The sequence below is a fragment of the Rhinolophus ferrumequinum genome, chromosome 9, assembly GCF_004115265.2.
Source record: "Rhinolophus ferrumequinum isolate MPI-CBG mRhiFer1 chromosome 9, mRhiFer1_v1.p, whole genome shotgun sequence".
NCBI lineage: Eukaryota > Metazoa > Chordata > Mammalia > Chiroptera > Rhinolophidae > Rhinolophus > Rhinolophus ferrumequinum.
The window spans coordinates 24,770,246-24,834,367 of NC_046292.1; the positions used below are offsets into that span (position 1 = coordinate 24,770,246).

Genomic DNA, 64,122 nt, shown 5'->3' on the forward strand with positions numbered 1-64,122 from the left:
TCTGATTGCTTAATTAAGGTGTCCTATAATTGCTTTAAAAATTTCACATGATCTGTGGGTTCTTTTTTGTGCTGGACTGTGAGCTTCATGAGGGCAGAAGCCATATCTGTTTTCTCCATTTCTGTATCCACCAGGCATAGCAGGTTTAAACTGATAAGGTGTCCCTGCACCGTGCAGGGCTCCATGCCTTCCCCTCCATTCAGCCTCACAGCAGTCCTGGGAAGGACTAATTGAGATCTCAGATGAGGAGAAAGAGGCTCAGAAAGCGGCAGGCTCCATAATAGAGTGATTTCCTCAAATTTCTACTTGAGCTATTCTGGCCCTTCTAACACTATCCCCTCTTGATGGCACTTGGGAAAAGCATTACTCCTCAGTCCCCCCCGCCCCCCAAGAAAAGGTTTCAATAGAAATAGAGAAATTCCCCAAAAGAAGGAAATCACATTAACTGTCCAGAGCCTAGGGGCTAGGGGGAGAAATGGGAGGCCCTATTTGCATTTTTTCTATTAACAAGCTGGAGTTGAGCTAGCTTGCCTGAGGAGATAAATTGAGAGGGAAAACTTTGCATATATTACTTAAAAGCATGCTGCATTAGGTGGGTAATAATGCAGAGTGTGGTGATTAGGTGAGGCCTGCAGGGGGGTGGGGTCCTTTCCCTCTTTTCCTTCTACAACCTCATCCCACTTCCCATCACCCTCCCTCACCCTCCCTCGGTCCTGGGAACCAGCCTCTTTAAAAGAACAGCTTCCTTAGGCCTCCAGAGGCAGGTTGGAGCTGACGCCTCAATAACTCTTGACACTTTCTCGCTGAGAGAGCCCAAGAAGAATGGGTCCTGAGACTGGGAAAAATAGAAAGAGGACCACTGTCCAAAGCTGAGACCCTAATCCTGTGGTTCTAAGTGGCAGAGGGAAGAGGGTAGTATGGGAAGACACTACCCCGATAGGGGGCTTTTAAAAATTTGAGAGAGATCTTTTGGTTGTCTCAATAATTGGGTAGGCAGGGCTATTGGTATTTCATGTCTAGGGGACAGGGATGCTAAATTGGGACCTTACATTGCCAAGGACAGTTTCACTCAAAGAATTATCCAAATGCCAAAGGTACTCCCATTGAGCCAGAAACCCTCCTTGCATGGATGTGCAACCCTTTCCTTTAAGTCCTGCCACACTGCTGCCACCAAATTCAATAGCAACCTGGGTAGGACCTGGGCAGTTGAGGATGTACTTAGTTGAATGAGCAGGGTCCTTGCTCCATCACAAGCCATCACTTAACCTCTCTGAGCCTCATTTCCTCGTCTATAAAAAGGCATGCCAATGCCTCCCTCTCAGTGTAGTAAGAGAAAGCAACGGGAAGTAGAGTAAAAGTGTGAGCATACATCAGGGGATGTTGTTATAAGGGGGAGCCGAGCGTAGCCTGCTACTTTGGTAAGGGGCTTCTAAAGGCATTTATCCTTCTCTGGGTGAGGGTTATAAGGCTGTGGTACCCGAACCATTCCTGCCTCACTGGGTGGGAGGCTCCTAATCACAAGGTCAGCGTCCATAGTGAATGCTGTTTGACCTTGACTATAGCTCCCCCACTGAAAGATGGTGTTGATTGTGCCTATTCTATAGTCAAATGACAGAACTGGAAATGATTTGGAAAATGTTGCATACCGGTATCATGAAGAAACAAGGTACAAGAAGAATCCATCATGTAATTTGCCATTTCCTGATGAGTCAGAAAGATCTCCTTTCTCCTCTCCCTGCCTCAGTCTCCTCATCTGTTAGATAAGTATGTAGCCATCCCCAAAACACTATGTGCACGTGTGTGCATGCATGTGCACACACGCAAGCACACACAAGCACACACACACAGACTAGAAGATCTCAGAATTAGGGGAGTATCTGAGTGTCCCATATTAAAGAAGTTTCATTATGAAGAGCAAGGTGGTGATTGTACTGAGACAAATTGGAGGGTGGGGGAGCCAGGCAATCACTTAGAAGAGTCTGTTTCTGGGTGGGTGAGTTTGGGGGGTAGGGATGAATTTAGGGGTAAGGTGGTTCGTGAGTCCTGGGAGGCTGTATGAGGGTTTTAAGCATTCGAGTCACAGGAAGCAGCACAGGTAGCTATTCTGCTGGGATAACACACGTACAGCACCAAGAACAGTGCCTGCCCAGGAACAAAGGAAGCACCCTGGGCATGCTCTTCTCCTCCCACTCCCTCTTCTGCCTCCTCCTCTACCTGCTTCTGCTTCTTTCTCTTATTGCTGTTGTTACGGAGATGGTATGGGCTATAATGGAGAAGTCAGTTGGGAAAGATGGTGTTAAGAATGGGAAGAGGTTAGTTGCTACGGGGATGGGAATAACAGATGAGGATAAGCATGGCACTGAAGCTCAGCAGCCCTACCAGGGGAAAAAAAAAAGCTTTGGACTTCTTCACAGAGTTCTGGACACACACATATACATCTGTATACATCTGCATGTTCTAGACTGATCCTATGTTGACAGTTCCTGCAGAACCAAATTCAGTTGACACAAAGCAAAGAAGATCTTTTGAGAGAGTCTTGTTGGCTCCCATAATGAAGCCCAGTGACCCTGGTACAGAACACCTCTCTTCAGAAGACTGGCTCCTGGTGTTCCCGGTCTGCACCCGTTACTACCCCATAGACACCCAAACTGTGAAGGTCCTGAGTGTCCCTGGAAACAGGGGTATGGCTGGCTCACAAACTAGTGGGACATTTTACTGTCCTTAGTATTCTGCCCAGCATCCCAGGAAGTAACGTGATGTTTCGGGCCAAGCTCACGAGGGTGAGTATTCTTAACAGTTGTACAGGTAAAGCCCCTTTCCACACTGCAGTTGGTGGCTCAGAAAGCTTCCTGTCTCTAGGACAGTGCCCTGCTTCTAAACCCTCAGAGGCTGCTGGTTCCAGCCTCTCCAGAGGAAGTTCTCTTCACTTTTCCTAGGATGCTCTTTTACTCATCTTCCAGGTTGACATCGGCTACTCTGTGAGCTCTTTCCTGATTGTCCCTCATTCTTCTCTGTACCCCAAACACAGAACGAGTATCTCCATTTTCTAGGTTCCCACATGGAAGTTTCCCAGATGTGATCCCTGGAACACTCAATCTATAAGATGACCAATGAAAAAAGGGTTTCATGCTCAAACAGCTTGAGAAGCCCTTCTCTCCGGAATCCACAACACATAACTGGCACAGTAAAGGCCGTGAGGAGTCCTGCAATAAAGAAGTCCAGCTGACATCATTTACCCCAGTGTTTCCCAAGGCCCTGTGATCACAGAAATCTTTTACGTCCCGCCTGTTAGGACATGTTTTGGAAAATGCTTCCATAGCACCTTGTACAGACTTCTATTAGCACTTACCACACTGCCCTCTCATTACCCATGTCTGGGTCTGTCTTCCCGAATAGACTGTGAAGTCCAGCAAGATGGGACTGTGTCTGATTCATCTGGGTCTCCAGTGCCTAGCAAAGGGTGGTCACATGGTAGACAACAAATATTTGTTGAACCCAGGAATTTTCTGTCTGTGACTAATATGAGGATGTGAAGAGCACCCTGGAGGCAGGTTCCTGGCAGTGCCTGGGAGGAAGTAGGTGTCTGGTGACAATGGTGAGAGGAACAGAGTGATGCAGACACGCTTGCAGGCTGTGGATTTCAGGGCCCTCTGGGGATGTGGTCCATCCTGAGAGATCTGGGACAGAGACAACGGTGTCCAGCATCCCTGGGAATTCAGGCACCTGGCGTGGCCTCTGCAGTCATAATGGCCTGAGGGAGCCCAAGGAAGGGCAGATCTTCATCAGCTTGGGAGGAACCCAGCTGTCCTGCATGTGACAGGCATTGTGTGGGCAAGGCTGGGCCAACACTCACCATCTTTGGAGGGTCTGGCTTCCCTGATCATCCATTGCCCTGTAGTCCCCTGAACCTTGGGGCTCTGAAGGATGGGTCTGTGAGGAACAAGGCTAGCCAGCGGTTTCATTCCCTTTCCTGAGAGGGAAAAATCTCCATGAAGGCTCCTGAGGAAGGTCTTTGCAGACAGGACAGTAACGTGTGGAACACCAGACCCTCGGGAAATACTCGTATCAAGTCAGCAAGGATGCAGGAACCAGATAGAGAAGGCCTGGCAAGTCAAGCTAAGCATGTTGAGCCACTAGAGAGCCTTGGAAAGGTCTTAAATTGGAAGAGTCTTACAGGAGTCCATATTCGAGTAGTGTGGCAAATATGGAAGGGAGGGAGCCAGACCAGGAGCCCTTCCAGTTGTCCAGGTGAGAGACGATAGTGGCCTGAACCAAGGTGGGGGAAGTTGGAGTGGAGAGGAAAGCATGGGCTGGAGATGTGCTTGGGTGATGGAAGGGACTGGACTCGGTGACTGAGTGCCATGAGGAGTGACTAGGAGGGCTGAAACTCACACCCTAAATGACTGAGTGGAGTGACCCAATGTGTGGGTGTGGAGATGAGCTCAGTTTAGGACATAGGAAGCTTGAGTTGCTCTGGGTCATCTGGGTGGAGCTGTCCAGTGGCCAGTTGGATATACAAGTGGGGGTGGGAGGCAGAGGCCCTGTTGGAGACAGAAGTGTTGGAGTCCCCAGGGTAGGTGGGGACTGAAGGCACTGAGTGGAAGAGGTTCCAGGAGGAGTGTGGAGAGAAGAGGTCCCAGGACAGCCCAGGGGAACATCAAGGGCTACAGAGAGCTGTCTGAATACTGGGTGTTGGGGGCTGGCTAGAGGAATCCAAGAAGCATGTGGAACCACCTGAGTCCCCTCCAGCCTGCTAACTCGCACCCACTCATTCACACCCACAGGTCCAGTCTCACATCTATGTTCTTACCTGTGGCCCACATCGCCCGCACACCCCTGCACACCCAGCGAAAGGCCTACCCTGTAGCCCTCTCTTGCTCTTCCTTCCAGGGCCCCAACCCTCGCAGACCCTGGGGTTAATCCTCTCCCTCCCCCAGATTAGGGGCGCTGCCCCCCTTTGTGCGTCCAAGTGCCCAAGGCGAAAGCCCTGGAAGGCTGCCGGCCTTCCAAGCAGCTGAGGTGGGGAAGGCGACGGGGGCGGCGGGGGAGGAGACACAAAAGCGAGGAGGGATCCCGGCTGCAGCTGTCCCGTGAGAGGCTAGGACAAAGGGCCTGCTGGCGGGCCGGCCCCAGCCGTTTTCATGCTTGTTGGGATTAGGCGCAGGAAACGTCGCTCGCAGTGGTGCGGATCAGCAGTCAGGATCGCGCTGGCGCGTGGGGCGGGCTCGGCCCCGCCCGACCCCTGCTTTGTGTAGAGCCCCGCCCACGCGGCTCCAGGCGGCACTGGGTCGGGGTGGCTGTCCCTTTGTCTTCGCCTTTCGGGGGACGAGCCCCGCCCGGGGACCGCTGAACACCAGCTGAACGCCAGCCTCCAGCCCTCTCCTCCTTCCCCAGCACAGAGCACTGGAGCTCCACATCGCGCCCCCTTATGGGGCAAGGTCGTGGCCCCCAGCCGGGAGCTCTCGGACTGCTCGCAACCCACCGCCCGGAGCCCTCTTTCTTGGGGGCGGGGGAGACGTACAGGCCCTCGGGGAACCTAGGCCCCTCCCGCGGCCCTGACTTTAGCGCAAACACCCCTTTCTCCCACGCCTCCTCCCTCCCGGCTCCCGCCAGTCCCACAACCAAACGAATCTCTTCTCAAATCTACTGGTGATAAATGAGAAAGGAGCGATTAGACGATCGACAGGTTCTGAGCCTAGGGGTTTGGGGGAGGAGCAGGGTAAAGATATGGTTTGGCTAGAGAAGCCTTCAGGCCTGGAGAGAAGCAGACACATTTCTGGCTATCTCCTGCGGGCTGGGAGAGTCTCAGGGGGCTGCTGGAGCATTTAAACCTCCCCAGTCTAGGTGCAATCGTATTTCTAAGAGGTGTGGGGAAGCAGAGGGAACACGCATGTGTGTGTGGGTGCCTGGTGGGTGTGGGCATGTATATGAGTGTTCATTTGCGGTCTGGCTCAGACCCCAGAGCATCCCCATCTTATGTCCCTCTTCTCACCACCAGCACCCATTAAACTAAAGGGTCTGGCACTCAAGACCCTTTAACAACACTTTTTTATATACAGCACAACTGCCCTGGGGTATCTCCTACCTCTGACGGCCTCCTCATCCTCTCCTAGTCAGATAATAACATTTATGGACTACTTTCTATGTGCCAAGCTCAGGTCTAAGCCCTTTATATGTGTAAACTCATTTAACTCTCATAGAACCCAATGAGAGAAATACTAATTGCCCCCATTTCACAGCTGAGAAAAATGAAGTACAGTTAGCAAGTGGAGGATCCAAGACATCTGGGTCCAGTCTACACTGGATATCTGGGTCCAGATATCACTCTCCTGTTGCTTCAACTTCTACTCATTCTCTAGGTTTCTATTCCTCCACAAAACCTTCCTGATCAGGCACTCACAGATCTCACAGCTTTCCTGTTCCTGTCACTTGTTCTTGCTGCAATTAGGAGACGCTAACACTGGATTTTGGGTGAGGCTTGTAGGAAACAGACTGGTAGGTCATAGGCTGCCACCAGAGGGCATTCAATCTCCTTAGAGATAGCTACTACATGGGGCCCTGATATTCCAACCAAATTATAGATCAACCTGGAGAACCATCTGAAGTCTAGCTGAACATAAGTCCTATAACTAAAATTATAAAGAAGCCACATGGAGACTGGTAGGAGGGGCAGAGAAGCAGAATGATCCCCAAACCTCTGTTTGGCAGTTGAGAATCAGGAAGGATATATCAGCTCTGGAGGTCCCCCTGGATGAGCGAGAGACACCAGCCTTCCACACCAGGCTCCCCCGCTCAGAGTACTGGTGTCGGGAAGACGAGCCCTCACAACATCTGGCTGTGAAAAACAGTGGGGATTCTGACCATTCAGGTGGGATGGAAGGCTGCAGGAAACCCAGACATCCTCTCAAATGGCCCATGCACAGACTCACTCACAGGCACTCACCTTGGGCTCCAGCGGAGGGACAGTAACTCAGGGGGGCCTCAGAGACATATGGGGGGTAGACTGAAGTGTGTGGCTTCAGGGGGAGGACTGGAGGACAGTCGGTAATTTCACAGTGAGGGGGTCCTCCTATACAGCTGGCAAGTGGACGCCATCTTTCCTATGTTAAGTCCACCCCCCTATGCTTACAGCCAAATTTAAATCTGATTGACCTGGTGAACTCTGCTGCTCTGCCCTGCTGACTCAACTGGGACCCTGCCCCACCCAAATCACTCACAGGTGGAGGCACTTTTTCTGCAAGCAACCAGCCCCTCCCACATTGCACTCTTTCTTGGAAAACTACCAGAGACCACGGGCCGCTGGTAGGCAGTGACTGGCCTCAGTGTGCTCTGAGACTTTTGCTGAGTAGCTGCAGACAGCACTGGCACCAAACCAGAGTCTACATTAACATGGTGACCACAACTCTTCAAACTCTAGTGACTCCCTGAGACTCTGCCTCATTCAACTTGTGTACTGCATGAGGCTTTATCAGTGGCTGAACCTTAAGGAAGCTGGCAGGTGGCAGTAGGCCTCCAGGTATCCTAGCATTTGTTGAGTAACCCCAGGCCTGGTACTGGTGGCAGCCATCCTCAGTTCACAGTGTGGCCTCTCCCATGCGCCTCTAGGTTTAGCTCAGGTAGCAAACAACTGTGGATCATTTTGTAGTTCTTACCAGGTAGTAACTGGCCAATCACAGGCAGTGGCTGACCTGGGCCTGCACCAGAGCCCCTCCCAAGAAGCCCCAGAACCAACATACTTGGAGGTGGGCTTCAGACCACAGCAGAACACCACCCAATTAGCTCCACAAACAGCACACACAAAGGGCAGTCTCAACAGGCACCAGAGCTGGCTGGGGTGAATCCTGCTCTGTGGGGTGCTCCCCCTGCATAGTAGCCCATAAGCTGTGGACGTGGGCAAATCCCACAGCCAATCAGCCTGAGGGTCAATTTCACCCACCAACATGCCAATAGCAATCAAGGTTTAGCTATAATGGAGAGCACACACAACCCACAGAAGGGACACTCCTGGGGCACCCAGCACAGGTGACCATGGAGACTGTGCCAATGGGTCCCACAGCACACCTATTATAAAAGGCTATCTGGCCAAGACTGGGAAACATAGCAGATATACCTAATACATAGAAATAAACACAGGCAGCCAAAATGAGGAAACAAAGAAATGTGTCCCAAATGAAAGAAGAAAACTCCAGAAAAAGAACTAAACAAAATGGAGGCAAGCAATCTACTAGAGTTCAAAACAATGGTTATAAGGATGCTCAAGGAACTTAGCAAGAACTTCAACAAAGAGATAGCAAGCATAAAAAAGGACATAGAGGAGGTGGCTGGTTAGCTCAGTTGGTTAGAGTGTGGTGCTGGTAGAACCAAGGTTGACAGTTAAGTCCCCGCATGGGCCACTGTAAGCTGCGCCCACCTTAAAAAAAAAAAAAAAAGACATAGAAACCATAAAAATGAACCAGTGAGAATTGAAGAATACAATAACTGAAATGAAGAATGCACTAGAAGGAATCATCAGCAGACTAGATGAAGCAGAGGATCAAATCAGTGATTTGGAAGACAAGGTAACATAATACAGCCAATCGGAACAACAAAAAGAAAAAAGAATACAAAAAAATGAGGATAGTTTAAGAGACCTCTGGGATAGCATCAAGCATAACGACATTCGCATCATATGGGTACCAGAGAGAAAGCAAAGGATTGAGAATCTTTTTGAAGAAATAATGACTGGAAACTTTCCTAACCTACAGAAGAAAATAGACATACAAGTCCAGGAAGTGCAGAAAGTCACAAACAGGATGAACTCAAACAGGCCCACACCAAGATACATTGTAATTAAAATGGAAAAGGTTAAAGACAAAGAATCCTAAAAATAGCAAGAGAAAGGCAACTAGTAACTTACAAGGGAGTTCCCATAAGATTGTCAGCTGATTTTTCAGCAGAAACTCCTCAGGCCAGAAGGGATTGGCAGGAAGTATTCAAAGTGATGAAAAGCAAGGATCTACAACCAAGACTACTCTACCCAGCAAGGATATCATTTAAAATTGAAGGACAAATAAAGAGCTTCCCAGACAAGAAAAACCTAAAGGAGTTCATCACCACCAAACCAGTACTACAAGGAATGTTAGAAGGACTTCTTTAAGACAAAACAAATAAAAAATATGAATAAAATGACAATAATTACATATCTATCAACAATTACTTGCAATGTAAATGGATTAAATGCTCTGATCAAAAACGTTGGGTGGCTGAAAGGATAAGAAAACAAAACCCTTACATATGTTGCCTACAAGAGACTCACTTCAGATTGAAAAACAGATCACAAACTGAAAGTAAAGGGATGGAAAAGTTATTTCATGAAACTGTGGGGGGGGGGGAAGCTGGGGTAGCAATACCTATACCAGACAAAAAGACAAAATAGACTTTAAAACAAAGTCTATAACAAGAGACAAAGAAGGACCCAGTAATCCCACTTCTAGGTATTTATCTGAAGAAACCCAAAACACTGCTTTGAGGGGATGTGTGCATTCATAAGTTCATTGCAGCATTATTTACAATAGCAAAGATGTAGAGGCAGCCTGGGTGTCCGTTGATGGATGAATGGACAAAGAGGAAATGGTACATATATACAATGGAATATGGTTTGGCCATGGGAGGGAATAAGTTCTTGTCATCTTCGGTGGCATTGATGGACCTGGAGGGTATTGTTCTGAGTATCAGAGAAAGACAGATGCAATATAATTTCACTTATATGCGGAATCTAAAGAATATACAAACAGGGCTGGCCCGGTGGCTCAGGTGGTTAGAGCTCCATGCTCCTAACTCCGAAGGCTGCCGGTTCAATTCCCACATGGGCCAGTGGGCTCTCAACCACAAGGTTGTCAGTTTAATTCCTCGAGTCCCGCAAGGGATGGTGGGCTGCGCCCCCTGCAACTAGTAACTGGACAAGGAGCTGAGCTGCGCCCTCCACAACTAAGATTGAAAGGACAACAACTTGACTTGGAAAAAAGTCCTGGAAGTACACACTGTTCCCCAATAAAGTACTGTTCCCCCTCCCCAATAAAATCTTTAAAAAAAATAAAATAAAATAAACAAACAAAACAGAAACACTCATAGATACAAAGAACATTTTGATGGTTGCCAGATGGGAGGGGGGCTAGGGGTGGATGAAAAAGGGGGAGGGATTAAGAAATACAAATTGGTTGTTGCACAGTAGTCATGGGGATGAAGATTATAGCACAAGGAATATAGTCAATAATATTGTAACAACTATGTATGGTGTCAGATGGGCACTAGATTTATTGGGGTGATAGATGGGAGAGGGTTTGGGGGACAGGGTGAAAAAGGTGAAGGGGTTAAGAAGTACAAATTAGTAGTTACAGAATAGTCATGGGGATGTAAAGTAAAACATAGGGAATATAGTCAATAATATGTTAATTAACTGTATAGTGCCAGGTGAGTACTAGACTAGTCAGGGGGATCACTTCTTAAATTATACAGATGTCTAACCACTATGCTGTACAACTGAAGTTAATACATAACAATACTGAATGTTACATGTCATTGAAAAATTTAAAAAGGGAGTGGAAGGTGAAGAGGAATGGGGTTCCAATTTCCAGGTAAAAAACAAGTAAGTCATGGGGATGTAACGTACAGCATGGGGAATATAGTCAATAATATTGTGATAGCATAATGTGGTATCAGATGGTCGCTGGATTTATGGTGATCACTTCTTTAGGTATATAAATGTTGAATAACTATGGTGTACCCCTGAAACTGATATAATGTTGTATGTTAGCTATGTTTTTTAACAAAAACCTTTAAAAAAAAGAAATGCATTTTTCTGTTCCAGTTTATTTATCTTGGTTTACACTCAACATGCAAGAGTTAGACACAAAGTCCCCAGGGTCATTGCTTCAGCCTCATCCCCTGTTTGTTTCACCCACCCCCCCATCAGGAATGGAACTCTTTAGAGATCATCAGAAAGAGCCCCCACATTTTGCAGATAGGAAGACTAAGGGACAGAGGCAGTGTTGTTGACATCCATGCCACGGCTCACCCATCAGGATTTTGTATCCTCTTGGCTCTCAGAAGCAAAACACATTGCTTGGCTACCTTTGTCCTTGGCTCTCCCCAGAACTCACCCACTTTCCATCTCACGGAGCTTCTGCTGGAACCTGTCAACCCCATTCAAAGGGCCATACAGTGATGGACGAGGGTATGACCCAGCATCCTAAGAGCTTCCAGAGGCTGGGCTGACACTGCTCCTGCCCACCCTTGAAAGCTGAACTGTGCCTCCTCCTGGCCCAGACAGACTAATTTCAGGGAAACGGACCAAACTCATTCAACATCCAGTGTTGTTAAAGCCAGGGAGGCATACGAAGTAGAGGCAGAGAGACGGAAGTGAGATTATTCCCAACACCCTGGGATCACCTTGTCCATTCCTTGCAAGATTATAAGCACACATTTCTTTTCATCAGAAGCTTATGTCAGTATGGTCGGCAAAAGCTCCTCTGCAGTGGAGAGGTGTGGTTTATTTGGAACTGGTATTTTAGAATTCCCATTCTCCTATTCTTCACAGGGTTCTGCCATCATCATCTCCCCCATCCCCATCTCCCATGTACCCAAAGGCAGAGTTCAAGAAGGACAGTCCCCTATCTTCTTCTCTGATCCTGCCCCCCTTTCCTACCATGGTGTCGATCACCATCCCCAGCTCCCCTCCCTGAAATTAATTCTCTACCAATTGCCCTGGCAAAATTGCAGCCAAAAAGCCATGGCAGGCTAAAGCAGCGACCACCTACAGCAAATCCATCATCAGGGACAGCAGCCTTAGCAAAGCAAGGTCTGGGAGGAGTGAGGAGAGGGAGGAGAGGTGGCCTGGGAAATCCCAAGAGAATGGATCAGCCATAAGCTGCAGATAAATGACAGCAGGATGCCCTCTTTCCAGGAAGCAGTGCGACCCTGTGGAGAAAAAAGGCTATGGCAGGCCATGGGTAACATAGGGTATGGATGCATGCTCCACATGTGCACCTGAATATATACTTGCACACTCTTGCTCACAAGTCTACCTGCAAATACACATTCCTAATCTACACTTCCCATGCCTGCACCTACACACATGTATCCCTACCCATAGGCCTGCACACACAAGGGTTCCCTCACATACACCCACCACAAGCCTGCACACTCAAGCTCGCTCATAGGCACACACATCTTTTGCATATACAGTTGGCCCTTGAACAACACAGGGTTTAGTGCTGCTGACCCCTGACACAGTCAAAAATCCGTGTATAACTTTTGACTCCCCTCAAATTTAACTACTAAATAGCCTATTGACCGGAAGCCTTACTGATAACACAAAGTCGATTAACACACATTTTGTATGTTATATGCACCATATACTTACTATTTTCCTTACTGTGTTTCCCCAAAAATAAGACTTAACCAGACCATCAGCTCTAATGCGTCTTTTGAAGCAAAAATTAATATAAGACCCGGTATTATATTATATTAATTATATTATAATATTATATTATATTATTATATTATAAAGATCCGGTCTTATATTATAGTAAAATAAGATCAGGTCTTATATTGATTTTTGCTCCAAAAGATGCATTAGAGCTGATTGTCTGGCTAGGTCTTAGCATTTTCGGGGAAACACAGTACTATTAAGTAAGCTAGAGAAGAAAAAATGCTATTCAGAAAATCATAAGAGAAAATACACTTACAGAGCTATACATATTTATTGGAAAAAATCCACATATACTCATAAGCGGGACTATGCAGTTCAAACCTGTGTTATTCAAGGGTCAATTGTACATCCTCACTCATGCATACTTGTATACACACACTTCTGGGTGCCTGTCCACACTTGTCTATGCATATACAAGTTTACTCCCTCTTATATACATGCTACACATACACAGATGGACACACTCCTACATAGGCCTGCACATTAAGTTAGCTCGTGTGTACACACCGCACATGCAAGCTGGTGCCCAGGTGCGGATTCATACATGCCTGCACATATCCACTACATGTTAGCACATACTACTCACTTATCCTTAGCTGCACTCATACCAGCTAATAATTATGTACTTGCGCACAACCACATTCATGCCTGCAAGTATTTACAGATACCCCTTGCACCCCGTGGAGGAACGCTCTTAGCCCTGGTCCTGGGGTCTGGATGGTGCTGCCCTCTGTTGGAGACAGCGGATAAGCTCCTTCCGGTTATCTAGGATGGTATCGAAGCTCTCCTGCAGGCGGGCCTGCTGGTCAATCAACTGGTGCTGCAGACCTCGGATCCACTGGAGCAGAGCCAGGCGACGGTACATCACCAAGTGCATGTGGTGCTTCTCCTTCTCCTGCTCTTTGTAGCGTTCTTGAGCCTGCAGCTTCTGCATAGCCTGGGCCACCGAGGGCAGAAAGGGATCTGAAGGGCCAGGGCCTGGAGGGGTCCCACAGGCAGGCTCAGGGCTGCTGCTGGGGCTGTCAATGCTCAGGGAGCTGCTGGCATAGCCATTGTCCTCCAGAGGGGAGCTGACTGTGCCAGCACCACCCATCTTCTCAGGCTCAGCTCTGGGGATCTCTGCCCCTTCTGGTGGGCTTCGGACCTCCCCCTCAGGAAGTCCAGGGGCCTGGAAGGACTGGTTATCAGAGGGCAACGCGGATTTCTTCATCAGAATGGGCTCCACTTGGCCTGGCATCCCACTCCAATTCTCATTGGCATCCTTGGCACTTGCCATGAAGTTGGAGTTGCTATCTGGTTGGAACTCAGGCTGACATACTCCAGAAGGTGGGCCCCCCAGGAACTGGCCCCCCTCAGCCACCCCTGGCTGGAAGGCGAACATTTGGTCTGTAGAGGGGAAGCAGAAGAATGAGTCAGAGCAGGACAGGGTGGGATACCTGAGTCCAGGCAACCTAGCTGCTGGGACAAGGCAGCAAGCGGGAGCCTGGCTGCTCCTTCTCAGTTCCTTTCTCTGGTCTCTGCTAACATCTCCCTTCGTGGTTTTCCTCCTCCCTCTCTGACTGTTACTTCTCGGTCTCCTGCAGAGGGTTTTCCCTCAGCCCTCGAGGCATGTTGTCTTCTCATTCTATGTACTTCTCCCCCAGGTGACCTCATCCTCTGCTGTAGCTTCAACAACCATCATGTGCTGTTGACTCTCAGATCTGTCTCCAGCCCAGATCCAACTGATACCCAACTCTGTAACCAACCACTCCTCAAATTCTACACGTCCAAACCAGCTCACCATCTTCAGTGTCCTTAGCAAAATGACCTCACTGTGCATTCAGTCACTCCAACCAGAAACTTAAAAGCATCCTGGACTCACTCTGCTTTCTTCTGCCATCTCATTGGCCACCAAACACTGACAATTCTTCCTCTTAAAAACCTCTGTGTTTATGTACATACATCTCCCCTCACTTTCACTTGGTTCAGGCCATTTCTTACCTGGATTACTGAATGCCACAGCCTTTTCACTGATCTTTCTGCCTGCAGTTAAAAATGAAAATTTGAGGGGCCAGCCCGGTGGCTGAGGCATTTGGAGCTCCGTGCTCCTAACGCCGAAGGCTGCTGGTTCGATTCCCACATGGGCCAGTGGGCTCTCAACCACAAGGTTGCCAGTTTGATTCCTCGACTCCCACAAGGGATGGTGTGCTCCGCCCCCTGCAACTAAGATTGAACACAGCACCTTGAGCTGAGCTGCCGCTGAGCTCCAGGATGGTTCAGTCGGTTGGAGCGCGTCCTCTCAACCACAAGGTTGCTGGTTGGACTCCCGCAAAGAATGGTGGGCTGCGCCCCCTGCAGCTAATAACAACCTGCAAGGGATGGTGGGCTGTGCCCCCTGAAGCTAACAATGGCAACTGGACCTGGAGCTGAGCTGCGCCCTCCACAACTAAGATTGAAAGGACAACAACTTGACTTGGAAAAAGACCTGGAAGTACACACTGTTCCCCAATAAAGTCCTGTTCCCCTTCCCCAATAAAATCTTTAAAAAAAAAAAAAAAAGAAAGAAAGAAAGAAAGAAAAAAAGCTTTATTACAAAAAAATGAAAATTTGATTGGTCACAGCTCCCACTGCCTTCCCTAAACTTCTGCTAAATCTCTCCACGGCCTGCCTGGCTGTTCTTCATCCGGCCCCTGCTCACCCTTCCAGACTTGCCTCTAGATGCTCTGCCCCTCCCACCGCACAAATTGCTCAGAGGTCTCAGAATGCACCGTCATTCTCCTCACATGGGTCCTTTAGCCTGCCATACCTTTCCTCTCCCCAGCTCTCTAAGATCCTCCCTTCTCCACCCAGCAAATTCCTTTTTGTACTTCAAAACTCAGCTCTCATATCCCCCGTCTCTGAAGCCATCCTGAAATTCTCCTCACTGCCCCAATATACATAAACACTGCCTCCCTTTGGGTCCCCACAGCCTTGGGTACACGCTGTCTTATTCATGTTTTTTTCTCGTCCCTGGCACATAGTTATGGTCAGTAAATGTCTATTCATTTTTTTTTTAAGTCTCTTGTAAAAGCAGTTCATAAACCTGGCTGCCTGACTAGACGTGGAACTCCTCTATTTCCCACCGTATTTCTAGGAGACAGCATGGAACTTGGCATTAAGCTAGTGTCAGTCCACACTTGCTGGGTGAGTAAATGGGGGTGAGAGAGCGGGATATCTATACTCATGGATGGGGGCCAACAGTAGGAGCAGGCCGCTACTGCTGATTGCCCAGGGCTAGAAGAGCTAGGTTCAGTTCCCTCTTCTGCCCAAGGAGGACGCCCACTCACCCACCCACACACGCACAGACAAGCCTCTCTTGGACCTTGTCCCCTTCCCTCCATGCCTACCATCTTGTGTCCCTCCAGCTTGCTCCATCCTGAGGCCCTGGAGGGAGGGCATACTATGCTCTTCTTTCCTCCCCAACAACCAGCTTTACCAAAATTAGTATTTGAATTGACACGAGGTTTCTGCTGACCATCTACTACTAGGATTAGAAAAATGTGGGATCAGTAAGAGTGAGAGGATAGTGGAAGTGGCAGGGACCCTTCCCACATCCAGTAGTGGGCAGAAGTCCTGGGGGAATGATGTAGGGACCGTCCCTTCATAACCTACCAACACCCTCCTTGCTAAACAAGGTGCCAGTAGATCTTCTCCGCCCAAATGTTTTCTTTTTCCTAAACTTGGGCGGGGCCACGAAGGAGGCTGGGATGCAGTGAGGGTGGTGCTACGAATAGCGGGGTTCTCAGAGAGGGTAAAATGGAAACCCAGACACCCGGGGTCAGGCTTCTCTCCGAGCTAATCCGCAGTCTGCCGGGGTTGAGGGGTGGGTGGGTATGGGGAAGGGTGATTCTGTAAAAACAGGGGGAAGCGGCCTCCCTTCCTGCCTAGCCTAGTGGAAGAGGAAGACTACCCCCGCAGACAAAAGATAGAGACCATCCTTTCCTAATCTCTCCGTTCGGGGCAGCTGGGCCGAGGCTGCGGTTTCCCTCCTCGTCCCCGAACCTCAGTGTCTGGACTCACCGCCTGGAGGCGTCTGCCCAGCGCGGCTGGCTCTGGTTCCGCGGGACCCGCGACGGGAACTCGTCCCTCGGGGCTGAGGGGTCCCTCGGCCTGGGCGTCACGCGGGACCCGGGCGTGGGGTGCGGGGTTCCGGAGCGGTGCACCCAGCCCCAGTTGCGGACTGCGGAGCCAGCCGGGCGGCGTCAGCGCTCTGGGCGGGGCCGCCCGGCCCACGTGGGCCGGTTCGGTTTCCCGCGGAGCCGCGCGCGGAGGCCGGAGCGCGGGAGCCGCCTCCCCTCCTTCGCCTTCCGCAGCCTTGACCGAGGCCTTGCAGGTACAGTTTTATTTCCTAACTGCCTTCACTGGGCCTCTCCGATCGGCTTGCCTCACTGTGGATACACTGACATTTTCAAAATGAAAATCTGATCATGTCACCACCCTCCTGCCAAAAACCTGTTGCAAGGCAGATCCTTAAGGCAGCAGCCCCAGAGGTCTGATCATCCTGCCCCGTCTGCCTCTCCGGCTTCAGCCTTTGCGCTCCATCTCTGCAACCCGGCTTGACGCTTCTTTCTGCCTGCCAGGCGGCTTTTACAAACACTGTTCCCTCTGCCTAACATTCTCTCCCCGCTCTCATATTTCAGATCTCTTCTCAGATCAACCTTCTCTGACCCCCTTTTATATTATCCCTGGGCATTTTGTTCCTTTTCTTCATAGTCTCTGTCACAATTGGAAATTCTGTATTCATGTTATGCTTAGTTATTAAAGCCACTTATGAAAGCTACGTTTTTAAGAGAGGAAAGAAAATCTACTCTGGGTCAGGCATGGGGCTACTGTCTTGCACCCAGGCCCTGGTGGCTTCCCACAGGGCGATGAGTGCCTCTCTGGTGCCAGTGCAGTGAGCTTTTCTCAGTTTCCACTTACTGAAGCCTGATCCCCTCACTTTCTTCCTCCTTGGGGGAACTGAGGGTTTGGGGGCCCAGTTTGCAAGCAAAGCAAACAGTAATTGCTGACTTTAATGATCAACACCAAAAAGCAATGGCTGGTGTTTGGGAACCTAAGACTTCTTAAATTAAGTTCTTAACTTAGGCAACCTCAGAAAGAAGACTGGGACAAATTTAGCTTTCAAGGCACGGTGAGCTTCCAGAAGGTCCCTTCCACATCCCCATTTTACTGAGCAAACTACACAATTGGCTACACCTTCCTCACCTACCCCATTTCAAAATTAAACTAAACTAATATGGAGTCATCTTTGAACCATAATACATTTAAAATACCTTGTCTTTCCCTCATCCCTCTCTTTTGCTGCTTTTTTGTTTTGTTTTTGTTTGTTTGTTTCAATGAGGAAGAATTCAACTCTGTGATCTCCATGATAGGGCATCCTCTTCCAGTTTCAACTTGATTCCAACTCACCATTCTGCAACTTAGAGACTAAATGGCACATTAAATCACACCAATAAATCCTATGTACAAAAATAAGGAGAGTGGAAGAAGAAAAAAACTTTTTGTTTTATGATTATGACAACTCTTATTTTAAGAGAGAAAAGGAAATAAAAAAGGGAGAAAGCAAAAGTATCTCAAACTTTGGACACTCCCCCAGCTACAAATATACAGGTGGAGCCCTCAGCCCTATTTCTACATCAGGTTCCAAGACCTAACTAGTCTTCCCTTTTCCTTTAACCACTGCAAGTTCCCCTTGCCTTCAGCCGGAGTTTGCTTCCTTCTGAGGTGATCCAAACCCTCAATCCTAAAGGCTCTGAGCTTCAGTGGTCTGGAGTTATGCAAATCTTCCCATGCCACACAGCCATAATGTCATCTGATTGTTTGGTGGGCCCAGAACAGCTCCACCCCACCTCTCCTTTGGCTCTGTCTCTCCCAGCTCTAACCACGTGGGTTAAATGGGAGCCTGGTGAGTCCAGGGATAGAACTCCCCACTCCGGGTGAGTCAGTCAGAGCCCTTCTCTGGGACTTTCTGAAATAAAATTAAAGGAAGACAAAGCAGGGAAGATGTAAGCTGTAACATTCACATTCTCTGGCACATAGAAGTCAGTTTTTAGTAGGAGAAAATGATGTTGACACATAGAAGTAGAGACGAAAGACAGAAGTCCTCATGAGGTTCCAGTCCCTGTTTCCTGAGGCCTTTGTATACCTTCCAATAAGGCCCTCATTTTACCAATCCTAACTTGAGTGGAATTTCTTTCACTAGCAATCTAAAGAATGCTGATTAATAGAACACCCTTGGGTCTCACTCATGCATGAACCTCTCAGCCCTCATTAAGTAGTAGCAACTCTATTTCCCCTTGATAGCCTTTATCAGATCAGCCTACACTGTAACCTCCTTTCTTCTGTTCCTCTGATATTATGAGGAGCTTGCAATGCTGTGGAATCATCTTTGTGTTCCCTGGTTAGAAACATTCCTCCCTAGCTGCTAAAACCTCCTGGCCGGCAGAACCAGGATATCAGAGGCAGGAAGTAAACTCTTGGAGAAAGTCATTAGGTACAATCATGGAAGGTATCACACCCATCTCTACCTCTTTATATGTGTTCTGGCTACAAAAGACCAACAATTGTATACTGATTGTTGATTTAATACCTATATTGTACTCGGCATAGCAGAACCCAACCTGGCATAGCCAAGTCATCAATTGTTCATTCCATTTTTCTATAAAGCTAGTTGTTCTAAATAACATAATACCTGATAAGTCCAGTGAATTCCAAGGGCATCAGACTGTAGCCTCTCTTTTCTTAGTGAAGGGAAATATTGTATGGGATACTCTAGCACTGTATAATTAATGCAGTAAGTGCTCAGACAGTGGGCCTGGCCACTCCATAATTTTCAAAGAGCTGGGAGCCTGGAGAATAAAAAACCCCCGGAAGGCAGAGGCGTTCGTGTCTACATGACCACAGAAAAGCCGATGTATAGATGTCTGTTATTCATTCACCAGAAGCGTCCTCAGTCAGGATACCAGGGAATCTGTCACCCTCAGTGAAGCGGTATCTGTGACTATGTCCACCCAACTACTTAGATTGCAGAGACTTAATTGGCAGACACACCGAAATCACCAGAAATGGCCAGTACCAGCCTGAACAGGGATGTGCAGCGGGCCAGCCCATCACAAGGATCCAGCAGTGAGAGCTATCTTGGCAAGCAGACAGAAATCAGAGCCAAGAGAGGCGAGCAGCGAGTAGCCAGGTCCTGGCCCTGGGGGCCTGGGGTGTCAGGTAAGGAAACAAGGGAAGATGAAAAGAATTTCTACTCCAGGAACTAGGACAGGCATGAGTTCCTCTCTAAGCAGACAATTTTTGAATGTTAGTCCTCCCCGGAAGAAAGGGATGGGTAGGCTCAAGGTGATATCTGGAAGGCAAAAGTCATGAGTACATAAGAGGGTGAGGAAAGGCTTCACAGAGGTGATATCTGAGCCAAGCTTTAAAAGATGACTAGAAGCTCACAGAGAGAAAGCAGGAGAAGGCAGAGGAGATTGTACGTGGCGTGTGTGTTTAGAGTGTTTTCAGACAAGACAGAGGCCAGTGTGACTGGATCTTGTGGGGAAATGGAGGTAGGAGATGAGGCTGGAGGATAAAGTGGGCCAAGTGGTGAAAGGTCTGACTACCATTCCCAGGAGCTGGGCTTCTTCCTGGGGGCAGCAGGGAAATAACTGAGGAAGCCCCCAAAAGTTTCACATCAGAACAAAGCACAGGCTTCTAGTCCTGGAGTACAAACTACATTGCTTGCTACCTGCTTTCTTCTCTTTTCCTGAGCTATCATCTGCCAACCTCCTCACATAGCTTAGGGAACTTAGACAAATCAATCATTTTAACCTTTTTAGGTTACATAAAGATAGTACGCCTTGAACACTGTTAAAAAAACATTATAATGTGAATATTGTTACTTGGACTCCCAAGATCAGGCACAGTTCTGGAGGACAATTGATATACCAGAGAGCCCTTAAGGCGGATTAGAAGGAAAATCATTCCCCAGAATTAGCTCATCTTGGGAAAGGAAGGCCCACAAAGCTGGTGACCTCATTTTCTTCATCCATGTGTCCTCTGCCTCTTAAAGATATACTGTGTTTCCCCGAAAATAAGACCTAGCCGGACAATCAACTCTAATGCGTCTTTTGGAGCAAAAATTAATATAAGACCCGGTCTTATTTTACTGCAAAAGTAAAATTTTATTATAGTAAAATAAGATCGGGTATTATATTATATATATTATATTATATTATATTATATTACATTATATTATAAAGACCCAGTCTTATTTTACTATAAGACCGGGTCTTTATAATATAATGTAATATAACATAATATAATATAATATAATGTCAGGTCTTATATTAATTTTTGCTCCAATAGACGCATTAAAGCTGATTGTCTGGCTAGGTCTTATTTTCGGCAAAACACGGTAGTGCCATTCTATCTAAAAATTGCTGTGTGATCACGTTAGGTAAGACAGGGCCATTCCTACCCCCAATATGACTGTTTCTTCAGCTATAAATGAGGGGGAGGTACATCAAATCTGAAGTTTTTAATTTTTTTTGAAGCCCAAGAATCTTTTATTTTCAGGCAAAAATCTTTGTAATACACCCAGTTTGAGATCATCTCTCCTCCCCTGAACCCTTCACCTTAAACAGCTCCTGAGGTGGCTCCCAGGAAGCTTTTAAAGTTCAGTGGGACAGTGTCCAAATGAACCTAGGACATGAATCCCTGCCACCCACCTGCCCTCCCACACCTCAAGGGAAAAAGAAGAAACTGAGGGGTGTTTTGGAGCCGCTGGAAGAATAAAAGTTACTGTAGACGCTTTCTCCCCTGTGCACTCTTGTGGTAAATGAAGACCAGGTGGTAAATGATCTCTATCAAACCTCTCTTCCACCAAGAGACCGGAAAAGCCAAACCCAAGGTCCCAAGGCTGCTGAACACCCCAGAGCACAACAGAGAAGCTGAAGGAGGAATTCGAGAAGGGGATGCCTGTTCCACCCCCTTCCTAGCAGCTGCCTCTGTGGGCTCCATAATCCCCAGGACCTCTCCCCACCCCACCCTCTGGCCGCCCACCTCTCCTCCACCCACCCCATTCATCAGTAGGAGGGTTCAGTATCAGCACAGCCTTTCAGGGCCTGACAGGTCCTTTCTTGGTGCCCCCCACATGTAACCACTTAACCTCCAGCACAAAGGGCCAGGCTGAATGGGCTTGGAGCCCGGTGGCTCGTGCGGAGGGAGAGGCCTCAATAGGATTTGGGGAGCTGGGTGTATAAACCGCTCTGCTCCAGCAGCCCTCAATGGAGGAGCTGAAGTCGGGGCATGTGCCGAGGGGAGGAGCCCGGCAGCTGCATCCCGCCCCTGAACAATGATTTATTCATTCTCCTGGCACACACAGAGTAAACAGGCTAGGGGAACGTGGCCTCACAAATCGCCCTTGGCCTCAGCTGATTCCCATAGCCATCATCCCGGTTAAGAGTGCCCCCTCCGACTTGTAATTTATTGCCTAAAGCCTGCCCTTCCTCTTTCCCATAAGGAAGTAGATTAGAGTACATTCTGGGAGGCCTTTACTAGCCTGAAGGACAGGCAGGCAAAATTTGAGTTGGGTCCACCCAATCCCAATCCCACTCTCTCTGAAAGGTTCTTGATCAAGTTTTTCTCTCACCCATTTCACAGTCAGAGAAACTGATGTAGAGAAAAAAAGGCACAGAGCCTGGCCTGACTCAGGACTACCCCAGGAGGAAGAAATGGGAAAGAAGCAGGGAGTTGGGGAGCTTAGCCTAGAAATAATTGACAGGGAATGGGAATGCAATAAAGGTTTGATGGATGAGTTAATGGCTGTTAACAAAAGGTGCCATGTTTGCTGTCACCACTTCTCTCCCCAGCCCCCATCCTTCAACCACATCTAGCTCTGTTTCCTGGAATAATCTTCGGGAGACTATGGGGATTAGGGGACAGCATGAAGACAGGTAAATAAAGATACTAAAACCAGTAGATTAAAAAAAAAATGTCGGGTGGGTAGGTGGTTTCAAGAAGCTAAATTGGGACAAGAATAAATGTGTTCTTGCCCTCTCGCCTTCATACCTCTTGTCACCAGGGCCAGATCACACACACACAAAAATCATCATAATAAATAAAACTAAAAATCAATAACGTTAGCAGAACAGGGAGAACCAGATTGAAGTGACCATCCTCAGACGGGCCCCTGGGCCTCCTGGCCCCAAGCTCATAATTACCTTGTCACACAGAAAACAAATATATTGTGGGTGGTTAGAAGTGTGGAGCGCTGGACAAATCCTGGGCAAGGAGGTTGCCCCGCTGAGGAGGGGGGAGGGGTCGCAGCAGGAAGACAGATTGGCCTTCAGTGTGTGTGTGGGGGGGGCGATTGGTGGTGGTGGTGGGGGGTGTTGAGACTGACGAAACAAAGGCCTCCACAGTTTCAGAAAGTTGTCTTCCCTTAGACAGAAGAGTGGTCACCCTATGGGAGGGAATCCTGCGTAACAGAAGTTAGAGGGGACCAGGAAAAGGCCCCAGCGGACTCACTGAGCCTCAGGAGGGCAGGTTGCTTTGATGCTGCTGCCCTCTGGTGGGTATAAGAAGACAGAATCAACACCTCCCATGCGTGGAAACTGCACAGGAGTCTGTCCTTTTCTGTGTCTTCATGCCTGGGCCACCAGGACTAGCCGACTGTTTAGCATGCAGGATGTTTATTACGAAGTGCCCTTTGGATCAACATTTGTGGAAGGGAGAGGACAGAAGCTGAACTGCCATGCAAATCCATGATAGCCTCAGCCAACCCCCAGGGGAGCTCTGGCCTTTCAGAATTGTCCTGAAATGAGCTGACACGGCCAGCTGTCATTGGATGTGGGCTGTGTTGAAAAGGGGCATGATCTTGGCAAGGTGTTCTCTGCAGCTGAGGCAATCCCCAAAGCGGCTGACTGCGAAGGCTGTCTGTCTGCAGTGCTCCCAGGAGCTGGGTCAAGGCCTTCAGTGAAGGAAGATGGGGTGGTGCATCGTGGGGTCTACCCCACACACCACAGCTAGTCATTAAACATGTGTTAAATGAATGGCAGGGTAAGATCATGTCTCAGGCTCCAGGTCCAATGGGACAGCCCATAATTGTCAGTTATATACTGACTTTTGGAAATGGTCAGGGAAGCCTTACTGCTCAGATTCATTCATTTAACTCGCACTCACAGAGGTTTACTATGTGCTAGGCCTGGAGGCAGACTTTTTACTTTTTTTTTTTTAATTTAATCCTCACAACTGTGGAGCTAGTATTAACTCAGATTATTCCGATGAGCTCAAGTTATTAAGTGGCTTTCACAGACCAGTAACACTTTAAAATAATGACACTCACAATGGGACAAGTGCTATTGCTGCTGCCAGATTCCTCGGGCCAGAAAGGGTCCTGGCTCTGTTCTGTGTTTGTGCATGTGTGTGTGTAGAGAGATGGCTCTCTCTCTGCTTTCGGCCAGATCATTCCCTCTCTTGCAGCCAAGAGTCATGCCTCCAGAGCCTCCTGCTTCAATTCCTTCCTTGCTGCTCAGAGGTAACAGAACCACAGATTTTAATATTCCTGGTTGTTAACTACAGAACTAGCTCCTTCCCTGGCAATTTAATGGAGAGACAACCCTTAATCCCCAGTGTTTTTGGCCATCTGATCATCAAAGTTATGAAAGGGTAAGCTCTTCCCCTAATATCTAACTTCCCTATCTGCTGCGATCGTTTTGGGATAACAACATCGAAGTGACAAGAGGTGGAGGTTTCTGCTCCAGAAATCTCTCTGTACCCTGCACCTCTTTACTAACCCACTGGCTCTGTAGAAGGTGAGAGCTGGAGAGACAGAAAAAGCTGTCAGCTGTTGCTCTATTATACCCCTGACATGTTCTCATCCTTGGCCAACTAAACCTTTCAGCATTCCCAGCCATCAACATAAAGATTTTAGTTTTCTCATTTATATTCTAATCATAAAGAAATTGAAGGAAAAAGAGGGAGGGGAGAAGCTTGGATATCATGGAGCAATTTCTGTGTCTGACTACAGAGCCATACTACTCCTCACTTAAACACACACACACACACACACACACACACACACACACACAGAGCCTTTCCTCCTGGGCCCCCAGAACCTAATTTTTCACATTTGGAAAACCCAGATGATTTTTGCCTGGGTCCATCTGGTTTTCCAAATAACCTGTCTATTTGATAAATAACGTAAGTTAAATTAGACAAGACAAACAAAGAGAGGGGTGGGCAGTTAGCTTTTTTCCTTCCCTCAGCCTCTGAGAAAAAGACGGGGGATGAAAAACCTACACCATGCCTCACTCCCAACTCTGCCCCAGCACTTTCCACCCCTTAGACTAGGCCCAGTGATTCTCCAGCTGGGAGTTGCCTCTTCACCCCTACTTCTAGCCCACCAACCATCAAGAATCCCAGGCTGTGTTCCTTATAAAATAAAGGGAAAGAACCCAGGTGTCCAGCCCCATAGTTTCTGCCAATCACCCTTAGGCTGTAGCTGCTTCAAACCCCCTTTTCCCATTATATATCCCACCACAGGGAAGAACTAGATCAATAAACTGAAAATGAAAAACCTTTAAGGTGAGAGAAGAGAGGACAGAAGAGGGGATGGGAAGGACGTGGATAGTACAGACCAAGACAATACAACTAGAGACAGAGAGATCTGGCACCTGGGTCTCAGAAGGTAAAAATATGAGGTGGCATCAGCCATATACAAAGCCTATTTCCCCAGCTCACTGTGAGAGGCCAGGCACACAAGCACACCTGTATGCTGACCACTCTCACAAGTCCCAGCACAGAGCTAGTCATCACTGGTCCTGAGATAGGCCCATGGGCTGGTAGCTGTGGATTTTGGTGAGGCGAGGCCTCTTTCCCACTCAGCCAGACCATAACATGAGGCATCAGCACCACCTGTTCCTCGACAGTGGGTTAGCCAGCATTATCTCGGCCTCAATCCATTCACATTAATTTGTCCCTTTGATCCTAAGCCTGCGAGCTAAAGCAAGCCATTTCACTTTAGCCTCATTTGCCAGTTGAGGAAAAACGTTCAGAGGAAATGACTTATCCAAGGTCATGTCACTTGTAAGTTGCAGAGCAACGATTTAAGGTCTCACGTAGCAACCACTTCTATTCTAGCCCACACTAGAAAGCTTCTTTGTAGGAGATTCAGCTCCAAGTTTTTCTCCATTAGCTCTACTGGACTTCAGATCACTCATTATTTAATAAGCATGGAGATATTCTATGTGTCACCCATGGCGCTACCCAAAGCATAATTTTTTTTAACAAAATAGATATGGTGTCTGCTTTCACGGAATTTAGTCTAATGGGGGAAACAGACCTAAACAAACATTAAGGTGGCAAACTGGGATAAAAGATAAAAAGGAAAAAAAAAAGACTAGGAAACTGACAGAGGTAACCTAATTAAGAAAGTGGTGGTAATGTGGTAATGGAAGACATCTTTGAGGGTGAGATCGAAACTAACATCTGGAGAACTATACATTAGCCAGACAAAGGAGGGTGGAGGGAAGGGCATTCCAGGAAAGCCCTGAAGCTGAGGGTAATGTGAATGGAAAGAGTGGACAGGAGGTTGAAAGGCAGAGCTCTATTCTGGAAGGCCTTGTATGTCAGGAGGAGTTTGAACTTAATTTGGAGTACAATGGAAGACATTGGAAGGTCTTACGTGGGGGAGTGGCATCCTCCCATTTATGTTCATACAAAGGTCACCTTCCAGCTGCTGTGCCGATTGGACGGAAGGGAAGCAAAGATAGGAACGGGGAGATCAGGAGGCTACTGCAGTATCCTGGCAAGAAGTTAATGGAATCTTGGAATCGGTGATTGGCTATAGAACAGTAAGACCTGAGCTGATTGAAGATGTAATTTAAAAGTAGAAATAATAGGACTTCGAGTGATTATGGGAGTAGGAAGGAGGTGTCAGGAATGTCCTTCAAGTTTCCAGCCTGAGTGACTGGGTGTGTGGAGGTACCGTCTACTGAATGAAATGAGAAACACCAGAGGACGAGCAGGTTTTTAGGGAAGAAAGATCACATTTTTAAAAATATTAACTTTGAGATGCTTACGAGACAACAGCCCTTTAAGGAGTGGTGTGCAAAACACGATGCAATTATAACATTGGCAATTTCTTAGGCTTGCAGAGTGGCACTTGACATAATGCAATATGAGGTCAGACAATTAAGTTTGCAATCTTGTTGCAGCCATGTTGCTAACCTTTTTTGATATCAGAGGGATTATTCATTATGAATTCGTGCCAACTGGACAAACAGTTAACCAAGTTTACTATTTGGAAGTGCTGAAAGGCTGCATGAAAAGTTAGATGACCTGAACATTTTGCCAACCATTTGTGGCTCTTGCATCACGACAATGCACCAGCTCATACGGCACCGTCTGTGAGGGAGTTTTCAGCCAGTCAACAAATAACCATATTGCAACACCCTCCCTACTCACCTGATCTGGCCCCCAATGACTTCTGTCTTTACCCAAAGATAAAGGAAATATTGAAAGGAAGACATTTTGATGATATTCAGGACATCAAGGGTAATATGACAACAGCTCTGATGGCCATTCCAGAAAGAACTCCAAAATTGCTTTGAAGTGTGGACTAGGCGCTGGCGTTGGTGCATAGCTTCCCAAGGGGAGTACTTCAAAGGTGATCATAGTGATACTCAGCAATGAGGTATGTAGCACTTTTTCTAGGGTGAGTTCATGAACTTAATTTTCAGACCTCATACAATTTCCAACTTAAGCTTCACAGCAACTGAGACATGAATTACTATCACCCTTTTACAGATATAAACAGGCTCTGAATTCAAGGTGTGGTATTATTCATTCAGTCTTTGCTGGGCAACACTACATTCCAGGCCATGTGCCAGGCAGTGAGTAGGATACAAAGTAGGAGACATAAGACAGTCTCAAGGATGGTACAACCAGATAGTGTCATGACAATACTCCTCCCCACTCAGTCCCCTATCCTTAGGTGCACACGTCTCAGGACAGGAAGCCCTGTCTTAGACAACTCCAGGAGATGAAGACCAAAAATGCCCAATCTGAGCCATTCGACATTCTCAAAGTGGAGTAACATGTAGAGAAGCAGTTGAGAAGATGAGGGATGCACAGCGAGTTGAGCGCCCGTCTCTACAGTGCTTTGGTGAATATAACCTGATGTTTTATGGAAGAGACCCTACAATGGCTTGTGTAACTGCCATTAACTGTGGAACAAATTAATGAGATCAGAGACCTGTTAAAATGAAGTGAACACGATGTGTCCCTTCACCAGTCTGTGAAACAAGGAGGTGGTAAAAGGACTGACACTGAGCATATTCTGTCTCCCAGACTCATATCCTTGCAAGTATGCAATTTCCGACTAGTGGAGCTAGCGCTAGCAGGAGGCTCTGGGGCCTGTTTCGCTAAAACATCGCTGAAGCTGATGGCTCAAAGCTTTGGGCACAGGGCATATAAGTAAGATCGCAACTCTCCACTTCAATTGTTACCAAGATCAAGGTTGACTTATGACAGCTATACTGGCATGGGGGAAAATGACCTAAACCGTAAGACTCAACTTTTCTTTCTTCAAAGAGTGCTTTCTATATGGACCCTCAGAACAGAAACGATTTGCTCCCCAGATTTCTCAGGCATTGATTTGATCAATTCCAAAGAGACTCCATCTCTCTTCTCAAAAAAAGACACAGGAAAGCAACAAGGGGAGAAATCTCTAGCCCTCCTTCCCAGTTCTCTTTTGCCCGGCAAGGGCTGCCTAGCCTTGGGCACTGTTTAGAGAGTTCAAAGGGAGGGGCACTAAACTTACACCTTGGACCCATGGCTGCCAGTCAAAGGGCTGTTAATAAGAGGTACCATTTATGTAAACTCTCCTCACCTGCACTGGACCCAAACCACTTGGTAAGTTAATTTGATCAAATCACTGGAGTTGAGGGGACAATTGCAGCAGTCTGTCACTCGAGACCCAGAGGGCTTCCCTGGAAGAGAGTCTTAAAACAAAATGCTCAACATTAGACAGGCACTGACCTAAGAATGAGCATTCAATCTGGACAGCAAATCCTGCCTTCAAGGCACTGAGATTTATTTGAAAAACCACATACATATTAAAACATCTTTATATACATTTTCCTCATTACAAGATTACAAATATACAAACATAAATCTGTCCACGTCAGCATCTTGTGTATTAGCAACTGGAGAAAACCTACACCCTCATTCCATCAATTAAATTGGTGTTCCTCACCTGCCAATAAAAAACACTGGTACAATTCATCCAACCTCCCAAGTCCAGCTTCTGACAGTGAAACCACATTATTCACACGGCATGTTTTTCCAAAGCACCAATGATGCTCAGTTCTGAGGGGAAAAAAAAAAATCTGTCTAAAATCTGAGTGCCTCATGGGAGTTTAGGGAAACTCAGGAGTGATAGCAATTCTCTTAACAATATTTTGATTAAATCCCATCGTGATCTTCTCTCAAAATAAGTAATGAAGCATTAAATTGTCCTCTGACTGGTTAGGGCAATTTACTCCACCCAGTTGAATGCAATAAATAATGGTTATATTTCTTTTTGTCAGGATGAGAAGGGCGGTCCTTGAGCAATAGTGTTTTAAAGAAGAATTTAGTCCCAGGAGAGCATTCTCTACGCATTGGGATAGCTCATGTGGACAGACATTCGGTGTAACACTTTATCATCATCCCTATAGTCCAGAAAATTGGGGATAAGGTCTTTCTGACTTGGGTACCAGTTTGAGTCCTTATCATAAAGGAAGCAAAGGTTAATTGGGAACTTGAGGCTGTCTTGAGAAGAGGCATACAAGAAAATAGAAAGGGCAAGACTAATAGAACAGCCCATCTTGTGGTTCTTCGTAGGTCCTCTGCCTAAGAAGTCTCTCTTTCACTGAGTCCTCCTGGTCACCGTGGTGCAGATCTTAGGGGTGTGAAGGAGTCATGCTGGTATCAACAGTCACTGCTTTCTGTCATTTTCTGTAATGCCACACTTTTTCTTTCTCCTCCTCTTACCACCCCTTTCACAAAGAGGTATCAACTCAGGAAGCTGCTAGGATAATGTTTAATGCAGGAAGTAAGTCTTTACCCAAGTGTCCCATGAGTCAATGCTGTAAACACTGCAGAATTAAGATTAGTGGCCAACCCAGGGAATAATACTAGGAAAGGAAAGAGCGGTCCGAAGCCACACAGAGGAAAGAACTGGAATCTCTGTCGGCAACCTTAATGCACTGATTATGAAGGAAGGGCAGAATCATCCACGGGAGCATCAATTCCAACTTTCAATGTCAGAAACTTCTCAATGCAGCCTCAGCGTAGGTGCTGGCACCCTTGATGGTGTTAGCTTTCCAAGTATCTGAAGATGCTCTGCTTTAATCCTGAAGTGCTACCATCTGTTTTGAGGCGCTTAGGTGAAGGAGTTGTCATTACAGATGGACCCCTTCTCCTCACCTAGAGAGCAAAGAGAGTGTCAAGGTCAGCTCAAAACCCTCATTCAAGTACTTACCTTAAAATAGCTCTTCAGCAACTCATCGTTAAATCATGGACGATTCAGAACAGAAAAAAAACAAGAAAGCAATATAAATTTTCCAGGCAAGTTTTAAAACTGATTACCTACTCAGGGTAACAATACCCTGGCACCTTACTGGGGGGTGCAAGATTAACACTGCAGCATAAGCCTGCAAACTGGGATCTGTATTTTTTAAATTAAAAAATAAATAAGTTTGCTTTGGAAAGCCACCATATCAAATCTCAAATTCCCTACCTGAAGCTTAGATGATTCCTTTGCTGCCTCAGCCTTGACAGGAGAAAGTGTATGGAAGACAAAGTTTCTCGAATTTCGGGGAGCACTGGGGTTGAGGTCAGAGAGGGCAGCCAGTTTCTGTAGCACAGCTTTGGGCTGGTTTAGCAGTGAGCCTGTCTTCAGCTGAGGAAAGAAGAGTCATTTGGTATCAAATTCCAAGTGCCAAAGAAAGAATGAGAAGTCAGTGTGTCCCTGCCTCCTCAGGTATCGAGGGGACATATTCCTACACCACTTAGTAGAAAATAGAAGGGTCCTTCGCCATCTAGTTCCATTTCCTGCAGCCACCTCCCTCCCCTAATGACAGCATTCCCTTAGCTTGACCTGGGCCTTTATAACATGGTAGGTCATGAGTTCAGGTTAACAAGGTCCTCAACCAACCTGGTGAGCACTTCCTGGTCTGATGGCTTCAAAAGGATTTCTGGGTAAAGACTTTGATTCTTCAATAACCACAGTGCGTTTGGCTGAAAAGAAAGAGAGAGGCTTGTTCTGGGCAAAACTGGGTAGAACTACTTTTAAATCTAAACAAGCTAAGGAGCTTTTAACTAAACCAATCAAGTAAAGCCATAGGAACTCTGATTATTTTACAACGGTGACTTGAAACTATAGTAAGTGGCTACGTGAAGAAAGACAACCAAGCTGAACTGATCGAATAATCATTAACAGTAATAAGAAAAGACGAGAGTGGTTAAAAGTGTGGAGTAGTGTTTAAGAACCTTAACTCTGGAGTTGGGTATGTCTGGGTTCAAATTCCAGTTCTAACACTTAGGTATAGAATCCTTGGCAACTAGATAAGAAACCCAAAATTCACTCCTCTGAACTGTCTTAGAGCATAAAGCAAAAGGAAAAACAGCTCCCTCTACGCACAATGAAAACATCCACTGCCCAATCAATAGTCTAAGAGCCAAGAACACTGTCTTTCCCGCCTCTGAAGGGCCTCTTTAAGACAGTATTAGACACAGACCCATAACTAAGCTGCAACAGCTCCTGAAGGTTGGGGTCACTTCCAAGGCTCCCGCACTACCTATCCAGGGGACTAGACCCCAAGGAGGACTAAGAGCTCACCATTTTTCTGCAGCACTTTGGCTGTCACTTTTTTGGCCAGCATCATAAACTGACTGTCTTCCCCAATTTCTTCTTCTTCAGCTGCAATTTTCCCCTGCTGTGCCTGCAACCAAAATCAGACGGCATTAACAGAAGTCTACAGCTCCCCCAAATAGTGAGCACAGCCTGGATTGTGAAGCTAAAGTAACTGGGATATCATTTGCTTTCCTTTTTCCAGCCTTTTGTTGCTTTAGGGAAAAAAACTGATTTGGGACAAACATGAAGAGAATTGTCCATGGTAAACCTTCCCAAAGCATAAAAGAAAATTCAAGGATGAAAAGGAACAGTAATCTGTTGCCCGAGATTTTGAAACTATCCTGACAAGCGTGGTGATTAGGTCCTCTCCTCATACACTAGGGTCAGAAGAGGTGAATTTCTTGCATACTTCCTACCTGGTCCCGAAGCCACTGCTCTCGTTCAATTCGCTCCTTCCTCCATCTGGCTTCTGTCTCATCAAGCTGTTCTTCGATCTGTTCATCATCAGAGTCTCTGTGGAACAAGTCCATCTGGGAAGCATCATCTAAAGCAAAGAGTTAAGGCTATCAGCATGCTGCAATTCCCATAGGAGAGGATGCCTGGACAGACACAAGTGAACTCTTACCATCTACCATATACCAACAGACTCCTCCCAACCACTGATAGATAATAACGGTTACAGCCAGATCCTCCATAACAGCCTGCTATAGTTTTAATTTCCACTTGTCATCTTAAACTAGACAAATATGCACATTGTACCATTTGCTTCTAAAGGCAACAACCAAGATACCTATGTTTTTCCACCGGAATTTTCTCATTCGTCCAGGACCATCACTGTGCAGATCCCCATCAGCAAGGTACCTCTCTTGGTATAAACGTAGCTGTCGCTTATCATCATCCAACATCGTTTTCCTACAACAGGAGAAGTAGGGTGTTCAAATCCAGGACCACTCTGGCTGGTCATAGGGTCTGCTGTAAGACACACCCCATTACTCAGAAGGACTTATTGGGATACTGACATGTGTATTTTCTTGACTTGACTCTGCAATTCCTCATCAGAAGGAAGAACTTCATCAATTACATCCTCTTCGTATTCATTAATTTCTTCCCCGTCATACTCGTCTTCACTTCCCACATCACTCCCTGACACCTCTGCCTCATCCTCCAGGTATTTCTTCAATCTCCTGGAAAATAATTTTGAAGATTAGAAAATGCAACAATGGATACACATAATTTTTTAAAAAATGAAGACATACACAGAATATTGAAGCAATGAGAAAAGCAGAACATTGAGCCACCACTAATAACAATAACAACAGGCTTAACTTTATAGTAATCCATTTTGATACTTAAAAGTCTATCATTTAATAATACTGTGTGACAATAACTGCTTTATGGGCATCATCGCATTATCTCAGGAGGGGGTACTATTATTCCCTTTAATTTACAGTTGAAGGAACTGAGACACAGAGAGTAAACAACTTACCCAAGGTCACACAGCTAGGAGGCAGCAGAGCCGGCATTCAATTAGGTAGGTGACTTTAAAGCCAGAACTGTCAATCTCCTCTATAAATTTGAGATACACCTGCTAGAAGGTTCACACTATCTTGTTTTGTTTTTACGCTCACTAGCTTTAGGAGGCAGACTAGAGATAGTATGATATAGAAAGGAAATAGACTGGCATCTCTTACAGTCCACCAAATCTTGACCCCCAAGTTAGAGGCATGACTGAGGCTCAGAGTTACTTGTAACCAAATCCACTACTAGTTAGTTTTCCTGACTTCAGTTCCCACTGAGAACAAAACTACTGTTACTCTGGATCCAAAGTCCTGTTATCGATGCTCATGAGTTGCCGAAGTTTGATGATTTTCTGAAGGCTGATTTTCATCATAGACTTGTTATTTTTTTTAAAGCTGAGTTTCTCTAAATCCTAGAGTTTCTGGGGAATTCCTTCAGGGGCTACTAGCCACTAAGCTTCCCAATCTTCCCATCCACCCTTTGAGGAGTTCAACTTTTAGTGTTATTCTTTATAAGATTTCATTTGAACAAAGGACTCTGCAGTTAAAGAAGGTTTAAGAACTACTGCCTTAGAAAAATCTATAGATGACCCAAAGCTGTATGAGATAATTTGACAAGTGATAAATTAGAACCCAAAAGTGGTCTAGTAGACTGGAATGATGGGCTAAAAACAATAATATAAATCTAATAGGAATCAATACGATATCCTATATGTGAATTCCAAAAGCCATCCCCATACAGTATAATGTTGAATACCTATTAAAATGTTTATAAAACTTGTAACATCATGAGGAATTGCTTATGGATAATTGTTTATGGATAAGCGGGAAAGAAAGCAAAATTGTACATGTGAAAAAGTTGTAGAGATTTCAACTATACTAAAATATATGCACAAGAAAAGTTATGAGGCAGTAACTACCAGGAACACTTTCATAAATATTCTGGATGGTGGACACGGGTGACTTTTTATTTCTATCTTTGTATATTCTTTTAAAGTCGAAAATAAATTGGTTTGCTTTTATGATCAGTATAACAAGAAAACATTAAAACAAAATAAATGGGGGTCATTTGCCCAGGATAAGGCTGAGGAAAACCTGGAATGACAGTAATTCATAGGAAAAAGGATCCGGGGAATTTTAGTTGTCTACTAGATCCTTAGGATCTGTGACTCAGTTCTTATGGCCTTTGGTTACATTCTCAGTAGTATGTATCCAGAACAAGGAATGTGGTTGGACCACTACACACAGTAATCAGACCACACCTGAAAGTAAAGAGAATATCCAAGACATGAGGGGTATGGAAGCAATGCCATGTGAGAAACAACTGAAGGAACTAGAGTAGTTCAGTACAGAAATCCCTTAAGGAGGACAGGACCATCTTGGGATACTCAAGAGCTATCATGTGAACGGATTTTATTTAACCTGTGCTAACCACAAACAGCAAAAATAGAACCAACAAACTTAGGTAAAAAGGTGGCAGGCTACAGCTCAACTGTTAGGAGAACTTTCTAGCGATTGAAAGAATGGACCTTACACCTACATTTGTCTTTTCAATTTCTCAGATTGCCTCAGGAGCTCTTCTTCATCATCATCTTCATCGTCTTCCAGTGCCACGTCTTCATTATCAGAGTCACTGAGTTTATCCTGCAAAATCATATAGGATCACACCCAAAGTTACGCAGAGTAAAATGTGTCCTCAACTAAAACAGGATTGATAAACTTCTGCCCAAACACCTTATTCTAGGAAATTGCTTCTAATAAGATGCCAACCTTAGAATTCTCAAAAACTCAGACTAGAAAAAAACCAAAAACGAAAAACCACATAGCAGCAATACACTGAGTTCAGTTATGATTACTTTTCCCGTCAAGCTCACCTGATCACTATCAAACTCATCATCATTTGGGACCAGCCGAAAGTCTCCAAATTCCTCCTCTTCACCTTCTTCCCTAAAAGGCATATCAACAAGTCAATAAATAAGTTGTTCAAAGCAAACTACAAGAACGCAAGAATTGAAAAGATTTTATTAGTACCAACAATCTCTTCAAGAAACAGGAAACAAGATTATCATGCCCTTAAAAAAATTTTTTTTCAATCGTGATAAAATACACGTAACATAAAATTTACCATCTTACCCACTTTTAAGTATACAGTTCAGTAGTGTTAAGTACATTCACAGTGTGTATGGTTGTGACATGGTACATGTCACAAGGTCGTTGTGCAATCAACCTCCAGAACTCTTATCTTACAAAACTGAAACTCTATACTCTTTAAAAAGTAACTCCCTATTCCTCCCTCCCCAGCCCCCTCTACTTTCTGCCTCTATGACTTTGACTATTCGAAGTGGAGTCATACAGTATTTGTATTTTTGTTATTGGCTTATTCACTTAGCATAATGTCCTCACAGTTCATCCATATTGCAGCATGAGAATTTCCTTTCTTTTTAGGCTGAATAATATTGTGTACACACATACACACACACACATACATACACACGCCACATTTTGTTTATCCACTTGGGATGCTTCCACCTTTTGACTATTATGAATAATGCTTTTATGAACATGGGTGTACAAACATCTATGAGTCCCTGTTTTCACTTCTTTTGTATATATATACCCAAAAATGGTATTGCTGAATCACATTCTATTTTTAATTTTTTGAGGAACTGCCATAGTGTTTTCCACAGCAGCTTCTTTTTTCATTCCTACCAACAGAGCACAACGGTTCAATTTCTCTATAGCCTCACCAATTCTTGTTATTTTCTGTTTGATTTTTCCTTTTGTAGGAGCCATCCTAATGGGTGTGAGGTAGTATCTTATGGTTTTGATTTACATTTCCTTAATTATTAGTGATGTTGAGCACTTCCCTTTGCTTTTTTCTTTTTTGCCTTTTTTTTTTTTTTTTTTTTTTTTACAAATTTCTCCTAATCCCTGAGACTCACCTATCTGTTGGGAAAGAGCCTGAACAAAGAGCAAGTGCTTCTTCCATCGGATCACTCATGCTGCTCTCCTTCTCCTGCTTATTTAACTCTGATGGAGCTAGAGTGGAGGCATCTACATCATAACAAAGAAAAAGATTTGTTACCAAGGAATGACAGCTTTATCCTTTTCCCAGCCATCTAACGACATGCCAGCTCAGTACAGTTCTAAGGTAACCTTGCTAAAAAGAGCTCACCAGCTATTCATTCATTCAACAAACCCTTAGTGCTTACTATGTGCCAGGCACCAGGGATACAGGAGTGCACAAAATAAAGATCACAACTCCCACAGAGCTTACATTATAGCAGAAGTGCCTGTGGGAGAAAGGGGTGTCCAGGTGGACATAATAAGTTAGCGTTTATATAAAGTTCACTACACACCAGACGCTTTTGTAAGCTTTGCATATACTGACCATAAACGACAAATCATATGGCCAAAGCTAGAGCCATCTTAAGTCGACATTTTACTACCCTAAGAAAATAAGGGGGGGGAGCGGACGGGTAGCTCGGGTGGTTGGAGCACTGTGCTCCTAATGAGGTCGCCGGTTCGATTCCCACATGGGCCAGTGAGCTGCACCTTCTACAGCTAAGATTGTGAACAACAGCTCTCCCTGGAGCTGGGCTGCTTTGAGCAGCTGGAGGTTGGTGTGTGCTGCCATGAGCGGCCGGTGGCCAGTGTGAGTAGCCAGCAGCCATCGTGAGCTGCTATGGGCTGCTGTATGCTTCCATGAGCAGCCGGTGGCCAGCGTGAGTGGCCAGCAGCTGGCGAGAGCTGCTGTAAGCAGCTGATTGATGACTGGTGACCGACTGCCTCAGCCGGGGGGGAGCGCAAGGCTCCAGCATGGGCCAAGGAGCTGTGTCCTACACAACTAGACTGGGAAACAACGGCTTGAACCGGGGGAGGCGGAAGAAGGGGGGGGAAGAAGGGCCCTAAATGTCACGGAGCTAAGAAGCAGTGAATTCAACCCACATGCAAGAATCCATCACACTCTGTTTTCTGTAAACTTTTCACCTGACAGTAAGAGGCTTCTTTTCAAGGATACTGACTTAAGATGTTTGGTGCAGTAAGCCTGATGCTTATTGGTGGGTATTTACCCTGAGAAGTGAATTTTCCTGAACAAAGATTCAGAAGTTCCTCCATGTTCTCTTTCTTGTCGCTCTTCCTGGGCAGAGCTTTTTCAGCCTGAGACGTGAACTTTCCAGTACACAAATCCAACAGTTCATCCATATTAGCATCCATGGCATTCTCATCCATACTGGCCAACGGCAATCGAGGCTTCAAAGCTTGGTACTGGTTCCTGTGGTTTCTAACATTTAAGAACCTACAAGCACAATGAAGAATGTAAGAAACTCTCTAGGGAATAAACAAAGCAGTGGGTAAAAAACGGCTGTCATTTCCAATACTAAAGTTAGAAGCTGAATCCCGAACCAGAAGACAAAAGATTCAACCGTTAGCCTTGTGATAATCTAAAGAGGGAGGGGCATATTTTATGAAAGAATAAATGCTATTCAAAAGGTAAAGAGTAAAGGATAATTTTGGCTTCAGATAATACTTAGTAAGGGCTTGGGGCTATGTCCATGTCAGGTGCCACAGGTCTGTCAATTCTCAATCCCACCCAACAGGAGGAAAGATACAGGGAAATTTGATGCCTTGACAAGAGCTATGCGTTTCAAGTAAGGCAGAGATCGAAGGATCAGAATGCCAGCAAGGGCTATTTACGTTTTATTTTCTGGAGAGACTTTGTTCAAACTTGTACAATGTAAATACTAATGGTCTGTACACCTTCTCTTTCTCAGAAGAGAAAGCACATATGGAGTGACAGAAGCTCACTTTATTTTTAAGCAAAATTAAGCAGTACCCAGCACCATCCCACCCACAGAAACATAAAACTACCTACCCATCTGCATCCAACAGTTGGCTCTGAGTGTCATCTTCTAAACAGAACTGGAAGTCTCCTGCTCCTAGGAAAAGTGTCTTAGGCTCTGGGGAGGCGTTATACAGATCCTGGGAATCCTCTATGGGAAGTGAAGGCTCAGACAGCTTTCCTGAACTCTGGCACCGAAATAAAACCAAACAAAAACATTTTACAAATGTCATTCCCTGTCATGACAACAACAGAAGTTGCTATTTGCAGTATTTAATCGGCTCTCAGGCAATTATAGTTGAAGAGGACAATGAGTAGCCAAGAGAAGCATAAAGAAAAATATCTCCAAAAAAGTAAGAACACTGGATGAAGTTTGTGTTTAATACAAAAAGGGGGTGGATTTTTAAACTGAACATACATAATGTGGTGGGAGTTGGTTGGCTTGGACACACTTTATTTAGCACTGTGGGAAGCAAAAGGGGGAGGAGATCAGAAAATCATTGCCATCGTACCTTAGAAGTTGAGCTGACCAAACTGGCTCGAAAGAGCCCAGGGGAAGGAGATCTGAATCCTGCCGCTGTTGGGAGAAAACTCGTCCCGCGGCCTGTTTGTCTGTTGCAAGGCTGATAGGATGGAATTGTAGAGGCAATCAGCTCAAAGCTGCTATTGTGGCTGCTCTCCTTTGTTAGCAGTGAGCATGAATCATCCTCATCTAAAGAAAGGGAAGTAAGTTTTAAGTGTGTGATTCCAAAAATAAGGTGGGTTTGTTTAGGAAAAAGAGTTGAGAGTGAAACTGTCAGGTAATACTCATAGGCAAACCTCTCAAGTTATATGTTCCAAAACATTAAGTTAAAGGTAAATTACAGTACTAACACAGCATTATACAGTCAAGGTTTATCACTCTGAGCTAAGCAACACGTGCAAGTTCCTTCTGTCACCCTGCCTAAGCCTATGTTCACTCCCTCCATTATCCAATCACTTATACCTCTTCCTGCAAATGTTTCCTGGTTCATGCAATCAACACATACGTACTACAGACCTATTGTCACCTATAAAGAAACTGTGCCCAGGGTCACCTATAAAGAAACTGTGTATAACTGTTCAAAAACTGAACAAAGAAAAATATTCTAATTCGTCAATTGCTTTCATTGCCACTTGTAAGAATGGGAAAAGTCCACGAAGGTTCAAAACATGGAACCGAATGGAACTGTAGTTCTTAAGTATCAAAGCTGGAGGATCAAAGAAAAGTCTGCAGAAGAGTCACTACTTACCCAGTTTGCTAGGTCTTTTGCCTGAGTTTTCGTCTGTTTCTGACTTTTCTTCAGTAGGAAAGTAACTGCAAAACAAGAAGGTAAATTGCTCGAGTATCTGTTGCTGCTCCTTTCGAGGGGCAAATCCTGGGGAATCATATCTTTCCTTAGTGAGAATTACTTACTCCATCTTGGAAGAGTTGTCCTTAAATAGAAATAAGGTAGAATCTGATGACAGAGGCTTGAGGACAGACAGAAGGCCAACTGACTTGCCAGTTTCGCTACTGTCATCATTGTTTTCTTTATCCATTTCTTTCTCATCTTTGCTTTCTATTTCTTCATTACTGAGAAGGAATTCTGCAACCTTTATCAATTATACCGCCCCAAAACAAAATAATACACGTCAAAACATTTTAAAGCAAACACAGTGTTAGCCTGAAATATGGCTGCTTGGTCACATCTTACATCTGAAAAGGTAACCCTGAAGGAAGCTCGATCTAATTTTATCAATGACATAATTTTCCCTGACACTTTTAGAGCTCTTTTATACTCATTTTATTTTACCTTTTATCCTCCCCAAATTGCTACAAGATTACGAAGACTGGAATTACCATCTTACTGTGGCAATGAGAGGTTAAAAGATTAGCCTGAGACTTCAGGACGACTACTGACCTCAAACCAACCACAGACTGACATGCTGCCCAATTCAGCCACTGTTTTCTTCTTCCTTTACCCAGGTTAAATATTAACCAACTCTTTCGAGTGACTCCCACATTCAAACCAGGAAGCTTTTCTTTTTCTATTACCAAACATCCTATCATCATCTATCTTCCCTTGGCAGAAAACAGTATTATAGAACAAGGGCAAGAGGCCCCTCTACAAATACCCTCCTCAACGAAGAATGAAATTAACTCAGGAAGGTCTCGGCCTGCCTGAGCATTCATTCCAGACCTCAGCCTAGCCAAGGTCAAAACTGCATTTTATTCTATACAGAGAAACCTAAATAAACAACAAAGATGAAAGTCCCTGTTCATACGAAGCCATCTCAGTATCAGCATTATATTACAATATGGAAACTAACACAAGCCAAGCCATAGCTCTGTGAACTGCAGGTGTGCAACGGAGCTAACAGAACTAAATGCACTAGGATGTAGGTACATGTGAGGAGCTACATCCATCTTTGACCCTAAAATCGCTTATAAAATTGAACATGCTTATCATCCTCTTATTCAAGTCTGATTTTCTCTTTCCCTTATTTGTCATGACCAAGTACCAAAATTACATAATTTCCAGAAAACCTCCTGATTGGCTTCCTCTTCTTCCTCCTCTCCTTCTTCTAACTTTTCCTCTTCCTCCCCTTCTCCATCTTCCTCAGACTCATCAGTCATTTCTTCCTCCTCCTCCTCTTCTTCAAATCCATCTTCATTATCTAAGTTAAACAATGCCTGGCGCTTTTGGCGCTCCTCAAACCTTCGGAGTTTCATTGCTTCTTGCAGTTTAGCTTTCAGCATCTGAAGCTTTTCACCTAAACAGAAAAATGTGAAGAAATGCTTTAGACACAACAACTGACTACATATTACAGTAATATGAGTGTGCATTTTAGGCACCTCCATAAGTGTACTAGTCATATCCCAAAAGGAAAATCAGAGACCTTAGTATTCTAGGCTTTTGTTATTTTAATAAATTATGAATTGAAGTGTAGGAGAATTTCCAGAATTATGTTCTACACCCTGGGATGATATACTTCACATACATTATAAAATTATTATTAAAAGGGCAAAGAAAGTGGGAGCAGTGGGACTTCAAGAGTCTGGCTCAGAAGTCATGAAGGAAAACTGATAAATTTATCTATATTAAAGAAAAAAAGAAACAATTCAAGAGTAAAATGGGCAAAGGATATGAACTGGGAGTTCATAGAAAAAGGAACATATATTGTTAATAAACAAATTAAAAAGGAACATATATTGTTAATAAACAAATTAAAAAATGCTTAACCTAACTTCTAATTAAAGATACAAATCAAAATAACATCATTTATGACATATTTCGTAACAATTAGAAGGTTTGATAGCACGCATTGACAGGAGGAAACAGGAACTCTTACATACTGTAATTCAGAGTATAAAATTGGTGCAACTATCTTGAAGGACAATGAAGTATATATCCAAATTTGACTCAATGACTCCACTGTAAAGAATTTTGCATTCAGATATACCAACATATATCTCATACTAGGATATAACATTGTATGAAATACCAAAAACTGGAACAAACAAGATGTTCATTAATAGGAGTATGGTTAAACAAATCATGTTATATTCACACAATAGAATATTATGCAGCTTTTTAAAACATCCCCAAAAGCAAGGTAATGTGTATCTGAGCTCTGGAGTTAGGTGGTCTGGATTAGGCTGCTGGTTCTATTACTTGAGGAAGCCGTGTGAATACTTTGTATATAATTTCTTCATACATAAAACAAGGATACTGTTATTTACTGTAAAACACCTAAAGCAATGCCTAGCAGAGAGTAAGTATTCAATCTCTCTCTGTCTCTCTCTCTCTCTCTCTCTGTCTCTCTCTCTCACACTGGTGTATGCATATGAATTTTCCTGTAACACAAAAAAAGTTAAGTTGCCTTCAGGAAGATAATTTTTCATTTTATACCTTTCCCTCAGTGTTTTACATTTTTTCCTATGTGACACATTACTCGTATTTTCAAAACGGGAGTGGGAACAACAGACCTGTTCCTAACACGTTGTCCAAACAAAAAAGCAGATTACACAGCAGTATGAATGGTATGATCATTGTTATTGTTTTTTTCAAGACACACATATGTACACATATGCAAAGTTTAAAAGGACAGATGTAACAATATGGTCCTAGAAGTCATCTCTGACACAATTGTAGAAGTTTGTTTATTCTTCCTATGTATTTCCCACAATGGACATTTAGTTTTTTAAAAATAAGACAAAGGCTATCTTAAGAAATAAAGTCATCTTACCCACCTCACACATCTAGGCAATGGTACATGTGAATCATGCGAGAGGTACTGCTGTTCAATTGCCAAAATATCCAAGAAAAAAGATTCTGTAATTCTTCACTGTTAAGTGTCTTCAGTGGCCATAAAGACCTGCCAGAGTACAATGCGCAAAGCAAACAAAAGGAAACTCAAATACCTGGTTTTGCGTGGCTTACTCCATCCAGCTTCTCAGCTGCCAAAGTCACAGGCACCACATCTGCCTTTAGCTCTTCCTTTCCGTCAGTGCCCACCTCTTTCACTACAATGTTCACACTGACCTTCTGACCAGCCCTGGGTTGTTTGGCTGCTGGATTAGCGTGCTTCCAGAAACGCTGCTTCAAGGCTTCCAGTTCTAAACCCAAAGGTCAGACAGGATGTCAGTTTGCCATACTCAAACTCTTTCCTTTCAGATTCCAAGTAAGCATGAAAAGCTAAATTTTATAAGCTGGACAAAGTTGTAGGGAAAAAAGAAAAACCACAATGAGACACCAAACACTCCTTTGCTACTTAACACGTGTCGAATTCCTATAACTTAACCCAAACGAATGGACTGCTGCAACTCTTCTTCCTCAGAATACTTCAAAAATCATTTTAGGGTGGAAATTTACAACTGATGTTTCTAAATATGTGCAATTCTTTTTAAAAAGTATCAAACTGGTAGAAAAAAATACCATAAGTCTCAATTATTCAAGGGCTTAATTTTTCATTGGTTTCAGTCTTTTAAAAAATTCCTTATTTGAACATTTCACTATTTATTCGCATCTTATTAAATATGGGAAAGGTCAATTAAAAAATAAAAATGACAATCAACCAGTCAGTGATATAACTCAGCAGCAGGCCTAGAAAAGTTTCTTGGTGAAACTGTTATACTAACATAATCAGTACAATCAGAAAGGAAATCCCACGGATAGGTGGACCCTGAACGACACACCCAACTTGTATACAAGAACCTATATAGTAGGTACTTAAAAATAGGTGTCTTCCCTTTCCCGTCTCTCAGTCCAAGATTGCTTAGATAACTTCTAGTCCCATACAACAAAATTTAGCAGTTTCTAGTATAGTAAGTGCTTAAAAAATGTTTCTTCCCCATCTCTTAATCTGCAACTGTTTAGGTAACTGCTATTCCCACATAAAACATTCCCTCCATGTTCTGGAAAACAGCTCATTCCCACACTTCTTTGCTAATGGAGCTATACTAGTTCTGTTACACAACCCTTCCACCCTACCTCCTGTTCCGGTCAAAATGACTTACACATCCTCCCAATATGTATCATGTGGAGCGCTTTCTGTCCCTTCCAAGAATGTCCTTCTCTCCATTTCCACAAAGTCCATCCATTCAATCAACAAAGACTCACTGAGCAAATTTTACACACCAAATACTGTGGCTGACAAAGCACCTGCCAACCACAAGCTGTTTACTAAAGGAGAGTCTTGCTGTATGAATTTCACTAACAATATTAGAAGTGGCAACCACTATTTGAGTGCCTCTTGATGCTAATTGTATGCATGATTTCAACAAATCCTCATACTAGTCCTGTGAGCCAGATAGCACTCTTATTTCATTTTTAAAGAAAGATGGCTTACAGAGGCCAAATAGCATACCCAAGGTTAAACAGTCAGTAGCACAGTCAAGATTCAAACCCGGGTCTTGCTATAGAGCACAAGCTCTTAATTACCATGCCACATGCTGCCTCAAGTGGCAGAGGAGGGAACACCCAATTCTACCCACGAGTCAGGTAGTTTACCTAATGTGGAAATACTTGAGTTCTGTCTTGAAGGATCATTCATTCATTCAATAAATATGACTGGCTACAATGTTTCATCCACCATGGAAGCACTGGGGATAAAGAAGGAAACAAGCCAGAAGACCCTACTCAAAGTATAAAGGGGAAGGCAGTGAGCAAGAAATTGAATCCACCTTCAACCCTTCCTTTAACCACATATTGGAAGAAACCTATCCCTCCTCTGAGCTCTCACAGCACTTTATTCTAAATGTTTTTCAGCAAAGAATACTTTTCCTTTTTCTTCACATTATTTTTTTGCAATTATCAGCGACATGTTTGTTATGAAATATGTCACCACTTTCTCTCTTGTATATTTCTGTTCCCTACTAGAGTGTAAGTACCATAAGTGTAGGATAATTGTCAGATTTTCCTTGGTATGCTCTACAGCATCTTGCATGTAGTGGATAGTTTAATATCCGTTGAATGAGTGGGGGAAAAAAAGTTCAGTTTTGCAGACAACTTCCTGAACCAAATGTTTCTCTTTAACTGTGTAAAACTGAATAGTAACGCTTTTATGACTATCATACCATAATAGCAATGTACTTCTTTTGTATATTAACCTATCAACAGGCTTCCATTTTAAACAAGGTTTAGAACATTCTGACACCCTTCCAAATGTATCTAAATGGGATTCTACCCATATCTAGGACAGGCATATCTCAGTGATATTGTGGGTGTGCTTCCAGACCACTGCAATAAAGCGAGTTGTAATCTTTTTGCTGGTGGAGGGGCTTGCCTTCAATTTGTTTAAAAAAAAGCAACATTTGTGAAGTACAGTAAAGTAACACTCAATAAAACAAGGTGTGCCTGTACATCTGTAAAATAAGATTACGTGTGGTTATTTATCCGTTTCTCCTGCATTCCCCATCCTCCAAAGTAGCATATAATCCAGAACTGCCAGAATAAATCACTCTGGAGAGGCTCCCCACAATTCAAAGGATTACCTCTGTTGGTTTCAGGCTCTTCAAGTATCACAAAGGAATCTTCATCGGCACCCAGCCGAGGCTGAACGAAAACATCCACTCCCAATTGTTTAAGTCTATCCACAGTGAACCGCCTCATTTTCTCAGGTGGCACAACTGCTGCAGATTTAGTTTGCTGCCTGGGCTCTTCCACCTTCTCATCTGCTTCTTCTGCTTTTTTCAGGTCTTCTTCTCCCTCCAGGGCATCAGGTTCAGGTGCCACAAGCCCTCCAGTCTGATACCCCTCACCGTCCGTGTTCCCGAGGAAGCCAGACTCCTGTTGTGCCACTGACCTGTCCCCAGGTGAAGGTCTAACATCACTCTGCTTCTGTTTCTCCTGAATTTCTAGCTCTTCGCTTCCCATCAAATCCTTATGGCAAGACGCATCTGATCCAATAGTGCTCTGGGGTTCCTTTGAAACTGCAGGGAGGGCATTCATTTCCACTTCATGTCCTGCACCTGTTGTCTGCTCAGAATCTTTGTTATGGGGGTCACTAATCATCTCAGTTGTGTTCGTGGTGTCTAGGATTTCTTTGTGATGGCTTGATTGATACCTAGATGACCTAGAGAAGGGGAAATGAGCTGGAGTTGAAAATTATCCTAAATGTGAAACACGCTCATCCTTGAGCATATAATGAATAAGTTCAATCAACTTTAAGGGTGTAAGGAATCTAAACTTTTTGTTTGCTACAAAACTGAATGTGTATGAGGATTATAATCACAGGAAAGAGGGTTCTTACTTTAGTAGTGCCATGGCATTTCCTTGGCAAGTGGGCCGCGGTTTACGTTTGAAGAAATCATGAATGGTTTTATTCTCAGGCATATGATATGGAAGATTAAGTGCAGACTCTATAAAATGGAACAAAACAAGTAAATCTGTACACTGTATATTTTGAAATGTCACTTCATATTCAGTTAACTAAACAGTACAGCCAAAGCCATCACCAGACATAGAAAACAATCCTGGCTTTACTAAAGACAGGATTTGAGTAAAAAAGAACTCCCTGAAGACCAGTGACTTTTTAACCTGGTTGCGAAATCAACTGATCCAGGAAGTTTTTTAAAAATATGGATTCTTGGACCCCCTCTCAAGCCTACTGAAATTCTTATTTCTGTGGGGCCTAAGAATTTACATATTTGAAAAGTTCCCAAAGGGGTCCTGATGTAGCTGGTCCATAGAAAATCATTTTTAAAAACCTCCCTCCTTACTACCACTACAGTTCTAGAAATTTTCTGTTTGTAGTAATGTCCCAGGGGCTTTAGAACCATTCACCAAAGGGCTTGGCCATTCACCAAGATCAATTCGAAACTTGATATTATAATCCAATTCATACTAGGAGTATTAAAAAACAAAAATCCCCAACATCTAAGTTGAGTTTATAAAGAAATATTGTGATTTGCCTCAAGGTTTACTGTGTTGATTTGTATTACCTCGAATAAGGCGCTGAGTTTCACTATGCAGTTTTTTTAATGCTTCTTTACTTAACTTGGCTGCCTTCCTTTCCTTAAAGAAAACAAAAAGTGAGACTTACATTAATGTCATCATCCAGAAAGATATTTACCCATCAAGAGTCTGCTCTCTCCAAGAAAGGAGGATGGAGAGAGAATAGTTAACACTAATAGGCTCAATACAATCTAAAGTCAAGGAGCTCATTTATTTGCAAGTCAGATAGAATTAATTCAATCTAATCCATATTTGTATTGAGACAGGTTAGTTAGCATGTTATTAAGCAGAGAGAAATGGTCCCTGGTAAAATAAACAAAAGACAGCCATATCCTAAAACTCCAGGTTCTGAAGTAACTCATTCACTCCAGGACAAAATGTAACACCACCTTGAGGTTAATAAATTATCTTATAAAATTCCTTTTTGCTGGACAAAGGCAACAGATCTGATAGATAAAACTGGGTTATTTTGCTAATCCCTTCAGGATGGGCAAACAGAACAAACCTGATAGATAAATTCCATTAAAAGGCACCAGCTCCCCTTCCCCAAACAAGGGGAGGTATAAAAGTAAGAGCTTTTGCCTCAGTCAGGGGTCATCCCATTCGGGAACCCCCTCCCGCTCGGGAGTTGCATTTCTTTGCTTTTTAATAAACTATCTTCTTTTACAACTCCTGTCCTCTCCTTGGTCCGTTTCCATTCTTCGGTTTCACGAAACACGATCCTGGCACTCACACATTCACAGAAAAAAAAATCTCCTACATCATTTCCCTCCTATGTACAAAGCAGTATCTTGAGTACCAGGAAAATATGATAAATATGCTAAAATAGTTATCCCTGAGAAATTTACAGTCTCCTGGGGAAAGAGGTCAACATGACAACCATATAATACAGGGCTCTATCTCACCTTTCTCATGGTGCCTTTTGATAACTCACTATCTTCTTCAAATAAAGAGACCCCACTCTCCAAAGACAGTTCCTTTTTCTAAAAGAAAAGATTACAAGTTGAATGATACGGACAAAAAGGAAACTGAAATCAGAGAATGTTGCTTACTCAAAGATTGCTTTTACATTCCAACATTACGTCATGCTACATTAATAAATCAATAATTATCAAACAGAAAACTTTAAACAGCATCCTGTAATGCCTAGAAAACAAATTAAATGTCTCCAATGGAGTTTGGACCCTCATTTCTTAGACCTCTGTATTATATCTTTCCCAAGGAGGGACAATGACTCCCAGGGAGCTAAAGATAATCTTAGGAAGAATAACTGTGCTACCAAACACTCAGGACGCTGCTTTGACTGATGCGTCTCTTTGATACCCTTCCTAAAACCCTATAGGTTCATTTCTTAGAGGCCACAGGATTATAAAATTTATATCTCTGTCCCATTACTTACCTGCTTCTTACACAACATAAAGTATCTTACTTTTTTGCCCAACATTTCTATGAAGGTGATCAAAATACTAGTTTTTAAAACAAATTGACCAATCACTTGTACTGCATGATTCCAAAATTGACAGCTGTAAAACTTCAATCAATTGACGTGTTTTCCTCCAGTTTGAAGAAAAAAAAAAAAATGAAAGTTCCAATAATAAATCAGAAAACAAAACAAAGGTTAGAAGCAATAGAGTAGCTCTTATTGCAATCATCTTTTACTTGCCTTGTGCTTTTTTACTTTGTTTTTCACAGCTGCCCTTATGGATTCTAACGACTCTTCATCTTCCAATGGAGAATTACTGTCCTCCTCCAACCCAGTTTCAAAAAGGTCTTCATCCGCAAGAAGACAGCCACTATCATTAAATGGCTGTGTCACATCATCTTCCTGGATGATGCATAAAGAAAAAGCAAAATCCTGTATTTCACAACATCGTATGGCAATTTGGATCAGGCCAGAAAAAAACATGTTTCATCTATAGGCAAAAATATGGCATTCTGGAACATCCTCGCTGGTTCCTAACCCATAGTCATGCCACAAATCCACAGTGATTTTATGCAACTGTCCAAAACTAACTTAGTAAACAGTAAATATTTTTGAACAGTCAATTAAATACATACGAAGCTGCTAGTTTATAAAACATGAAAATGGTTTTTCTAGTTGGCGAACAAGACTTCTGACTGATGAACACGTGAAAAATCCTTTTAAAGTTAATTTTCATTAGATCAGAAGCTGCAAAGAATTACCCCAGGTGCTCACAAAGAAAATCAGAAACCCATTTACCTAGAAGTGCGCTCAATGTATCTGTAATGCAAAATGAGAGCAAGTTTTAAATCACATACCTCATTACTTGCCATGCAAAACAATGAACTCAAAGCTATATTCTGAGTGCAGAAACAACCTCAAGAACTAAAAGCAGTATTTTTAAAAATATGAATTGCCTTAGAAATAGCAAGTTGTTCTTTAAAATGTACCTCATTTTTTGTTTCCTTCTTTTTCAGCCGCCTAATTTTTTCCATCTTTTTCTCCTCTTTCTCTCTTCTTCTCTTTGATTTTACTTTTGCTTTTCCTCCAGTTCCTTCTTTCTCATGTATGGGTTTTTTGGACCTCTTTCTGTCAACTGTAAAGTCCACTGAGTTTTCAGATTGGAGACCCAGCTCTAAGCAAGGTGTCGCTTGGGTTTCAAGATTTTCCCGATACAAAGACTCTTCGATGTCACTTTCATCACTGTCTGCCAGAGTTTTGTAAATCCTTCTGACTTTGCCATTTTTTCCAGCATATAAGTTCTCTTTATTTTCTTCCTCAACACTGTCATAGGTAGTTTTCTCTGGAGAGGCATTTGTGTTCTCTCTTTCAGAATCACTGTCTTCTAGCACCTTTCTGCTTTTCAGTTTCTTACTCACAAATATCTCTTCATCTGAATCTGGAGGAAACAATTTTTTTTAGAGGTCTACTGTCAGTTAGCCTTCCTCCTAGCCACACTACTTCTTCAAAAACATATCCAATTATCCAAGTGACATAACACCTTATGAAATTATGTAACTACCATTAAGAACTGATTGTAGCAAAGTAAATCTAAAAATACATTTCGAAAAACATTTTCCCTGGAAAAATGTCTCTTACTGAGAAGTCTAATTATATGGGTTTACAATGGGTAAAGTTGTTCTAATCATTCTGGCAGGTGTGAAAAATCCTTTTATTATAGGATGAATGCATTCAACCAGGCAATGTGGTAGCTTCTGGACATTTCATACATTCAATGATATAATAAAATGTTTTTTTCAAAAGAGCACAAACATTATTATTTTGCTTTTATAATAAATAAAATAAACAATAAGGTTGGGCATTAATAATTTAATAAATCAAGAGAATAATTAAATCAATCCAATCCACTTACAACCTAGGCTCCCACATTCTATTCCTAAAAATAAATGTACTATTACAAACCTCTTTCACTCAAGGGTCCTATTAGTTCACAGCTGCCCTGTCCACTGTCTGAAGGACTATCTGCTTCTTCTTGTGAAATGAGTTTTAAATCATTGATTTCTAGGTGAACCTAGAAAGTGAGAATATACTTTGCATTAACCAGGTTAACAGAAAACTTTAAGTACATAATTATACACAAGTCATCATGGGGTCATCAGGATGAAATAAGGGGAAAAAAAACACAAAAAAACAACGCAATGGTTCAACGAAGGATGACATTAAGAATTACTGGACAAAAAACAAACAAAAATTCATTGTTCACTTTTGAAAGATACTACAGAAACAACTCTGAGTACAGTAGTCCTCCGCCTTACCCCACAGTTTCACTTTCCATGATTTTCAGTTACCTGTGGTTAACTGTGGCCCGAAAATATTAAATGGAAAATTCAAGAAATAATTCATAAGTTTTCAACTGCATGCTGTTCTGAGTAGCATGATGAAATCTCACACCATGCCGCCCCGCCCATCCAGGAAGTGAATCCCCCCTTTATCCATCATATCCACACTGTATACACTTCCCAGCTGTTAGTCATTTAGTAGCTGCCTCAGTTATCAGATCAACTGTCCTGATATCACAGTGCTTGTGTCCAAGTCACCCTTATTTTACTTAATAATGGCCCCAAAGGGCAACAGCAGTGATGTTGACAATTTAAACACACTAAAGATAAGCCATAAAGTGCTTCTTTTAAGTAAAAAGGTGAAAGTTCTCAACTTAATAAGGAAAGAAAAAAACATTATATGCTGAGGTTGCTAAGATCTGCAGTAAGAACTAATCTATCTGTGAAATTGTAGAGAAGGAAAAAGAAATTTGTGCTGCTTTTGCTGTAGCAACTCAAACTGCAAAAGTTACAGCCACAGTGTTTGGATAAGTGCTTAATTAAGATGGGAAAGGCATTAAATTTGTGGGTGGAAAACATGAATAGAAAACACGTTCCAACTGACAGTAATGTGTTGCACCAGAAAGCACTGGGCCCATATGAACACTTCAGCAAGGAATCCCCCGAAACAAGTGACACCAAGCCATTTACGGCAAGTAAGGAATGGTTATATTAAGATATTTGGAGCAAGAGACCACACTCACATAACTTTTACTACAGTGTATTACTATAATTGTTCTATTTTATTATTATTGTTGTTAATCTCTTACTGCACCTAATTTATAAATTAAACTTTATCATAGGTATGTATATATAGGGAAAAAACATAGTATATATAGGGTTCAGTACTATGGCAGTTTCAGGCATCCACTGGGGGTCTTGGAAAGTATATCCTGTGGATAAGTGGGGGTACTATAACCGTAAATAAAGGAAAAGAATCAAGCATTTATTATGCCTTTTCTATGTGAACTGTTTCTCAGTCTACCCAAATGACATTAAATAACATCACAGAGATGCAACCCAGGTGTGGGAAACTCTACAATGTGATTTAACAATAAATTGCAAGAAAAAAGAGAGGGAGGGGGACCTATACACACATATCAACAACCATAATATTCGGCCTTTCTGTGGGTCCTGATTCAAACAGAGAGTGAGAGTGAGTGTGAGTGTGTGTATGTGTGTGTGTGTGTGTATGTGTGAAGGAAATCTACACTGACTAGCTATTTAATATTAAGCAATAATTCTAAATTTTTTAGGTATGGTAATAATATTGTGGTTATCTTTTTTGGAAAGCCCTTGTCTTTTAGAGATGCATACTGGAATATTTGTAGATGAAATAATGTCTAGAATTTGCTTCTAAATAATCCAGGGTGGGGGTATAAATGAAACAAGACTGGCAGGATTTGATAATTGTTGAAGTTAGGTGATCGGTTCATTACTAGCCCTTCTACATTGGTATGTTTGAAAATTTCCAAACAAATCATTTTAAACACCACAAGTGAAAAATCTAAGGAGAGGTGTGTGAGGTGACTTGATCAGTTAGTGACCAAGCTACCCTAGATGCCAGGTCTCTAACCTCCTTAGTGTCCTTAGGGCTCTGAATCAACTTAATAAGGTGAAAAATATTAATATCTGTCATGTAATAGAGGACAAGGCCTCACCCTAAAGGCTTCTCCAACAACTGTTAAGTTGATTTGAAGGCTTGGTACAATTATTAAAATAATAAGCAAAAATAACATGTACTAAAGAATTACTGAGGATCACCATGTATGTGCTGACGGTCCTCCCAACAATCCAAAGCAGGGAGACTATTAGTTCTGTTTGTGGGTCTGGAAACTGAGTGTAGGTAACTACACAGCTCAATACATGGTGATGTTCATTACTGTATTCTAGGCAATTTGTAGCAGTACCAGCAACGGTTGAAAGACAGGGCCAGGACCTAAGTGAGAAGAGAGGGTCTCAAAAAACTCACTAATCAAGATAATATCTTAAGGCAATATATATTTTTTTTAAATCATGAGGTCAGCTGCCTGCTTTTGTAAATAAAGTTTTATTGAAACTAGGGCCTGAATGAGGGTGAGGTAAGTGAGGCTGAGGGGTGCTAACTTAGAGTCAGATTTTGTCTTTACGTTTGACATTTTGGGATTTTTTTGCATTCATTTGTTTTTTTAATGTCGCATTAAAATATTATCTTGATTACTGAGTGTTTTGGCGTCTCCTTGAATTTTGCTCCCAAGGTGAGTGTCTCACTCTAGATCAGCCTCAGAAAAGAACACAGGACTGGAAACTAGTTTCTATACCCTATTCCGCCAGCGATCAGCCAGCCACCATCCCGGAGGCCTAGAGACTGGTACTTCCCCTCTCGGAGTCGGCGCGATGACCTCTTATGAACTCCCTTAGACCTCGCCGTCCACCTACAGAGAATTCTGCCCCGCATCCCAGCGGCCCGGTTCGGCTTGGGCCTTCCTCTCTTTTGGAGCCCTCTGAAAAGGAAGAGCTCCCATGGCAGGAAACGCGCCAAAGGAGAGGGCGGGCGGCGCAGGCTGAGGGGTTGCGCGGTCCGCTGAGCGCGCCGCAAAGACCAGGAGCAACATGGCCCAGAAGACCGAGACGTGGGAACCCGAGCACCGGGACTGGACCGGGAGATCCAGGGGTCGAGGAGTCTATCCCCTGGCCGTGAGGCCGAGACCCCGCGGTGCACGCCGGGAGCTGTAGGCCTCCCAGACTCCGCGACCCGCTCTGCCAGGCACTACCCCTGCTCCACCCCACCCCTCAGCGCCCAGCCTCCGCAGCCGCGGATGGAGGCATGTGTTTGAACTCACCTCAGAAGCCACTTCGCCCGTCATGACTCCGGTCTCCCCAGCACTGCGTTCAATACGAAACAGGTCTCCGGTTCCCTCAGCGGCTGAGCAGCTGCTCCCGCCGTCTCCAGCCCGGCAGCGACTTTCGAGCTTTCGCGCCTAGCCAGAGTGGAGGCCCCGCCCTCGATGATTTGCACCAATCCAGAGGAGGCTTTCTACATGAAGCCACGCCCCCAGTCGGTCCTACCAATCACTAGGCGCTTTCGACCAGCTCTACAAGTATAATCTGGGTTGGGTTGGCGGGTCGCGGTTCCCCTTGCCTACTGAGCCCCGGGGCGGCTGGAGGTATTCTGGCCACCTGGCCGTCGGGCCCTCTGGCCTTGCTAGACAGTACTGTGCAAGTGGTGGCATTTGACCTTTGATCTTTACCGTAGCGCGACAGCTCCCATCAAGCAGCAATATGAGGAGTAAGCCCTCCAAGCAGGAAGTAAGTTGGAAGAAAATTCTTGGGCACATGCGGGCATCCCTATCCCATACTATAGTCTAGTGGCCTTGTGGGGATTTTCTCCAGGACCTCCATCCCTGGAGCCTCTGCATCTTACCTGCTCCTTCTTGTACATACAGGTAGCACTCACACCACTGAAAATCAAGGAAGTAAAATTTTGCGGGCCGCTCAGATACTAAAGAATATCGTTGGATAACCTTTATAATTTTATTTAAGGTTAATTCAAGGATGCAGAAAACACCCACCCATCCCACTCCTAAGCTCTTTGGACAAGGCAGGCAAAAGAATAAAAGGTATGGAATAAGATTAATTCCAGACAATTCTAATCCCTTGTCACTGTGCTGTTTACTATGTTTTTGCCCATCCGGGTCCATGCTCTGTCTTTCCTTATCCTGCTTTGTCCAGCCAAAGTGGACTTCTCCCCACTGCATTCTTGAGCTCCCTTGCCGTCTGGCGTCAGGTTGAGTCAAACTACTGGTAGGTACTTCACAAAATTATTGTCAGCAGGAGATCAAAGGGAACCAAGAAAGAAAGGTCACAGTAGTTATCACCTCCACTTCACCCCCCATGGCCCTAACCACTGTTAGGGCGACCAACTCATCCCAATTTTCCCAACTTTCTCAGTTTTAGCATTGAAAGTCCCACCTCCTGAGACTCTCTACAGTCCCAGGCAAACCAGGATAGTCACCCAATCCACTGGCCTCCTCTTCCAAGTTTCCACCTTTAGCTGGGTTAGGATAAAAGTTCTCTCTCCTCATCTTCATTTCTTCACCTCCTCACCACTTCTCAACCCACTTCTGCCCCCACCAAAAAGAGCCTACCATCCATCCTCTTCTCTCACATCTCAGTCTTTCCATCCACTTTGCTATTAATTTTTAAGTGATAATTCCCAAATATACATCTATACACTCCTCCCTCATATTTGGAGAGCCAACATTATTGAGGGGTTACCCTGTGACAGAAACAGTTGCAAGAATTTTGCAACCATTATCTTATTTAATCTTCAGAGTAACTTTGTAAGGTAAGTAATATTACTATCTCCATTTTAGCAAATGAGGAAATTAAACCTTTAGAAGGCTAGTAACTGGTGGAGCCTGTATTCACACTCTCTTCAGTCTGACTCCAGAGCTCATACTCCTCAGAAAGATCTTGCCTGAGGACCCCCTACGTTCTCCCTCTGTCCCCTGTTTTGGTTTTCCTGATAACGCTCACCTCTGCGTAAAATTTTATCTATTTGTATATTGTTGCTCCAAGAGGTCAAGCACTTTGTTTTCTTTAACACCATATCCTCACTATCTAGAAAAATCATTCTCAAATTTGAGCATTCATCAGAATGATCTGAAGGGGTGATAAAAATAGATTGTTAGACCCCACTCCCAGATTTTCTCATTTAGTATGTCTCATGTGAGGCCCAAGAATTTGCATTTCTAACAAGTTCCCAGGTATTTTTAATGCTGGTGGTATGGAAACCATACTTGGAGAGCAAAGGGCTTAGTCAATTGTTGAACTAGTTAATTCAGTCATTTGAAAACTATATTATTATTCTTGAACCCCCTCTGGAAGTGAATAAATGAGATAGTACTCCTGCTATTAGCATTTTCAGACCTTATTAGCATTTGCTTCTCTTTATAGAGCTCCTTTTCAGTCCAAATCAGTCTGATTTGGACGATGGATGGAAGGGGTAAGCTAGGAAGGGAAAGCATTTTATTCTACGTATTAACTTGTGCCAAGCTAAAGAGAGTCTGTATTTGGAATTAGCAATCTGTATTCTCAACTTTGATGAATGGCACCATAATCCATAACTCACCAATTCAGAAAACTGGGAGTCACATTGGCTCCTCTCTGTCTCTTGTCTCTCAAAGTTAATCATCCAACAAGTTCTGTTTATGAAGTTGATGGATGACAGTAAGAGAGAGGTCTGAATGTTCACTTTGCAGGGATAAGCCAGTGAACTTGTCCCGTAAATGGCTTTGTGACCTTAGAGAAGTCATTTAGCATCTCAGAGCCTTGTTTTACTCTATTTGTTATTAGAAAACAATAGATTAGATCATAATTCTCAAATGGGTTTAATTGGCAGAGCATCCGGAACTAAGGTACTCTCTAGGAAACACTTTGCAGTACTGACACACTTGATCTGGACATGTAAATTAGGAAACATTTTCACTAGTAGGATCTATCTATCATATTACCCAAAATCAACATAGAAAAGCAATTCTGAGATTATATGTCTCTGAAAAAATAAGCCGTGGAATGTAACATGCTCAGCTCATTCCAAAATTCTATTTATATTTGCTTGCTGACAGACAAACAAAAGCAAATTCCAAAGGCTTAAGTTTGGAGGGAAAACATTGATTAAATTATATCTTTTAGTTCATCTTTTCTGCAAATCGAGAAAGGCTACCATGTTATATTTTTAGTGCTGCTATTCCTCTGGAGTCAAGTGTGAGAACTACTTGCTTTTCTAATGTCCTAGGCCGCTGAGTCTTCATTCCTGGAGACACACTGCCACCATGTGGCAGGGCTTGGTCATGTCAGTCTATCTATTACTCTATCCTATGGTAAAACCTTTTTTTTTGTGGAGGGGGAAGGGAACAGGACTTTATTGGGGAACAGTGTGTACTTCCAGGACTTTTTCCAAGTAAAGTTGTTGTCCTTTCAATCTTAGTTGTGGAGGGCACAGCTCAGCTCCAGGTCCAGTGGCCATTGTTAGTTGCAGGGGGCGCAGCCCACCATCCCTTGCCGGAGTCTAGGAGTCCAACCGGCAACTTTGTGGTTGAGCCCACTGGCCCATGTAGGAATCGAACCGGCAGCCTTCGGCGTTAGGAGCACAGAGCTCCAACCGCCTGAGCCACCGGGCTTGCCCTTTTTTTTATTTTTAATTTAAAAGTTATTCAGAGTTGTTCAAGCTTTCCTTTGGTACAGTGAAATAATTGCATCTCCCAGAATCTGCTTTAAAAAATTCATACTGTAATTCCATGTAGTTATAAAGCTTCTCTTGAAGAGTACCCTGTTTGAAGGCCAGGGCTATTTTTCTTGCTTAATGTACCCCTTGAGCTGACACATAATGAGTGCTTAATAAATAATTGTGAAATTAATGACTAAGAAACCATGGCCTAAAAAACAAAAACAAAAAATACTAGGGCGTTTTGCCAAGGCATGACGGCACACACACCATCAGCTTTTTGTATCAGCATACAAAGCTCCTTTACCGCAACTTTTGGCAACCTAAAGTACCTATAAAATATTCACCCACTCATTCAACAAACTTTGAGCACCTATTTTAAGCCTATGCTAGAAACTGAGAATATTAAGGTAAATAAACTACAGTCTTGTTTTCAGGTTTCCATTGCTGGCTGGAGATAGGCAAGCAAATAAGCTCGTATAATAGTGTAAGTATGTGCAAATAGCTGCAAGGCCCTGAGAGAGGGGCAGCTGACTGCCTGGGGAAAGTCGTGGAATATGACTCCTGAACTGAATTTCAAAGATAGATTGGAGTTCTCCAGGCTGGCACGGGAGGAGAAGGCATTCCAGGTATGTGTAGGGGCTTGATAAAGCATGTTGTGTTTGAGGAACTGAAAGTAGGTTAGTATGACTAGAACACTGGGTGTGTATATATGTGTGGTGGGGGATGGGGATGGGTGAAAGTTAAACAAGGAAGAAAAAATGTAGAATGCTATGCTTAAAGTTTAGTTTGTAGACAGTTATGAACTGGGTAGCTGGGGGGTGGGAGAGTTGTTAAGAAGGAGAGTGACATGGTTAGATATATATTTGAGAAAGATTATTCTGGCAGCATCTGAAGGATGGATTGGAAGGGGATTAGACTGGAGGCAGGAAGACCAGTTGTCTAAGTGGGAGACTATAAGGACCTGAACTAAGTCAATGACAGTAACAATGGAGAGGAGGAGATGGACTGGGAAAAAACAGGCAAAATTGACAAGGTTGTTAGATGACTAACCTTGAGGGACAAGGGACAGTGGAGACAGTGTGGCTCTCATGACTCTTAAGTTTCTGGATTGGTAAATTGACAGATTGTGGTACCATTCATCAAAATTGAGAATATAGGTCACTAATTTCAAACACAGACTCACTTTAGCTTGGTACAAGTTAATACGTAGAATAAAAGTTTGCCACTTCCTAGCTCACCCATGGCCACCCATTGTCCAAATTGGGGAGCGCTCTCTCTCTCTCTCTCTCTCTCTCTCTCTCTCTCTCTCTCTCTATGCATTTCTGGTGACTAAAGAGGTGCTCCCCAGACACAGGTTCATCTCCCCATTCCATTTCCAAACTGCTATCCATACAGCACCCAAAACCTTAATTCAGCAGCTTTTTGTGGTCCATTCATATATTTTCTCTTCAATTCCTGTTTTCTTTTTGGCTGTCTCCCCAGGAAAAATGTATAAGAGAAATTCCCTGCCCTTCTTTATTCAAATTTTTTCCTCAGGCTTTTTTATTCAATTTTTGTAAAACCCCAGGTGTTTTCATGACCCAACCTTGACCTAAAGCCCTGTAGAAATTTAATAGCTTGGTGGTGCCAGTGGTGTTTATTTAGATATTAGCATCTTCAGGACTTCGTCTATTGCATCTCAATCACATATGCCTCAACCTCTAGGGAGACTCTACTCATATATGTATGTTTAGCGGCAGGAGATTCTATCATTAGGACAAAGGGGATCTGCTCCACTCTTACTTTGTATTACATTTTTAATTGACTGTTAATGCCTGATCCCCTTCAAGACATTCCAGATAATTCAATTGTACCTAGAAGGGCAGAATCTTATAGGAATATAGTAACTCCTTCAAGCACAATTTAGTTGGAGACAGGGAAGGACTACTTCCTAGGACAGGAGGTGGTACTGTATAGATAAAACAATATTGTTCCCACTGTAGACCCAAAGAATGGTTTCACTAGTGGTATTCAACCAGGGGATATATCATGGTTGTTATAATGACCCTGCCTCTATTGAAATTCGGTGGGTGGGGCCAAAGTTGTTAAATGTCAGTGAGAAGCACAGAAATAAGCAAAGAGGTAGAGGGAGAGTATTTTAGGCAGGGAAAATGGAATGGGTAAAGGCACGAAGACATGAATGATGGTAAGATTTTCAGGGAATTGTTCAACTAGTGCTTTATGATGATGGAACGGAAGGTAGGGGATAGGATGTCAAGGTTGTTGAATTAAATTCAGCTCAATAAGGATCTACAGAGTGTCTCTGGAGCCTGCGTATGTGCTAGATATATGGGATATGTAAAGAGAACAAGACAAGATACCTTTGAAGATAAAACATATGTGCAAATAAATAAATTACAAAGCAGATTTTGATGAGTGCTATAAGAAAGATATGAGATCATGCTCTGGAAGCAAGATTACAACAGACTTTAAATATGAAACATGGAACTTTAGACATGATATAATAGTCATTCATTCACTCTACAAACCTTTATTGAGCATTGTAATAGATTGTTAGAATACTCACAGCTCTCTGTGTCCTCTCCCTTTTTCAGTGTGATTTTGCTACACCTCCCATATAATTCCCAGTCTCTTAAATCTGGGCTGTTCTTGTTACTTGCATTGATCAACAGAATATAGTGAAAGTAATATTGTGTATATAGCTTCTGAAGCTAAGCCTTAAGGTATTGGCATAAAACAGACAACATACGTAGGCCAGTGGAATAGAATAGAGAGCCCTGAAGTAAACCCATGTACGAGTATATAGGGTCTATTGACTTACAACAAAGGATCTAAGAATATACAATAGGGAAAGACCAGTCTCTTCAATAAATGGTATTGAGAAAACTGGACAGCTACATGTAAAAGAGTGAACTGTACCACTATATACCATACCAAAAAATTAACTCAAAAATGGATCAAGACTTGAACATAAGACCTGAAACCATAAAATTCCTAGAAGAAAATAGGCAGTAAACTCCTGTAGATCAATCTTGGCAATGCTTTTTGGGATCTGACACCTAAAGCAAAGGCAGCAAAAGCAAAAATAAACAAGTAGGGACCGGCCGGTTAACTCAGTTGGTTAGAGCTATCTTAACAACAAGGTTGCCGGTTCGATCCCCACATGGGCCACTCCACAGCTAGATTGAAACAACTACTTGACTTGAAGCTGATGGGTCCTGGAAAAACGCACTTAAAATAAATTTTTAAAGAAAGTAGAGGGCCGGCCCAGTGGCTCAGGTGGTTGGAGTGCTGTGCTCCTAACGCTGCTGTGGGCTGCTGTATGCTGCCATGGGCTACCGTGGGCTACCATGTGCTGCCATGAGCAGCGGGAAGCCATCGTGAGTGGACGGCAGCCGGCGAGAGCTGCGGTGAGCCACGGTGAGCAGCCAACCGATGACCGGTGACAAGCCAGGAGGAGCGCAAGGCTCCTAATACCAGCATGGGCCAGGGAGCTGTGTCCTACACAACTAGACTGATAAACAACAGCTTGAACCAGAGTGGAGGGGGGAGGCAGAAGAAGGGTAAAAAAAAAAAAAAAGTATAAAAAACTAAAACATTAAAATAAAAAAAAAGAAGTGGGATGACATCAAACTAAAAAGCTTCTGCCCCGCAGAAGAACCTGTCAACAAAATGAAAAACCAACCTATTTAATGGGAGAAAGTATTTGCAAATCATATAGCTTATAAGGGGTTAATATCCAAAATATATAAAGAACTCATACAACTCAATAGCAAAAAAAAAAAGAAGAAAAATCCAATTAAAAATGGGTACAGAAACTGAATAGACATTTTTCGAAAGAAAACATACAGATGGCCAATAGGTACATGAAAAGGTGCTCAACATCACTAATCATCAGGAAAATGCAAATCACAGCCACAATGAGATATCACCTCACATTGTTAGGTTGGTGCAATAGTAATTGTGCTTTTTGCAATTATTTTTAACCTTTTAAACCACAATTACTTTTACACCAACCTAATAGAATAGCTATTATCAAAAGACAAGAAATAACAAGTGTTGATGAGGATATGGAGAAAAGGGAATCCTTGTTCACTGTTGATGGGAATGTAAGTTGGTGCAGCCGCTATGGAAAACAGTATGGAGGGTCCTCAAAAAATTAAATTACCATATTGTTCAGCAATTTCACTTTGCATATTTATCTGAAGAAAATGAAAACACTAACTTAAAAAGATATATGTACATCCATATTCACTGCAGCATTATTTACAATAGCCAAGATATGGAAACAACCTAATTATCCATCAATAGATGAGTGGATAGAGAAGATGTGGTATATATGATATATGTGTGTGTGTGTGTAAATATATTCCGTGTTTCCCCGAAAATAGGACCTAACTAGAAAATAAGCCCTACCATGATTTTTCAGGATGACATCCCCTGAACATAAGCTCTAATGTGTCTTGGAGCAAAAATTAATATAAGACCCGGTCTTATTTTGGGGGAAACATAGTATGAAAGATACACACACACAGGAATATTATTCTGCCATAAAAAAGAATGAAGAATGAAATCTTGCCATTTACAACCACAGGCATGGACCGTGAGGGTATTATGCTTAGTGAAATAAGTCAGACAGAGAAAGACAAATACCACATGATTTTACTTACATGTGGAATCTAAAAAACAAACTGAGCTCATAGCTACAGAGAACAGATTGGTGGTTACCAGAGGCAAAATGGGTGAAGGGGATCAAAAGGTACAAACTTCCAGTTATAAAATAAGTCCTGGGGATGTAATGTACAGCATGGCGACTATAGTTAATAATACTGTATTACATATTTCAAAGTTGCTAGGAGAGTAGATCGTAAAAGTTCTTATAACAAGAAAAAATATTCTGTAACTATGCATGGTGATAGATGTTACCTAGACTTATTGTAGTGATCATTTCATGATATATGCATATACATACAACATTATATTAGTTTCAGGCATACAACATAATGATTCGATACCAATAATACCCCAATAATTTAAAAATGTTTATTAAAAAAGGGGAGTTAGAGGATGACAGGTATGGCTGGGGACTAAGGAGAAGAGCTGCTATTTTAGAAAAATAAACACTTTGAAGAAAATATTGGAGTTTTCTAATAAAGCAGATTTTCCTGCTTGACAACCCTCTAGCAACTGTCAATATGTTTTTTCATGATCCTAACCCAGATCCTTCCAATTGCATTAAGATCCATTTATAGGATCATGGAAGAAACTTTAGAAGTCAGCTCATTCTATCTCCTCACCTAAAACAAACTGAACCCCAGAGAAGGTGTTATGTTGTCTGTAACTTACTTATATTAAATATTATAATATATAAAGTTATATATGTTAAACACATGGTATATGTTAAAATATTTTAGACTAGAAAGTTTGATATACGTGGGTTAAGTAGTTTTAGTGTAAACCTTGGAGGCTATTAGTTAACATTTGAAGTACCCTAATAAGAAACATAAATGCTAGGAATGGTTAATTAGTATCTGAGAAATTCTAATTAATAGTCCATATTCCAACAGCAGTTATAACAAGAACTTCAAACTATCTTTATCTCCAGTCATCACTAGAAGCCTGTAATATGTGGTTAGATGTTAGATACAGTTTTTCCTGGGTGAAAAAGAGTAGTGTCAAGCTATGTGATTTGGCTAGAAGTATTGTATTGTACAGGCACCTCCACCCTTGTCTGACCAAGATATAAGAATCTAGTGAGCCCAGTAATGGGCTAGGACCTTTTCAGTCTTTTCCTCCCCATTTAGTGGGGAATCCTGTTACCTGATTCTGACCAGCAAGGTAGATGAATCCTGCTGCTAGAATACTATTTACTTAAGGTAAACCTTTCATGCGAAAAGTGCTTGGCAAAGTGTCTAAAAAGATCAAGAGCTGGGACTGCATTGAGCTTACAAGTTGTATGACTGGTTTTGCCTGCTTGTTAGTAAATATTTGAGCATGTGGCAGATTTCAGTGTGAGACTTGCTTTCATCGTAACACACCACTTGGTACTAAGGTTTGGCGAAGGACTATGTGACCAATCTCTCACTGTTGGAGGTTACTGATTTCTGCCCCTCACCCCTGCAATAACAACAACCAAAAAACCCCACTCAATAATTAAGTAAATGTTTATTAATATAATATAATTGATAAATGAACAAATTGGCTTGGGTCAGTTTGCCACAGGAGATGATTTGTCTAAAGTCAATAACAAATTGATTCTTGCCACCATTAAATGCCAGACAAATCATTTGGACCCACATTACCAAAGAGAAACGAACCAGTGTTGAGTCAAGGGAGACAATGCAATATTTTAGGAAGTTAGCTTGCTACAGTCTGAAGAATGGGTTGGGAAGAAAACTACTGGAGACAGGAACACCAGTGGGGACATGGTTGATGTAGCCCAGGTAAGGCAAGAGTAAGAGGTGCAGCAAGGTGCAACGGAACAAGACTAGCATTGCCTTCAGAGAGATCCACTTACCAGGCACGTAACAGTGGGAAAGTCACTTCTCTCTTCTGTTTCAACTTTTGCCAAACAAAATAATGATTAAATGAGATGGTACATGTTAAGACCTCCAACTCACTGATTGGCAGGCAACACAGGAGGCACTAAATAAGTGCTAATTCCTTTCATCACTATTAAAGCACAAGATGAAATGATGGACTGGATGCAAAAAGACTAGTCTAAGCCTAAGCAAGGGCTTAGCTTCTTCTTGTCATCAAACATTAGAAGCAACATTTGGGCTATAATTTTCTAGAATTCTCTTGCTCTTCTTGCCTGACAAGATCATTTCAAGTCAACAGACTTGCTAAGCAGAGCACTTAGTTATATTCAAAGAACAGAGATGATAAAGAAATGAAGATGTTGTCTGCCTTCAAGTAGCTTCCAGTCAATATTCTTTTTCTATTTATTAATACTTCCGTTTCCCCCCTTTGAGCTCCCTCTAGCTTTCCAAATACTATGACATCAGATTCAACTATTATTTTTGAGAAGGAACTGATGTGCCAGGCCCTAGACTAGACCCTTCTTATATGTTATTTAATCAACACAACAAAGCTACAAGGTCGGTGCTATGTTTATAGATGAAAACTAAGACCCAGAGAAGGAAAAAGGGATTATTATTCAGGATCACATAGCTGATTGATAGTTTAGCTAGGGTTCAAATCTAGTCTTTCTAACCCAAAGTCCAGTGCTCTTCCCACTCCTCCAGGATGTTTCTTTTCTGTATTTACAGATGCATGACCCTGTTATCTTATTAAAAGATACGTCAACTCTGTTAGAAATGCCAAGTTTTTAGGAGGTTGTTAGATGTAAATTTCCAATATAAGGATACATATTTGATCAATAAGCCCAGATGCTTGTTGATCAACAAATGAAATGTCTGGTGCAGCAATGCTATAATTTTTCCTTCTCATGAAAGCAAACGAGACGTTTATATTATGACCATTAATCAAGGTATGGCTATCACCTTGCAATCATTTTGGACTCTTTTATGAATAATGTAAGAAACTTTGCAAGAATACAATTTCATTCACCCACCTCTGCCCTTTTAATACTTGTCATATATTTATAAATCCCACAATATATTACATATACATATGAGTATAACGTATATAAATATAATTAGAGATCATTTTTGAAAAGGTCTTTCATATTTAATCCAGATATTTACCATTTCTGGTGCTCTTCATTTCTTCCTGCAGATCTGAATTTTCATCTAGTATCATTTCCTATCAGCTTCTGGAACTTAATTTAGCATTTCTTATAATACAGGTCTGCCTGAAACAGATTCTCTCAGCTTTTGTCTACCTGCAAATGCTTTGATTTCATCTTCATTTTTGAAGAATATTTTTGGTTTTTTCTTCTATAACTTTAAAG

At 43.2% G+C, this 64,122-nt stretch overlaps 2 protein-coding genes across 4 annotated transcripts; both read right to left on the minus strand.

The window, feature by feature from the left end:
• Nucleotides 1-12,691: 12,691 nt before the first annotated feature.
• Nucleotides 12,692-16,698, minus strand: C9H1orf216 (chromosome 9 C1orf216 homolog). 2 transcript variants are annotated; one of them, XM_033113308.1, is made up of 2 exons: nt 16,508-16,698; nt 12,692-13,855 (listed from the first exon to the last, which is right to left on the minus strand). In XM_033113308.1, the coding sequence occupies exon 2, from the start codon at nt 13,848-13,850 to the stop codon at nt 13,164-13,166; it is 687 nt and encodes a 228-aa protein (XP_032969199.1). In that variant the 5' UTR covers nt 13,851-13,855; nt 16,508-16,698; the 3' UTR covers nt 12,692-13,163. The 2 variants fall into 2 exon arrangements, with proteins under 2 accessions (XP_032969199.1, XP_032969198.1); XM_033113307.1 differs by lacking the exon at nt 16,508-16,698 and adding an exon at nt 14,450-14,605.
• An 11,870-nt stretch (nt 16,699-28,568) lies between these two features.
• CLSPN (claspin) lies at nt 28,569-52,963 on the minus strand. 2 transcript variants are annotated; one of them, XM_033115915.1, is made up of 25 exons: nt 52,819-52,963; nt 49,581-49,689; nt 48,608-49,056; nt 47,859-48,020; nt 47,101-47,178; nt 46,183-46,255; nt 45,492-45,600; nt 44,734-45,314; nt 42,163-42,357; nt 40,285-40,511; nt 39,172-39,350; nt 39,008-39,072; nt 38,249-38,448; nt 37,770-37,924; nt 36,967-37,193; nt 35,836-35,947; nt 34,768-34,840; nt 34,434-34,537; nt 32,396-32,560; nt 32,167-32,288; nt 31,793-31,920; nt 31,362-31,464; nt 30,678-30,760; nt 30,261-30,422; nt 28,570-29,947 (listed from the first exon to the last, which is right to left on the minus strand). In XM_033115915.1, the coding sequence occupies exons 1-25, from the start codon at nt 52,840-52,842 to the stop codon at nt 29,837-29,839; spliced, it is 3,996 nt and encodes a 1,331-aa protein (XP_032971806.1). In that variant the 5' UTR covers nt 52,843-52,963; the 3' UTR covers nt 28,570-29,836. The 2 variants fall into 2 exon arrangements, with proteins under 2 accessions (XP_032971805.1, XP_032971806.1); XM_033115914.1 differs by having other exon boundaries at nt 28,569-30,422.
• Between the last annotated feature and the right edge of the window lie 11,159 nt (nt 52,964-64,122).

What these genes read in the sequence shown, in the direction of transcription:
- C9H1orf216 (XM_033113307.1), bottom strand. Translation starts at nt 14,540, where the DNA reads ATGCCTCAGCCACCGGGCTGGCCCCTCAAATTTTCATTTTTAACTGCA. An exon ending in TGTGGCATTCAGTAATCCAG is followed by an intron (nt 13,856 to 14,449) that starts GTAAGAAATGGC and finishes TCCCCTCTACAG; the next exon opens with ACCAAATGTTCGCCTTCCAG.
- CLSPN (XM_033115915.1), bottom strand. Translation starts at nt 52,842, where the DNA reads ATGACGGGCGAAGTGGCTTCTGAG. An exon ending in AGAGCCTGAAACCAACAGAG is followed by an intron (nt 42,358 to 44,733) that starts GTAATCCTTTGA and finishes CTTTGGGTTTAG; the next exon opens with AACTGGAAGCCTTGAAGCAG. An exon ending in CAAGTCAAGAAAATACACAT is followed by an intron (nt 32,289 to 32,395) that starts GTCAGTATCCCA and finishes CTCCTGTTGTAG; the next exon opens with GAAAACGATGTTGGATGATG.